This window comes from Monodelphis domestica, chromosome 4, assembly GCF_027887165.1.
Source record: "Monodelphis domestica isolate mMonDom1 chromosome 4, mMonDom1.pri, whole genome shotgun sequence".
In the NCBI taxonomy this organism is placed as follows: domain Eukaryota; kingdom Metazoa; phylum Chordata; class Mammalia; order Didelphimorphia; family Didelphidae; genus Monodelphis; species Monodelphis domestica.
This window is the reverse complement of record NC_077230.1, coordinates 368,684,313-368,745,260: the sequence shown is the minus strand read 5'-3', so window position 1 is coordinate 368,745,260 and position 60,948 is coordinate 368,684,313. Positions and strand designations below refer to the sequence as shown.

The 60,948-nt window shown below is 40.8% G+C and overlaps 1 protein-coding gene and 1 long non-coding RNA gene across 6 annotated transcripts; both read right to left on the bottom strand.

Moving 5' to 3' along the window:
* Positions 1-239: 239 nt before the first annotated feature.
* On the bottom strand, positions 240-33,839 carry KHDRBS1 (KH RNA binding domain containing, signal transduction associated 1). Of its 5 annotated transcripts, none has more exons than XM_056795270.1 (12): positions 33,278-33,811; positions 26,098-26,222; positions 25,071-25,187; positions 22,413-22,559; positions 20,526-20,659; positions 20,276-20,338; positions 19,161-19,362; positions 18,769-18,836; positions 18,353-18,411; positions 15,736-15,812; positions 12,531-12,595; positions 240-602 (listed from the first exon to the last, which is right to left on the bottom strand). In XM_056795270.1, the coding sequence occupies exons 1-12, from the start codon at positions 33,678-33,680 to the stop codon at positions 464-466; spliced, it is 1,599 nt and encodes a 532-aa protein (XP_056651248.1). In that variant the 5' UTR covers positions 33,681-33,811; the 3' UTR covers positions 240-463. The 5 variants fall into 5 exon arrangements, with proteins under 5 accessions (XP_056651248.1, XP_056651249.1, XP_056651250.1 ...); XM_056795272.1 differs by lacking the exon at positions 240-602 and adding an exon at positions 8,760-8,781 and having other exon boundaries at positions 33,278-33,810; XM_056795271.1 differs by lacking the exon at positions 20,276-20,338 and having other exon boundaries at positions 33,278-33,809.
* Positions 33,840-45,926: 12,087 nt separating this feature from the next.
* On the bottom strand, positions 45,927-48,630 carry LOC103098916 (uncharacterized). Its single transcript, XR_466800.2, has 3 exons — positions 48,138-48,630; positions 46,834-46,965; positions 45,927-46,020 (listed from the first exon to the last, which is right to left on the bottom strand). It is a non-coding gene; the product is annotated as an uncharacterized LOC103098916 (long non-coding RNA).
* Positions 48,631-60,948: the final 12,318 nt, after the last annotated feature.

The following is a 60,948-nucleotide window of genomic DNA, read 5'->3' as shown; positions in this document are numbered from 1 at the left end:
CAAGAGTCACCACCTGGTCTAAAACCTCATTTTACAGATTAGGAGACAGGCTCAAGGGAAGTGACTTGCCCATGGTCAAAAGGCTAGCAGTTTCTAAATCTCCCCTAACTCTGAATCCTATAATTTAAGCTAGGCAAAGTGGGATCCAAGTCCTTTCCTGAAGCCCAAAGGAAAGCTGGGAAGGAGGCAGGTCCCTCCTTGGCAATGGCTAGAGGCTGGATGAGCATGGAGAAGAGACGTGTGGCAGCACCAGCATGGTTTATTCAACATTCGGAAGCCTCAGAGGCAGTGCTGATTACACTGGGACCGCTCATTCTCTCCTCCTGGCAGCTTTCTGGGGAAAATGCTCCCATGCAACGGGTCCTCAACACTGATTCTGACCCAAGCCCTAACGCCTCCAGGGGTGATCTGACCGACGTCTAGAAGGGGATGCAAGCTGGGAGGGGTTCCACACTCAGGCATATCAGGTGCCACCGGCCAGAGGCGGCTGCCCTCTCAGTCGTCCGCGGCAGGGCCTGGCGGGTGGGAGGGCGGGCTGTTCTAGATCTGGCCGTGCAGCAGCACCTGGCGTTCTCCTACTCCCCAAGAAAGGACTCCGCTTCCTGCCAACACACAAGACAAGAAATTGGTGAAAACATCCGTTTCCCCCACTTTGGCTCAGCAGGAACCAAAAGTCACTCATTTCCCAGCCCAGAACAGGCCTTCACACACCCCAGGTGCCAGGTGAGTTTGCTATCATGCCAATAGCGGGTCTCACTGGCCTGGCACCTTTAGAAGCCCTCTGGAGCACAGGTATCGTCACCTCCCACTTACAGATGAGCTCGGTCAAAAGGACCTGATGCAGGTGCTGTCACACTGACCAGGCCTCCCAGCATTCTTTCCACTCCCTTCCCAGTCTTTCTTTTTTAAACTCTTAAGTTCTGTCTTAGAATAGATACCGAGTATCAGTTCCAAGTCAGAAGAGCGGTATGGGCTAGGCAATGGGGGCTGTGACTTAGAAGTGTCTGAGGCCAAATTTGAATCCTCTCAGCCTGGCTTTCAGTCCAAAGAGCTCCTACCATCCCAGACATCTCACACCTTAATCCTTTTTCCTTTGTCTCCAATCTGGTGACCTCGATGTCCTCGTTCCATGCACACAATACTCCCATCTCCCAGTGGGGCATTTCCCTGGCTCTCCCTCATGGCCTCCCTTGGGGGTTGGCCCTTCCCAGGCCTCCTTCACGATGAGGTCATCTCCGCCTGATGCTGCAGACATCTTGCTGGTACAAGGCCCAGGGAGCCCCTCTCCTGAGGCCCAGGGCCGTTTCTGCCTTTCTTTTGTAACTCCTGTGCTTTGTGTGGCAGAGCGGGCACACCTAAGTTTCTTTGGGCACCCCACGCTCCATGCTGACTACTGACTTGGTATCAGATGTGCCAATCTATCAGAAAAGGGTTCTTCCAACTTCACAGCCACCTTTTGGGGTTGGGTGGCAAAAGGAGGGTGCAAGGGTTTAAAAGGAGCCATTTCCTACTGGGCCTCCCAAATGTCCTATACCTTCTACAGAGAAGTAGCCTCAAGCTCAGGATACGGCAGTACTAGATTTGGCAATGTAAGAACTGGCCTTACTACTTTTTACTTGGGGCTTTAGGCATCCATTTTGCCATCTGTAAAATGCAGGACTAGTTGTCCTTTCAAGGAACCAAGGAAGAAATCCAGTCTGAGCCTGAGGAATACCAATTTGTCCCAAGTCACCTACGTGGCAAATGTTCCAGTTCAGATTCCAACCCAGGCTGTTTTTCCATCCCACTGTACTACTGCCTTATCGTACCAAAAAAAAAAAAAATCTTTATCTTGTGCCTCAGTTTTTGATTCTAACTCGGAAGAGTAGCAAGAGCTAGGCAATGGGGATTAAGTCCAGGAAGTATTTGAAGCCAGATCCTCTAGGCCTGGTGCTTGAGAGCTGCCCCTTGAAATTCAAGTCAACCTTTAAGCCCCAGTTTCACTGGAAGAGGAGATGGCTTAGGTCATACAGTGGATAGAGGCCTCAACCCAGGGTCAGGAGGACTTTATGACTTCAGAAAGTTACTAGCTGTGTCCCTGGCCAAGTCACTTTAAAATGGGGGATAATAAAAGCATCCTCCCAGGGTTGATGTGAGGATCAAATGAAATCCTATTTTAGCATGTTTAGCAACATGTCTGGCATATAGTAGAGGCCCTATATACTTACTCTCTTCCCTTAGAAATTTGATTCCCACACAATGCCCCCCATTCCCAGGCTAGGCTCAGACTTTTCAGGGCCTTCAGTTCTCATTTATTACCCTTTGGGAATGGTACAGCAAGCACAGACAAGAGCTGCCACAGATCTTACATGGAATATCTATTGTTCAGGAGAGACAAACCTTGCCAAAATCTGCCAGGGGAGGCTTTATCTTCTCTGTAGATCTGGGATGCTTTCTATGCACTGGTGACTTATCTCTACCTCCTCCAGGTTCAGATCAGGGAGCCCCCTCCACCAAGAAAAGCTGTGCCTGATCCACCCAGTTGTTAAAGAGTTGTCTTCCTCAATTATTCTTGCACTTATGGGTATATTTTTATTTCCCAGAGAATGAAAGTCCTGAAGGAAACTTTTTCATTTTGTCTTTGCATCCCAAATATACTGTACCTTATCTTGTGTTTAATAAATGTTTAGTGAATTGGATGCTTGTCCAATTCTGGACATATTTGAGTTAAGATGTTGACAAGCACTTGTGCACCTTGGAGAGTGGCAAAACCATTCCACACACAGATGGGTAGTAGGAACTGAAGGGGGTGCAGTCGAATGTGTATTTAGCTTGGAGAAGACATAGGTATAGTCATGATTGTCCTCGGTATCTGAAGGGCATTGCTACACAGAAGAAAGCTAGACCTGTTCTCTTTGAACCTCGTGTATAGAACTACCAGATAAGACAATTAGTGTTGCCCAACCAAGAAATAGATTACCCTGGGAAGTAGCAAGTGCCTTGTCATGGGACATGTTTGACGAGGGACCATCTGTTAAGAATAGAATGGGGAGGAGGGGGAGAGTAGCTGGGTAGCTCAGTGGATTGAGAGCCAGGCCTAGAGATAGAAGGTCCTGGGTTCAAAAGGAAGGTACAGGTTTAAAAAATAAAAAATAGATGGGATTGATTTTGGCCTAGAAAATGAGACAACTAGGCTATTTCAAAAAAGATCTCTAAAACACTTTCGATTTTTGACACTGCAGGGTTTCCTGGCCCAGTAGACTGAGCATGAGGCAGGGAGCTGGCCTGGTCAGTAACCATCACTATCCACCCCAGCCCCACCCCCCCAAAAAGTCTCTTAAAAATCAAAGGCCAGAAAAGTCTCCTTCTGCAAACAGAGGATGCAGGGTTACATGCTCTACTAGTATTGACCTTTCTGTTAATAGATCATCAGGGATTGCTTGAAATTCTGATTTACCATAAGCAAGTGAATCAGTCTGAGGAAATGCCTAGATATGGTGCAGAGCCACATGGACATTTTGATTAGCTATCAAGTCCTGAAAGGCAGCCCACTCAGCGGTAAGTTTAATAAGACCCAGTAGGGCTCAATTAACTTGCACTTTGCAGCTGATCCCTCCCCCTTTCCTATCTGCATGATGCCAACATGCTTGGAACAATGTGAGATGCTTCAAGCCCAGAGTCACTATTCCTGGAATTATCTTTTTCTCAGGCTCCAGCACACCAAAAGCCCACCCCCACCCCCAATTACACCCAAGGCTGAACACTCTCTTTCACAAGCAAGAGATTCCTGGTGTCCACAGAGCTATGATAGCCAGGGATGGACTGAGACAGTTGAAAGCCTACAGCTGCTCTCTAACAGAAACCAAACAGAGCTAACTTTTCTAAGAAAGAAAAAAACTCCCAAATGACAAGTTGGATACACCAGGGAAGAAAAGGGCAAAAATCTGTAACGTCCAGTTCAATTCAGCTTAGAATAGATTTTGTGAGGAAAAACCAGGCCCCCATAGAATGAAAACAATTTCATGGGGAGCCTTCCTCTTAGTAGAGGATCGAAGCTTCAGCCTTTGGTGTTCTAGACTAGCACACAGGCACACTAAATGGATGAAGCCTTTGCCTGCAGCTCCGAGCCTGGGAAGTTGTTGCCTAACAGAAGGCTATTTGGACTTGACATTCAAACCTAACTACTTGGGAGCAAAAAGGATTTGTTCCATTACACTGCCCCAACAAACACTGGCTATCAGCTGGGAGGGAAATGGCCTTTTCAGTGGAAGTAGGATCTGGCACAAGCAGATTTACTAGATTCCAGGTTCTTGTCTCCTGGGATGCCTGTGCTTTACTGAAGAAGCCATTGGGCTTAGAAAGCCCTGAACCCTTTCAGACTGGCTCCAGAAGAGCTAGCCTCCAGACAGGTAACCGACAGCACCAGGGAGCAGTAATAATGGCTCCAATCTGATCCACTTGTCAGCTGCTGAAGACAAGCTGCTTGGTATGATTGCAAGGCCTTTAAATATTCATTACCTTCCCCATAGCCTGACACATAGGCTGTTAATTTGTTGAGGGCTGGAGGGAGGTGAGGAGGAGGGGGGAGTGGCAACCCAGGCAGGAGAAAGGAGGGCTCAGAGTTTGTAGGCAGACATTTCCTTCTGAAGGAGATTGCCTTTGAAGAGAAGGCCAGGCCTGTTATCATTCCATAGAAAACAAGAGGCAAGGCCCTTTAATGGGGCAGGCCTGTATGTGGGCCACAGATGGGAATTTGTCTAAATCCCCAAGGAGATCTGAAGGAAACAGTATCTCTTGATAACAGTCCCCTCAGGAGCCTGGAGCAAAAGGCAGTCTTTTCCCTGGGAGAAGGAAGCAATGGGCAGGTCTAAAGGCTCTTACAAACAGAAGAAGAAATCTCCCAATATCTTCTAAATGCTAGAAATAAATATGAAATTTTGTCCTTGGGTAAAAAGGGATGGGGTGAGGGGAAGAAAATCCAAACTGTTTTGAGTACAGATAGGGGCAATGTGGGTAAATAACATTTCCGTGAGAGGGGGGAAAAAGTGATATTAGTGGATTATAAACTGAATCAATCAACAAGTATTTTTATTAAACACTTAATCTGTGCCAGGTAAGGTGGAGGTGGGATATAAATACCAAAAACAAAACAAACCCTCCTCACAAGAGTTTCCATTCTAATGAGGGAGTTATTTTCTGCAGAATAAAGTAGTTAAATAGTCATTTTTACAGGATAGGTTTTGGGTAAAAGATGAACTTTGAGTTGAATCTTGAGAGAGAAGAGATTGAAGTGAGGAAAGAGTGTCCAGATGGGAAGGAGTAACAGAGAGAAGACCATTTTAGAGAAGTACAATGAAGCTAGGGCCAGGACGAGCACAGCTTTAACAGCTAAACAGAGGTTTAGTTTATCTAAGGCAATGAGAGGCCACTGGAATAGCTCAAGTTCTCCAATCCTATGGTCAGATCTGCATTTAAAGAAAACTGATTTACATCTGTGTGTAAGACAGACTAGAGGGGGAGAGAGGCAGGGAAACCCCCTGGGAGGGGGCCACAATGGTCCAGTGGAGAGGTAAGGAGGGGCCTTGAGTGCAGAGAAGGGGCAGGGCTGAAGAGTCACTGCAGAAACCAGGAAGCTGGCTGGCTAGGTGAGGTGATGGAGACCAAGGAGCAAAGGACAATGCTAACATGACTTAACCAAAGCCACTGGAAGGAGAGATGTCTCTGATAGAAATAGGCAGGCAAGCAGGGGAGAGAGAGGGTTTAGGTACATGAGCCAGCAAAGGAGACTGAAGGAACAGCAGGCAAACCTAGAGACAGAGAGCAGGGGGGGGTGGGTAGGGCAGGGGACATGCAAAGAGATCAGCAGTGCCAAATGCAGTAGAAAGGTGAAAAGGATTAAGCCTGAGCAAAGATCCTTTGATTTGCCAACTGATAGTGTTGGTAAATTCTGGAAGAGGTTGCAGTGGGGCAGAAGGGTGGTTCAGTAGATTGTGAGCCAGGCCTAGAGACTGGAAAAGTCCTGGGTTCAATCTAGTCTCAGACAATTCCTAACAGTGTGATCCTGGGCAAGTCACTTAACCCCATTGCCTAACCCTTACTGTTATTGCTCTTCTGCCTTGGACCTACTTGTACAAAAAATTTATAGCTTCTCTTTTTGTGGTAGCAAAGAATTGGAAACTAAAGGAATGTCCCCTAGTTGGGGAATGGTTGAACAATTTGTAGTATATAATAGTGGTGGAATACTACTGTGCTAGAAGGAATGAAGAACAGGATGATATCAGAAGAGCTGGAAAGACCTACATAACTGACGCAGAGTGAAATAAGCAGAACCAGGAGAACAGTGTACACAGTAATATTGTGGGATGAATAACGGTAATAGACTTGGCTACTCTCAGAAATACAATGATCTGGGACAATTCTGAAGGACTTATGACAAAGAATGCTATCCACCTCCAAAGAAAGGACTCCAAAGAAAGAACTGGAGGGTTGGGTTTTTATAGGATTATTCACTTACAAAAAGGAACAATATGAAAATATATTTTGTAAGATAACACATATATAACCCAGACTGAATGGTTTGCCAGCTCTGGGAGGACAAAGGCAGACAATTTTGATCATATAATTCACAAAGATTTATGTAGAAATCTGTTATTACATGTAATTGGCAAAAATAAATAAATAAATAAAATGTTGGGGGGAAAATAGTAGTTGCAGCTATGTGATGAGGCAAATGAATTAAAAGGGAAAAAAAGAGTTATGACAAGATAGCTAAGGAAGCTAAGAGCTCTTCAGCTACATTAATGAGTCAATAGTCAACTGAAGTACCAAGTTCTGGACTTAACATTTTATGTAGGACAAACAAGCGGATGCATCAGGCCCTACACATGAGGAACCAGAAAAGATGCCAGAAAAGAACTGGCTGAAAGCACCTGGTGTTCAGCCTAGAGAAGAGAATGTTTGGGAAAAGAATATGGCATTATCTTCAAATGGCTTCAGAGCTATTACGCAGAAAAGGGATCTCTTCTATGGGATCTAAAAGAGAGGAAGGAGCAATGATTTTAAATTATAGGGAGGAACCCTTCACTGGGATATTAAGAAAAAGTTCCTAATAATCACAAGGATCCAAAGGCTGGGGTGGGCTACCTGAAAATGTAGCAAGGGCCTTATCTTCCAAAATAGATGAGATGACCAAATGTCAAGGCCATCATAAAAAGCTTCAGGAGGACAGACACATCAAGTTAGGGTAGAAGCCAAAGAATGCAATCTACTGCATTATGAACACAAATATTACCAATAGCCAATTGCAAGGATTCTCCTTAAGTCCTGGTTTAAATTATGGGTGATTTTGTAGCTAAATTTCATCTCTTTGATGCCTAGCCCAACACTCTGAACTCAGTTGGTTTGTGAATTTGTCATGAATGATGATAATTCAATCAACAAATCCTCTCATAATAAAGTCCCATGCTCTCTCTAGGTGAAGAAGGGCCTTTCACCCTACCACCCATCCTGCTATGCCTGCAGGAGAGCTTCATACCACCCCACAGTCAGGATTCTTTTGGACTGGGATTCTGACACCATTCCCTTTAGTTGAGTTTTAAAGACTCTAAACAGAACATTAAATATGCAAGAGAGATAGTGATCAATTGAGTCAAGGAAAAAATATTTATGAAGCTCAGGTCAGAGATTCCCAGTCCATTCCAATAGTAAACTCTAAGCTAGTATGGGGGTTACCAAGTTCTGACCAGGCTCCTGGTTATTTCCATGTTTTCTGCTAGGTACTTCAAGTGTAAGATGTTGAAGAAATTGATAGATGTGGGAAGTAACACGGAAGTGGGAGCCAAGAAGGAAGAACACATTCTAATTAGATGGTAGGCAGAGTTGCTTAAAGGAAGGATGATTCAATCTAGAATTAGAAGACTGTTTGAATCCTAGGCCCTAGTAGTTACTGGCTAAATCTGGGAAGTCTCTATTTCTGAGTCTCAGATCCTGAACAACAAAACAAGATGGTTAGTCTAGATTACTTCCAGATCTACTGACTGACTAACAAGAAGTACAGTGATTGACTCTGCTCCTCAAGATACTGGACTCAAAATGGAGAATTTGGACATGGTCAAAGTGGAAAGTGGTTTTGCTTGACAAGCATATTGTTACAAGGGTTTTTTCTTTTTCAAGGTGGGAAGAGAAAATAAATGAATGTGAATTAAAAACGAAACTAAAACAACCCGAGCAAAATATTTGCCTACATATATAGAAAATGAGATGTTTCCTGCCAGGATTTTGTATTTGGAGATGCCAGCTGACTTCTGAAATATAGAGTTCTAGAGTGGGCAGGGAGACACAATTCAACTTTGAGACAGTACAATTGTGAACTTTAACAATAACAGTAATAGCATGTATATAGCATTTCAAGATTTGTAAAGCACTTTACATGTTACCTTGTATTTGATCCTCACAAAACTCTGTGAGGGAAGTGCTTATCCACATTTTACAGATGAATAATGACAAAGAGGTTAGGCGACTTGCCCAGAGTCATAAGGCTAGTGTTAGAGGCCAGATTCAAATTCAGGTCTTCCTGACTCAAAAGTCTCACTCTGGATTAGCTTTGTATACTGAGCAGAACACTCATGATCATTCGCATGTGTGCACACACACAGACTCACATATACCTCTGTAATATTGGGGGAGAGCTGGATGTGATGAGCAAGGAAGTACTTGGAAGACTGACTTCAATGTGGACTACAGTTACAGTTGGAATGCTTGAGGACTGTACCAACGTACTCTGGCAATCAATGAAATTAGAACCTACGATGAGATCAGGCACAGCATCAGCACAATCTTTCTTATATGAGAAACTGTAGCTCCCCATAGAGCCCTGATCTTAGGGAAAAAACACTAGATTTTCAATTAAAACCTCAATTTTTGTTTCTGTAAAATCCTGACACCAGCAGGACCTCCCCTGCCTCCCGACTTTGAGGAGATGCACACTTTAGTTAAAGCAGCTGTCATCTAGCAGGGCTCAGTCGGGTTGTAGGCAGGAATATGTAGGATAGCACTCTTCCCTCACTCTTAGGAGACCTCAGTATCTCCACTGTGCTGCTAGAGAGGTGCAGTGCACCAGAGGATTCCTTCCAAAGTCACCCTGAAATCAGGGAAACCAAAAGGCCCGTCTAGGCTTTTTACAAACTCATCTCTAAGAGACCTTTCTGCTGCTTATAGGCCAACAGGCAGTCTTGCCAGCTCATGAGGCTTTCATCCCCCACATACCCCAGTTCCTGGTGACATCAAAGGAACCCAGCCAATCAGGAGCTCCCAGCTAATAGTTCTGTTTGGGTGTATCTGGGCTGGGATAGAAAGAGCAGGTATTCAGATTTCCTGAGTGACAGCTGGCTGACATCCAGCCAGAAAGAAGAGGTACAAGGTTATAAAGGACAGGCTTAAGCCGAGAGTATTTGAAGATGAAAGCCACTGTGTTGTGGTCGAATGAAGCACTGGGTTTGGAGGCAAAGCTTTAGAGTGGGAGACCCAGCTTAGTATGTTCTCAGGGCTAACAGTGGAGCCAAGTACCTGGGTATTTAATAAGCATCTCAAATATGTCCCAACTGGAATTGTCCTGAATTCCTGAAACCCTGGGAGCCTTCAGAACTCTCAGAGACAATTTTCCTCAGTCACTCAGGGTCAGAGCCTCCAAGTCATCCTGTCACTCATTGTCTCTCACTCCTCCCATCCAATCAAGTTGCCAAGTCATATCGTCTCCACCTCCATGATGACCCTCCCACTTCCTTTAAGCCCTGCCTCCCATCTTCCTACCATGCTGCAGCTGGTGCAAGGCCTGCCCCGTCTGGTCATGCTGTCCTAAGGTCAGACCAAGTTTCACCCCAGCCTTCCTCCCACCCTACTCCCTCCTCTTAACCCTACCCCCACTGGCCTGATCCCTGTTCTGAACTTGAGCTCATCCCCTGTGTCAAGAGTACAGCCCCCCTTCACCTCTGCCTCTCAGAGCCTGATGCTCCCCACGAAGATTGGGCTGGTTGTCCTCTTCTCTCTGTGGAGCTAGTCTGGTTTACCTTCTCAGATGATCTCCAGCTTCCTCATCTCTTTACACACTGTTACCCTGAGCAGGCTAAGTGGCTTGAGTGCAGGGACCGTTTCTTTGCATCCCTAGCAGTGCCTAGCAGCAATGGCTTAAGATCCTAACTAAATGTGTGGTAGTGGAGAGGTGGGCCAGCTACAGAATTACCTGGTCAAGGGGTGAATGATCTTTGTTATTAGGAGGGACCAGGGATCTGAGACCTTGAGAATCTGGGGATATACTTGGAGTTTCAGAACAAAGTCAGAGCCTGATTAGAGTAGGAAAAATTGCAGGATTTGGGGCCAAAGGATTTAGAGTTAAGACTGAGAGTGGTGCCATGCGCCATATGAATAACCTTCAAGGAGGCATCTCAGTTTCCTTATATATATGTAAAATAAACCTAGATAGCCTTAATCTTTGAAGTTCCCTTATGATTCTACGACTTCCTGAAAACAGAATGAGTAATTCATTTCCAGGCTGGGATTTTGCACCTAAAGGTTGATCTACAAAGACAGACTACAACTGAAATTCAGTCTTCCATTTAGGAGACTCCAAAACTGGGCTTTCCTAGAACTCCTGGGTCATTTGTGGGGTTTCCTGACTTTTTTTTATATTTTAACCTGTCTTAGAATCAGTTCCAAGTATTGGTTTCAAGGCAGAAGAGGGCCTAAGTGAGTTGCATAGGGTCACACAGCTATGAAGTATCTGGGGTCAGATTTGAACCTAGGACCTCCTGACTCCAGGCTTTGGTGTTCTATCTATTGCATCACCTAGCTGCCCCTAGGCCTTTTTTCAAAGAATTTCTGGGTCTTTGCAGAAAGTGGCACATCTTAGCTCATCCAACCCTGGTTCCAAGGCAAGCTTGCTAATCCCTTTGAGTAAAAGAAAGGGAACCAGAAATGCTTATTCAAATGCCACAGGCTACTTGGCAAAACTCAAGGAAGAACTCTGCTCTAACCTGCACCCCCCCCCACACCCTGAACTGAGCCCCTCCCTCACAGGCAAAGAGGAACCAGTCAGTTTCTTCCTTATGGCCTAAAGATATCAGCACAAGCGGCTGCTGGCAGTTCTGCACAGTGACTTGTGCCATTTGGCCTCCCTCCAGGTATCCCACAGCTCTTCTGGCTAACTCAGCTCCAAAGTGTTATACTGGATAGTAAGGGTAAGATGAGAGGCATAGCACCAAGTAAGTGCTCAACAATGCCTACTCACTGGTTGATTGCAGGTAAAATTTAGAGGCTTTTAGGTATCCAAGATACTTTTTGCACAAGTCTGGGAGGTAGATGCCTCTATTACTGCTTTGCACCCTAAGAGATGGGGAAATGAGGTAACTACCCCAAGTCACATGGCCCCTGCTTATGTCTGCCATCTCCATGAAACCAGAGCCAAGGGCTCTCAATACAACCCAACAAGTACTTCTGTGCCAAACATCAATTGTTCTTAGCACTAAAGATACAGAAAACCAAAGCAGTCCCTGACCCTTACATTCTGCTCAGGCGGGAGGAGATTCAATATCTAATATGCAAGCTGATAAAACACAATCTAACTTCAAACAGGAGAGGTTGTGTGGCTCAGTGGAAAGGGCGCCATGTTCTAGTCTCTGCTCACTACTTGTTAAGTCTGGACAAAAGGCCTCAGTTTTCCAGACCTAAAAGAGAAAGGAATGGCTCTGTGTCATTTTTCCAGATCTAAAGAAAGGGAAAGGCTCTCTGAGAGCCTTTACTAAACCGGATCTAGAAGGTAAGATCTTACCATCCTTCACAACTAGAAGGATCAGCAAATAATTCCAAAGTAAACCTTGAAAGAAGCAAGGGATTGAGTCCAAGGGGCAGTCCAGGCATGAAGTACAGTCACAAAAGCCAGAGAAGGAAGAGGAGACGTGCGAAATGTTTGGAAAAGAAAAAACTGGAGTCAGGCTCTAAAGGGTTTTAAGTATCAAGCTGAAAATGCTCTATCCAAGAAACAATAGTGAGCCATTGAAGATTCTTAGAGAGGGGAATGACACACTGTTACCTTGGCAGCTGTGTGGAGGCCACAGAAGAGATCTGTGGATCTTACACTCAAATTTCAACCACAGCACTCTACCAGAGGGGCATCTTAACCTATATGCAACCTTTCTTCCCTGAAACCCTGTCATTTAAGGGGCCATCCTAAAGAAGACTTTATTTCCAGATTCCTATTTTGTGCTTTTCCCATATTCTCCTTGATGAGACTAAAGTTTTTTCTTTTCAGCCTTCCAGATTAAGAAACTATCTCCTCATTCTAGTACTACTCTCCAAATATAGGTACATTTACCAAAATGAAAAAAAGAGGAAGAATGTATCTTGATGAATATAAGAGAGTGGAATTGAGGTCTGCTCTAATTATGCACCAAAAGTAAATTTAGGCAGAAGCTAAAATGCAGATACACACTTCCCATCTTCATTTTAATCTTTAGACACATGACCCCCCCTTTCCCCAAAAGAAATTTAAGTTGACCTACCACATTTGGGTATCCAACCGGCTAGTTATTCTACTTTGGGAAATTCCACAACAGTTTTTAAGTACCTGAAAATGGAGAAGTTAGAGATTAGTCTTTTTGACAGGGATCCTGAGAGATTAAAAAACAAGAGAGAGAGATCCTGCATGCAGTTTACACATTACAGGAGAGAAACATGCAATTTTAAGACTGAAGTTTAAATAACATTTCACTGTGAATATAAATATTGGGATCTATAGGGGAGATTGGGGGTGGGGTGGGGGTGTCATCCTTTTACATTTTAAAATAACTAAGCAGAAATCTTTGCTTTGGGGGCAGCAGCATAGTTGGTCTAGTCTATAATCATTATCATTTTTACACTGTGTCATTTAATATCTCAGACTCTGTGCCCAGATGATGTTACAGTTCATTTGCAATGGGCAGGATTATTAAGAGTTATGGCTAATTTATACGGCAGCATAGGGTCTTTTACAGCTACTTTTAAACAGGTTTTGCAAATTTTTTAACATTGAAATTAACAGCTAAAGAATTATTTATGCAAGTTGTTGTCACAGTTTATGTAAAAAGAGAAATATGTGCTATTAAAATCAGACATTTAGGTTACCTTTGGTTTTTTGCGATGCATGTTAGCTTTACACATCCTGATTCTCTTGCGATAATTTTCCTTTAAAAAGGGGGGTATAGAGTGATCTCTTTTCATCAAAACAAGACATAATGCCCTGAAAGCTGACTCCAAACCATGGTTGAAAATTCAGTTATTTACACTTTATCACAATCTATAAATACAAATTTTTTTTGTTGGTGTGTTTTTAAAAGAAAAAAAAATACCCCATCATGCACTGCTGCAAGCAGGTTGCCACTTAATACCAGAACGGGTTTTTCACCCCCGAGCAGTTTGGGTGGCTCCCCGGGGTGGTAAGAGAGGGGCACATGTTAAAAACCTTGAAGGTAGTGGGGAAAGAACACAACTGACCATCTGGGCATCAGGCAGTTGTAACAGGTAAAGTACTCTTTAGCAGGGCTTCAGAGATGGCTTGTAATGCCAGATCAAAGATAAAGATGTTTTATCTCAGTTCCCCAGGGGCATGGAAGGAAGCCCCTTAAGATGTCTTTTGCCTATACCAGGGCTCTCTACTAAGATCAAGGTAGCCTCAGGATACTTTCCAGTTTTTAATTATAGCCAAAAAGGAGTTTAGAGTTCATCTAGTCCACACCTTCAGGAAACTGAGGCCCCAAATGGGGAGTGACTTGCCCAAGGTCACACAGGTAGTGAGTGGTAGAGCTTTGACCCAAACCCAGGTCTTCTGCCTCCAAATGCAGTGTCTTCCACTATAACATACTGCCTCCTCAGTTCTTAGCTAAATTTTTGAAAGTTGCATTGAGAGCCCTCTGGGCTTCTACTGAAAACTAGCCTCATGATACCTGGTTTTAAGCCCTGAGACCTGTCCAGAGAAACCACTCCAAGTTTCCTTCATATTTGGCTTTTCCTCCCCAAAAATCAGTTCTCTCTAGTAAGGCTGAATCAAACTGCTGTAGGTAACTTCTAGGGGGTGAAAAAGCTTTGGTTATCTTTTAAACTAAAACTTAACATCTTGAGATAAACTTTTTTTGGTAAAAAAAAAAAAAAACAAAACCCAAAAAACAAAACCCAAAAAACAAAACCAAAAACAGCCCACCCCATCATTTTAAAGAATGCCTTCAAATTTTAACAAGACCATTAACTTTAGAGTTAATTTAAGTTTATTTGAGAGAGAAAACTATTTTATTGTCCACCAAAAAATGACAATTCATCACATTTACTTTGATTAAAAAAGGACTAAACTTTATTGACAAACTGCTTGTAGACATTCTGACATAAGTCTTAGCTACCTATTTAGGCAGACTTACACATGTAGCATTTAATCTTCAAGAACAGAATGGGAGGACAGCACAAATCCAGTTAGGACTTTAGTCTATGTACAGAGTGGATTTTTTTTTCCTTTTGTTTTTTTCAGCTGCAGTGTCCTAAGTGTTGAGACATACTTGAATGAATGCATCATTTGGGTTGGCTCAGTGTTGTCAGATTGTTTAAAACTGTACTTTTCAGCCCCCAGCATCCCAAGGAGTATTCAGTGGTTTTGCAGAAAGCAAACCTCAACCATATGCAATTTTTTGCTTTCTGATTTCAAACACTGGATTTATTAGATGCAGTTATTTAAAATTTGTTCTTTAAGCTAAAAAAAGCTTTGCATCAAATGAAATTCAGTTTGTCGGCCTCCCTCTCTCACCCACCCCATTTCAAAACCTACTCCCTAAGTATCTCTCAACACTGTATGTTTGGGGCTAGATTTCAAAACCCACATAAGAAAAAGTCAATTTTATAAACCTAATTTTTTTGTTGGTTTTTTTAAATCAATTAACTTTAAAAAAAAATACACCGACTATTTAATTCATGAGGATCTTTCATATTAAAAATTTAAACTTAAGATTCAATCGCCATATACTTTTAAGGAAACGTATTTGACATCTGAGCTTACTTTTAAACGGTGGCACCTACTACCGTTAATATTATGATTTTAAGTCTTAAAAACAGCCCTGAATTTTGAAATGTAGCCTAGTTTGGGAATCTGCAACTACAACTTTACGGGTTGCCTCAGACCAAACCTAAGAGAACATTAACAAAGCTTAACTTCAGAACCCTTAAGCAAGCAATGTCACTTTGGAAACTAACAGTTTTTTTTTTAACTCAACTTCGGTTTTTATTATAAAAGGTACAGTTGTGTTTATATTTAAACAACAAAGAAAGAAAAAGCATCTACACACTTTAAAAAAATTAATTCGATATTCCTAAGTCTATTTTAACTAATTTTAAAATACTACATACAGAAGCCAGAATGCAGGGTGAGGATGGAGGAAGGAGGGGAGAAGGGAATCACGAAGAAAAACATTTAGACAATTACTTGTCTGTTGTGGGTAAAGCAACAGGAATCCTGGGAGATACAAGAAATCAGTAACAACTTTGCTCATAACTGATAATTTTCCCTCATGTTTGTTTTAATAACGTCCATATGGGTGCTCTCTGTATGACCCCTTCACTGGCCTAGCTGGAGGGGCCTTCAGGGAGGGCCTTGTCCCATTCCAGTCGTCTTGACCTGTGGGGAAGGAAAGCAAGAACAGCCTGTAAGCTACCTGGAGGTCAACCTGCCAGGGTTGGGTGGGAGAAGCTCACCTCATCCTGGAAACTCTGCCCTGCTGCCAATATTTTAGCCTCCCCGGATCTTTTCCCAATGCCTCCAAAACGCTTCCCTAAAGAATCAAGGCAAATTCTCATGTTGGGACAATTTCCAGGGAGTGTATGTGCCAAGGTCTCATTCTTTATTCTCCTGGCTAAAAAAGCTCAGGATGTGTACAGGCCACCACATAATGTGTACAGGCCACCACATAAGCATCTACCTGTCCCGGGCACAATCCTCTATCTTATCAACTGGTACCTTATCAACTGGTACAGATATAAACAAAGGAATCAATAAATTCCAACAGTTTTTTTGGCTCTTTCTGAACTGGGCATGTTGAGGGGGTGTGTGTGTGAGGAATGGGCATGGAGAAGGAGTAGCAGAGCGCTTAGAGAGCTGGGAGCATGTCGTAAAAGGGGACCACTAATTTGGGCAGGAGTGCTTTCCGTGAGTCTTTGCAGGCAGCCTCACAAAGCTGACTGGTCCTGTCTTTAAAGGTTGAAAAGTGGTAGTCTCTCCTTCCCATAAGCCAAGATGGGAACAGGAATCCACTTGCCCTCATTTCTACCCTCAGACTACAGGCACTGACTGCTGGATTGGAGCAGAGTGGCTTATTAGGTTGACACTGACAATGTGTCTGAACTCAATGTTCTGGTTGGTCATCACCTTCCCTTTAGCCAGGAGCCAAGAAATGTTATTGCACCAGAAATGAAAGTCAAATTGTTTTCATTCATGACAAGGGAACTCTAAGATAAGCAAACCCAGGCACCTAAAATGATTACTATGTAAAGTTTAAACCCCTTCTCACATTCAGATCCCTCAGCTAGCCAGGGCTCATTTTCATTCACTTTCTTTCTCAAGCACATTTTCTCCACCTCAGGTCATAAGCCAGAGAGGGAGAGAGCTCTATAGGTCCCTTCAAGATAGAAGCTACCACCACCAGCACAACACTTACACCGACCTCTTTGGATGTGTCCTCTGGGGGCTACAGCAAGACAATTTCTATTTCTAATTGTTTTTGTGAAAGCAGAGACCAGAGGAAAGACAATGGATAAACAGATTAGCTGTGGCAGTATCACATAGGGAACACAATGGACCTGCTTGGCCTTCCCCAGTCTGGTATAACTCTTGTTATTCTCCCATCCAGGAGAAAAATACAAATTTGACTAAATAGAAATCCCTCTTTCTGCCATTTCACCAATCTCCTAACCATTGGGCCATCTCAGACATCCAACATTGCTGACAGCAGCTATCCAGTTTCATTTTAGTTTAAACTGGTAAATGTGGCAGCTTCCTCCGAACAGGTGCATGTTTAACTTTGCTCACCATATCATGTTGTCAGTCAAAGCTCAGCTTTGAGGTCTGACCCAGGAGTTAGGAAAGGAAGAAAATGCTGTTAACCTTCTTTCAAATTTTAGGAATTGGAGTGCCTGATCTTAAGCTCCATGAGGACTCCCTGAGATTACTTCAGCTGATCAAAAATACTTTCTTCTGTCAACCCCAAGATGTCCCTTTGTCCATACTTTCACAATGAAAGTTGCCACACAGCACTCCCTCTAAAATTAATTCTGAAACTTAATTGGGTAGTAAAGCCAATATGGAAAAATGCCCATTCAGCTAAGGCGGCGGGGGCGCCATGGGTTTTTTTTTTTGCTGGCTCAGAGATAAAAAAAGGAAACTATTTTCCAGAAGGCTAGCAGCTTGCTACTATTACAGTGGAAAGAATGGTCCCTAGGACCTCTGGTAGCCTCCAAATACCACAGCCTTCCAGGATGTTAGCTAGGAGGGACTGCAAACTACACTAGTCTAATATCCCTCAATTACTGGGATCTCAAGGTAGGAAGCAATTTGGTTCAATCATGCACTTACTAAAAGAATTAGGACTAGGCTCCTGGGCTAGATTTCCAACCAAGTAGTTTTTCTACCTTTTAAAAAAAATATATAAAAAGTAGATACTTTCTCCTTCCACAGTACTAAGCTGTATTCTTCTGGTCCAAAATTCTATAACATACATACCCATTCATTTAGTAGGCTGCCTCTTGGCAGGCTTTCCCCATTACAGCTGGGCTCCCTGAATTAGTATCCTGTTTTTTCTTGACTATCCATTAAGAAGTAAAACAGATAAAAGGTCTTGCTGCTTGAAGCGATGATATCCATCTAGCTAGCTAGTACAACAAGGTTTTGGAAACCTTATCCATTCTGAACCCTGAAGTCTGCTATCCTAGCAGCTTATATAGTTGAGAGTCTAAAAGGAAGTCAGTAGACTAGCTAAGGAGTCTTTTGGTTTATTTATCACAAATGGTCTAGATGAGCCAGGTCAAAAGGAAGAGACTTCTGAAAAAGTTATCAGGTGCACTTGCCAAATCATTCTAAAACTTTTCTCTCTTTTCCTTCCCATTTCCTTCAAATCCCAATAGTCAAGACTCTTAACCAGTGATCTCTACTATGATCTTCATGGATAACCTAGTGATCCTGCTCTATCTGGCTTCCAAGTTAAGTCCTCAGGACCATCCTCATAGAGGGTTAACCACATGGCCTTAAGTCCCCACAGCCCAGGCAACAAGAATCAAAGCAAAGCAGACCCCACTCAACCCCAACTATATCAGGACATACCATAAGCTTCATAAGAATCTTGTGCCTCTCCATGTCCATAGTCATAATACTCCGAGTCCCTGTAATATTAAGCCAAGCAATTAATAAGGCAGCAGGGGAACAATGGTACCTCAGATCCATTTCCCATGGATAAATACTCAAATCCTAGGCAGAAACAATTCTGAAGTTCTACTGAAATAACTAGTTTGCAACCATAAAAAAAATAAAATAAAACCTTCTGGTCACTAAAAGACCATGACTCCCATCACGTGCTACTAAAGATAAGAAATGTAGGCAACAATTGGAAGATACCACATGCACCTTGAAGTAAGAGGAAGTCGTGTTTCCTTTTAGCGTCAGCACTCAAAAGGTGTTCAGTGGTACAATTTCCTTTTACTCTAAAAGCTTGAGAAGCATTTGGAGAATTAGTGACTTACCCTTGGCCCTGGCTATAATAGCCTTCATATCCTTCATAACTCTGCTCAGCATAGGTATCATCATATCCCTACAAGAGACACAAAAATCTCAACTCAAACTGGAGTCAGCAAGAAATGTGTTTATCCTATGGGGAAGGACAAACATCATTCTACCCAGAATGGGAAAAAGCTCAAGTAAGATAAATATTAAGAATAAAGATAAATTACAGACACCTGCTACTAGAACTGGGCCAACTGTCAGCATCCCAAGGCTAAGTGTCACTGAATAATTTGAAGGTCTGCCTGCATGATTCTTGCTCCCCTCAAGAGCTTATCTACCACACAAGCCTCTATACCAACACGTAACTGGCCCTCCATTTATCTGGGAGGGACACATTGTTCAAGTTTCTTACATATTCTTCGTAAGTCTCTGGTGCTGGGGGTGGAGGAAGAGGTATTCTCTGGATGCCTGTGGCTCGGGCTCTTGGAGCAGAGGCTCCCCTTACTGCTGGAGGGGGAGGCACCCCACGGGCCACACTGGCACCTCTAGTGATGGCCCCTCTCACTGGAGCACCACGGACCAGGGCTCCCCGGGGAGGCCCAACACCACGGCCCCTGCAGAGAAGAAAGAATCGTCAGTATCCCTGGGTGAAAGTTATACACAAGCATCCAAAATACATTACTTGGCTAGACGATGGCCCAGTTAGAACAGGCTCCATTTCATAGAGTGTGACTTTTAATGGGGCCTTTTAAAAAAGAGGCCACCCTAGTGCTCAAACTTGTGTTTGCCAGTCCCATATTTGGACTTCTGCCATTGCCCTGAAATCTGACAACTTCATTGGACTGAAAGCCCATCATGATGAATGGCTTTTTTATTGGAAGGAACACAGTGTAGACGTTTGCGCTCTAGGAAGGACCTGCATCAAAAGACCCCACCGATTGTTAAGCAAGTGTCCTAACCTGAGCACATCTGGACCAAGACTAAGGACAGACGAAAAGGCCTGCCACAAAGGCTGGGGCCAGTCAGAATTGCAGGGACAACAGAGAACCTTAGATTCTTCCCACAAAGGTTCCTGCAGGATCCTAATGCCCGACCACCAAAATTCACCCAAACTACCAGGTCCCCAACACCACTTTACAAAAACAGAACCTCAGCATGGGAAGGATCTTAGAGATTGCCTTGACTCATCTCCCACCCAGGACAGGAATCCCTTCTACAGCATCCCTGACAAGTGATTAACTTGCCTCAACTTGAACACTTCCAATGACAGGAAACTCATTTCCTACTGAGGCAGTCCATTTCATGATTGAAGAATTCTACTAAAAAGTTCTTCCTCACAATGAACTAAAGTCTGCCTCCCTGTAACATTCACACGTTGGCCCTACTTCTGCCCTCTGGAGCCACAAATAATGAGTCTGCTCCCTCTGACAATGATCATGTCCCCTTCTAAAGCTTCGCTGTGCCTGATTAAACATCCCCAGTTCCTCCAACCATTCCTCATATGACAATGGTTTCGAGTCCCCTCACCATCCTGGTCGCCCTCCTCTGGACACACTCCAGCTTTTCAATGTCCCTCTTAAAATGTGGCACCTAGAACCGGACACAATACTCCAGATGTGAACACAATACTCCAGATGCCCCAGACACCCAAAGGGCAGCCTGAGGAGTGCCACAAAAAGACAAGTTTGGTGCTGGCAGGACACCCCTAGTTAGCAGCAGCAGAGCTCACCTCCCACTTAAGGCTTTTCTCCCTAGTATTTACCTTCTTAAAAATTACCTGGGAACAGGTGGAGGTGGAGGAGCTGCTCCCCTTCCTCTTACTGGTACCCCACGCCCACGATTAGGCTCAGGTACGCCATTCAGATAAGATAATTCGAGAAACTGTTCCTGGCAGATATCATCCATCATATCCTAAAAAGAAGAAAAGGAAGCATATAATATTTCTAACTTCTGCTGGGAGATGTCAGAGGTCATAAGAGTCTCAGGAACTGATCTCTAAAATCACACCTCAAACCATGACATCTGTCAGTGACACCAATTTCCTACAAAGTGAAAATGAATGCAGGCTCTTTCCCCAGAAGGTACAACAAACCCTAACAAAGATGATATGGTACTAAACTTCAAATTTACACCTCCAACATAGATATAGCTGGAGCTACACAGCCCGGACTAGCCTAGAACTTAGAACTACTTATTCCCAGACACAGTTAAATGTTTCCAGAGGTAAAGTAGGACTCTGTTCAAAGATGCCCAAATGACTCACTCTTCTCCACAAGAGAGAACTGGCCCTGAGCCAGAAAAGCATCAAATGCTATTTGCAAATCCAAACTTCAAGCTGTCTTTTCACACATTTCTCCTGAACAGAACCATTCATTCTCAGTGCTTCATGCATTTTTATACCTCCCAAGTGGACACTTTTAGGAGTAAGAGAATATTTTAGTAAATGGAAAAAAAAATGGCATTTTTTGGAAGGGTAGGGGGATTATCCCCACTCTTTGTCCACCACACACAGGATAACTAAGTCACCAGTGCCAGTCTAGGTGTTGGGAGTCCTTTAGGGTGCCACTGCAACAATGAGGAAGTAAGATTCCTCTGCCAGCTAGGACATTCCAAAGCCCAATTACATGGTAGGTTCTTAATTTACCTCTGCCAAGAAAGGGGCTGGAGAGAACATCAAGACATGTATCTATGGTCTACAGTTCTATCCAGAGACTGCAGCTAGATATAGGGTGACCCCCAAATACCTTTAACAGATGTCATGCAACAGAGAAAAGTCTTGGGCAAAATACCAGCTCACATTTTCTGTTTTAAGCTGAACATTTCATATTAAAATTACTAAGGAAGACTCACTCTATCTATGGAGTAGACTGGCCACACTAGATTTAGTATACTGGACTGTCTGAGAATCCCAAAGTACCTTGAATTATGGCTACTAATGGATTATAATAGGATGTTCTACCATACTAATAATATCTTCCAGTTCTCCCCCCTCTCCTCTTCACCTTTCCTAAGTTTAATATTTGTAGCTAAAAAGGATGACAAATTTCCCAATCCTTTATTATACCTATCCAGAACTAAAAATGTCCTCAAGAGGTCATTTAATCCAAACTTCTGTCTCCAGGCAGGAAAGGTGCCATTACCCCTATTTTATAGGTGAGGTAACTGGAGAAATTAAGTGATTTGTCCAAGACCATGCAGATTGTTAGTGGCAAAATTTTTTTCTAGCAACATTAGTAGTACTATAAACAGAGTCCAGATCAGCAATATTTTTTACTTACTCCTTGAATGGATCTATCCACATGAACTAGGCAGATTTTACTGGACCTATTATACTTTTCAAAGGATTATCAAAGGGCTACAATGACAGAGACTTACAGTGTGATAAGTTTAGTTGAAATATGAGCCCCTCTTTTCCATTACATTAGAGTGAAAGAGAAGGATTTGAATTTTATGGTAAAACCTGTCCTGGTGTTCGAAGAGTCTCCTCTCAAAAAAGAGTGGTACCTAAAGCCCCATCTCCTTGAGCAGGGCTCTGGACACTCCTTTAGCATTGTGGTAGGCACCACAACAGACTGTGGTCCAAGGCCTTGTGACTCCCAAGAATGAATCAAGAAAAATATTTTAAAAAATAAATTTAAAACCAAGAGTGGGTGAGGGGACTTACCGGCACAAGGAACTTCTTAACCTCTTCCATAGCATGAGCCATGAGGGCATAAGCCTCACAAGGGGGCCCAAAAACTTCAATGAACACATGCAGGTCCATGTTTAAATGGGCATACTTAGGGTCTCCTCCTTTGCGAAGTTCTTCCTCCTGAGAAGACAGAAAAAGGGGTACATATGTATATACACAGAATTCTGGAACCTAAAAGCCAGTTGTGCTAAGAAAAACTAAAGGTTGATGTTTCAAGGATCTGTGATTTCCATTATTCCGTACAGCAGGGCAGAACATAACACTTTGTTTATTTAAACGCCCTCACGAATTACTTCAGCTAAAAACATGTTAGCCAAGCACCCAAACCCACGGTGACAAGATGAGTCTCTCCTTGAAAGTAATCAGACTATTTCTAAGTACACAAAACCAGGATCATACATGGAGCCTGTCTAGCCTAGCAGGACCTCTAAGAGCACGAGTTCTGCTAGCACAGCTTTAAGGAACCTAGTGGCCACCTCCCTGCCATGAGACCAGATCACCTGGTGTAATGCCCCTATTGTGTGAAGGGGGAAAAGAAGCTAGGAAAATAAAATCAAAAGGAAGGAAATATTTCCCCTGAAGGGGAAATGAAAATCAGCTCTCATGAATAATTTCATGTTTTACCCTCCAAAATAGAGAAATTAGAGACTCTGGATTTTTAGCTGGTAGAGTATTTTTAGAGGTTTTCCAGGCAGCATAAAGCCTGATGGGGCAAAGGGGACAATTTTGCTCACTATTTCATAGGTAACTCAGTATTGGATCCCAGATCTCCTACTCCAAATCCAGTGTTCATTGTACTATGACCACATCTGTGTCTAATAGCAATCCAAGGCATTATCATATACATTGTCACCAGTTTATGGCTATTTAGGGCCAGAAAGAAAAATATAAGTTACAGTCTTTGCAAGGAAAAAGAGCATCTGTTTTAATTCTAGCTGAGAATGAAATTACTCCTAGTCCTGTCCCTGAAGGTTTGTGGGTTTGGGCTATTTTTTATTTTTTGAAGGAGTTGAAGTGTTGATAGTATTCTGAAATGGAAGGATTTTAAGAGATCACCTGGTGCAATGCCTCCATTGTGAGGAGGAAGAAGTGAGGTCCACCAAGAAGAGTCTTGCCCAAGATCACAGGAATAAGTAAAAGAACTGTGATTGCAACACAAGTGTGATGGCTCCAGATCTAACCTTTTTTCTATATCACTGTGTCTTCTCCAGAATTAAGTACTGGCATTTGGAAGAGATTCAAAGAAACCAGGGAAGGTTTCTCTCAAGCAATATAGAGTTGAGTAAGCAGAACCAGAAGAACAATTTATACAATTACTATATCACTATAAAGAAAAACAACTTTGAATGAATTAAAAACTCAGATAAATGCAATGACATGACCAATTACAATTCCAGAGGACTAAGGACACAAAATATACTTCCCATCCTCTTGAAGAGGCACAAATTGCCATGCCCAGTATGTAGATATATTTTGAAGGCATATGAAAACTTGCTATGGAATTCCCGTGTGTGTGTGTGTGTGTGTGTGTGTGTGTGTGTGTGTGTGTGTGTGTGTGTGTGTGTTGATTGAGAGGGAAAGGGAGAAAGGATAGTTAGTGATAGGGATAAATACGGAAATCCAAGACAGCTTTTGGAACTAACAGAAATGAATTTAATATACATTTTAACTTCCTCATCTCCTTCCTGATCTTACACACAATCATCTTGTTCTGTTCTCTGTAAATGCAAATGTCCAAATCTATTGTTAATCAAGTTCAAAATATCAAAAACAAAATTAAAAACAATACTTGCATTAATACAGGAAAGAAGCAAGTCCATAAAAAGTTCCTTATGTAGCTAGAGAGCCACACTTAGGACCTAAATAGATTATTCCAGCAAATCGACTAAAAAGGTAAAAAGACTAAATGGATCAAACAGAGAAAGGGACACTGGCAATATAATCACAAAAGCTATCAAGAGTAAAAAGGGATTTTTAGGCCATGCAGCTCCTGAAGAATATGATTAAATGACTAAAGATATCAAGAAAAAAACGATGTCAAAAAAGTACGATTTTAAGTGATTGGGATGTTTTGCTACCATTATGTCAAAAATGTTTCTCAGGCATTTTAATAGAAGAGGTTCACTTCTTTTAAACACTTATCACATAAAGTATGTTATCACAGCTAGCCACCATTACCATATTTTCAATGATTTTTAATACCAATTATCCTTAAGCACACATGAGGAAAAAAAATCAAAGCACTGACTAGTCTGTTGTCAGTGCCTACATTTTTATTTTCAAGAAGGGAGACATTTCTCCTATTTCACAGTTTCCCTTGTGTTTTAACCTAAGCAAATTTTGGCACTTCTGAGCTGTTGCTGAGAAACTCTCTATGATGTCCAAGTCCTATTTAGTAATGGAAAGAAGCAAAGTTTAAAAAAAAAAAAGGAACAGTTCAAATGTCCCTGTGGTTTTCTAGAGCTGCCAATAAATGTGTATGCTTAGTCAACAAGAGTTCACCCCCAACTCTTGAAGGCATCACACATTGTGTAGGAAAAGCTCACAATATTTATTCCCAAAGACACACAAATTTCCAAGCTGTCCAAATAATCCTACAACCTTTTTTTCCAGCCTGCTGCCCTTATTTACCTTCGCTTTGTCTCTCATGGAACCTTTTCCCAATACTGATATTTTGGCCCCAGTTTCCTCTTGCAGTCTTTTGATTGTGTTCCCTTGAGGTCCTAGGATCTTCCCCACAAAATTAAACTGACAGGGAATAAAAGAACAACAATTAGATGCAATTGGTTACTGTCTGAATTCAATTTTTTTACACATTCTCAGAACAAGATAGACGGGGACCAGGCTAGGTAGTATAATCCTGTCTTATTTCAATATTTCAAGGATCCTTGTTTTATTACAGTATGGTTACCTTTCCCACATTTCCTACAGACTATCTAAAGTCAGTAAGCCTTGTCCCATGGCACATTCATCACTGGACCCATGCACATGGCTTTCCCAGTTTAACAGAACATTCCCAGAGCTTGTATTCCCCTAGCATAGTTTCTGAGTATCAAAGATTACATCCATGTCACAGCAAGGCACCAGATTAGGATTTTTGTAGAGATATTCTATGTAAGTATATATCTGATGGACTTAGTATCTAAAATGAATTATACACAGAATGTATTCTGGATAAATATGCTGTGGGCAGAAAATAAACTAAAGCATTTTAAAACGCCCATTTTAGGAAAATAACAAGTTTGCCATGGATTCAGGCTAAATTAATATTCAGCTTATTTAACCTTAATAACTAATTTAGTCTTAACATAGACTAGTATTTTGATGGTGCCTCATTCTAATTCTTCAGTGTCAATAACTTTTATTTTATTTTTACAGTTAGAACTCAAAGAAAGAAGAAAAAGAAACAATTCTTTGACAAAAATATGACACCCCCTCCCCTGAATAGTTATTCTGTTAGCTACATTCTTCAATGTCTTAGAAAAGACAAGAAATGAAGTACTAAATATTTTAAGTTTTATTAAAACTACCCTTAGGATTGATACAAGCTTCTAGATGAAAATGAAACAATTCCAGAAAATTAACTACTCATTTAGTGATTTGTGGGGCATCTACTAAAAAGGATGCAAGGATCTTTCAGGTGTACCTTCTGCCTTACCTTGGGATACTGTTTTACTGGTATAAGGACTCTTTCCTTCAATTTCATGTTCCTGTGAGAAAATAAATCCAGGTAGTTCTCCTCATCATCTTTCTTTGATTCACCCTTCTGAATCTTCTCGATTTCTAAATAGAATAAAGAGTCATTTTATTTTTGAAAGGAAAATTCTTTTAGTCTCTTTAGAGCTATGACCTTGGATACTGAATAAAGAGAATCAAGGAGCTAGAAGCAACGTGCTCTAACAGCAACAGTTCAATCAGAAGTAGAGAGAGTCCTGCTCTGTATCCTCCCTAACAGATAAAGTTCTCTAGAGATTTCCTGAGACACTGATCCTCCAAAGGAGGAGAGAAGTCTATATTTGGTGCCAGTGTCAGAATTCACATGTAGATGATATGACTAGAGAAACAAATCAATTCTCTAAATACAAACTTTCTGCTTCCCAATGACTCACCCCTTTAACCATCCAGGGAAGTTAATTAAGCTTATAATTTCCAATGAGTCTAACTAAACAGACTGAAATCTGCTCTTCATAAGACTGTTTATTTAGTCCATCATCTCTTCCCTCCCAAGGCAACCTTGCTGTTACCATCTAACCTAAACTAAATGCCCAAAGAGAGAAAAAGTTTTTTAACATATTATAGTCACGTTGCTTAAGATAGTTATTTTAGACCTCACCAGAAAGGGTCTTTGTACCAAGCTGATAGTCATTACTTAAGAGTAGTATCTTAAAACAGCAAAATGGTTAAGGACAGACCAAGAGGCCCTCTTAATCCCTTCCGTTGCTCACTCAGGGGGTCCAGCAGCTACCCCTGTTAGCACAGGGCCTCCCATAGAGGGAATACTCACTGCTTTACTCAATTTCCTTATGTTACTAATAGCAGACAGGGTTTGAATTCCGTATCTTATATATACTAGCATGATGTGATCAAAAGTTGCAGATGCCAATTTGGATTAATGAAAAGAATCTCCACACCAGGAGCTCCAGGCACCCATGAAAACCACAGGCCTGAATCCAACCCGTAATTCTTATTAGGTTTGTTTCTGTACTAAGTGCCAAGTTTCCCATCACTATTTATAAATCTCTGTACTTGGCAGTTTTATAACCACTATTTAGACAAATCAAATCCAACTGTGATCAGAAGTACAATTCTGTTCAGTGACCAAGGAGAGCAAGCTAATTCTGCTCCCACGTTCTTTCTTCAAGAACATACCTTTAAAACATCAGTACTTGACCTCAAGGCTCCTATTTATACCAAAGCAGCACCTGAAAAGACTTTATAGTGAGTCAAATGTATTTAGCTTTTTTTCTGGATTCATATATCCTGCACTGGTAACCACACTGAACTCTTACTTCTATTAACACAGGCTAGGATATATAGAGGCTGTTCAAACTCAGATAGTTTAAATTGAGTATATCTACCCAAAACTGTTCCTTCACTTTTCAAATGAAACTAGTCTAGATTCAACTTACATTGTAATTCTTAGATGCTCACAGGCCTCTCTTCTCTCCTTAACTACCACTAAAAAAAGCTTGTTCCCATGTCTCATCCCATCCCACCCCATCCTCCACTCTCATCACAATACTGTACACACCTCCCGTTTAGGAATCCCTGATAAAAAGCTGATATCCCAAGCTTCAATAATTATAGGGGAAACTTCCCCAGATACCAAGAAGTCTTTGCCTTGATTGAGATTCTAGTCTTAAATATGTAAAATGTGTAAGCTTGTAGGAATGCAGAACATCTTTCATTACTTATATTATTTCTTTTAATTTCTATTTCTTTTGTCCTTTCACGGCTCATCAGAATACCTCCCAAAAGTCTCATTGAAGTAAATGGGAAGAATGGACAAATACAAATTAAGGAGGCAAAACTCCTGACTACTTAATCTGAGTTTTTAAATTGGTTGTTTGGGACCACAGAGTGGAAATTAGGAGGGTTATGGGTTATAAGCAGTTTCATTTACCCTTCTAATTCATCCCATTACCAGAAAAAAGGCTACTATATTCTGTACTGGCATATTTTAGTGTATGTACAGTTTTGGTTACTAATTTTTAGAAAGGTTGTGGAGAAATTGGAGAAGCTTCAGAAAACTGAAACAAAGATGACTAAAAGGCCAGAAAATAGATCTCAAAGGACAGCTAGCTTAACCAACTGGAGCTATTTAACTTATAGAATAAATTATCTATCTTAATATGTCTTTTATCTATCTTAATATGGGCTTTTAATGAAAAGGATATTCATCTATTGTTCTCTAGATGTGGAAGAGCAAATGATAAATGCTCAAATTTAAAAGAAAAATGGGAATCTGACTCAAAGAACAGATTGATGGCATTGTCAATCCATGGGATTTTCAGGAAAAGAAGAGATAGTCTGTGATTGGATAGCTTAAACTTTCCTGGTGATTTCTTCAGCTGAATTTAGGATTCTCTTCTTGACACAGCTTTCCTTCAAGAAAGACTGAGAATAGGTTATAATGGTGTGGTATACCCAAGGAAAGGATTAGCCAGCTGCATATAGGAAGGAATGAGTTTTCCCCTAGGCAAATGTGCTTTATATATAGCCTCTTGAAGCAAACTCTAACTGACTTTGCATGCTCTCATGGACCAAAGGAACTTCAGTGAATGTATAAACAGAGGCAACTTATCATTTCCTAGAATAAATAGTATATATGGAGAAATCTATTTGCTACCACAAGAAACTTAAGAATGCATTAGTGAGAAAATGTCTCACTGCACTCTGGAAAGGTAGGAAAAGTTGTATATATTGTCAGAGTTGATTTGCTGACTAGTTTTGCTTTTCTACCCCCCCCCCCTTTTCTGTTACAAGGAATGGGGATTATTCAATGGCAAAGGTGATATAAAAACAAGTTATCAATAAAAGAAAAAACACATTACTTCACTGAGACTGTACCTTGTGACCATAGAATCAGACACAGCTTTTGTATCAAGCTGCTAGTCATTATTTAAGAGAACATAGCTTGGAACATAGCTTTTTCTTACATCTATCACCTTAGACTATATAGGATTGCCTTCTCCTCCACCTATCAGGCTCAAGCCCTAATTCTACTTAACTTTTCCTAATTACCCCTTACCTAAAGTAAAGGGTTCCCTCCCTCTTTAGAATGCCTACTACACAATTAAATTCATGGAAAATTCCATAAATGTTCAGATCACTACTCTGTCCAACACAATATTTTCTAAGAATGTCTTTGCCAATAAGAGTTGGCCTGGCAAAGGGTCTTTTAGAGTGTCACTAAAAGTCATGAAACCCTTGGGTTCTTTTCTGCTTGACACACAACCCTCCCAAGCAACTAAGACTATATATAATTTGCAGAAGCAGTTTCTGGCCTGGATTGGTAAAGGGAGTTCTCTACTCATGAAATCACAGGTCTCCTAAAAACAAGCCAAAATTTCTTCTATTGTTATCTTGAATTGTTGTTTACAACTTATGCTGCTTAACTTTCTGTATCTGGCATGTCTCTTTTCCTCTACTTGATAAGCTTACAGAAACCATATAGTAGCTTATACTCCCTCATAGCTCCTAGTCAGTAGCCATATATATACAGTTGACACTTAGTCGTTATTGGTTTGAGTTTCTTGATCAGCTTTCTCATTAGCTTAGCAGTAAAGTCAGAAAGTTAGCACTTTCAAGTCAAGATAAACCAGAATATGAAAAAGTGTCTTGCTTATACTGGAATGTAAATGCCAAAATAGCAGCTTGAGAGTCATAGGCACTCATGCAAAGTAACAAGCCCAGAATTCCAAAGTAGGCTGCAAGCCAATTAAGACTTTTAAATGAAAATTTAAACATATACCCAGCTCTGCCTCCCACCCTATTAACATCCTACTTCAGTCTGCTGAGGCTTGTCATAGTTGTTAATACATAGGCAAAGAATAAAAAACAATGCTTCAAACTAGGAGATTAAAAAATATATTCAAAGGCCCACACACATCTAAAAAGCTGGCTTAAGTCAGACATAATCAATTGTATTTCTTTAATCTAAAATTGTATGATAATTGTCATAAAGGACCAGGCCAATAATAGATCCATCATGTTATTCAAAAGGTTCAGAATATGAAAAAGCTTATGGTGGACTATAAAAATTCCTCAATTCCCTTATAACCCATTTTGAATCCATCTCAGGAATTTATCTAATCCTTTGGGCAAGTTCTGTTATACAAAAGCAATACCTACCTTATTTTACTGACTCTAAAAGGGGCCCTTTTTCAATCTTCAATGGATTCTCTCATTTTTTCTATTCTGTGATTTGGTCAACAAGTTTGTTTACCTTTGCCATAGCCTTCACTATACAATCTGTTCCCATAATCCTCTCAACCTCTCTGACTTTTCACATTAGAGTCTGAATCTTATCTATAATGCTCTTTTAATCAATTTTCATTGTCCTTCTCTAGACATTTTCCTAGCCATTATGTCTTATTTGAAGTTCAGTGACTAGAACTGCACACATTTCAAGTGTCCAAGTGTGGACATACAAACCTTTTATTTTCTTAAAAGGTTAGGAAAACATCTTTGCTCTTTTCATTTTTATTTCTAGTAATTTCCTGATGATGCCCAGTATTTTATAGGTCTTTTCACTAGGTTCTTTTCCTAAATCAGAGTTAAGAGCTTACAACTCATCTTGTAAATAGAATAAGAATTAATTTTTTCCTTAATGTATTTTTATACAAGTATATTTATGCAGACACACATATGAGTTTTTGCCACTATACTACCCACTCACACAGCCTGGGGTTTACTTAATATTTGAAGTTGAGAATGAATCCTTACAACTCATTCATAAATATCTTAACAAAACGTATACCAACTCAGAAATGTCCCATTTATCCTTGCCATTTAGCTTCCCATTTTTAATTCAGTGACAATATATTTCTTTAATCTGATCTCTCCACCATGGGTGTTCTTAAGGAGGGGAGTATGCATTTGTTTCCTCATATTTTGAGAGGAAACTAGATGGCATAGTAGACAAGAATGCCAAGCCTGGAATCTGGGGGGCCTGAGTTCAAATTCAACCTCAGGACACTTCCTAGTTGTGTGACCTTGAGTAAGTCATTTCACCCCCAAAATCTCTAGTTCTTGTCCTTCCATCTTAGCTGTTACTAAGACAGAATGTGAGTGTATATGTGTGTAGAGAAATGTATTTCAATGAAATTGGCTTCTTTTGTATTCTATTTTATGTACTTAGAAGCTTTTTTAAGAGGCATAAAAGGGGTAGAAAGATCTGTCAACCTTGTGGTTTCTTTTATTAAAGATTTCTGTGTGTGGTTATAGTTCTAAACATAGTCATACTATGAATGCTCTAAAGCCTAAAAAATACAACATATGCCTCTTTTTATTCATTTCATCTAAATCTGTTCTTAGATTCTTTTGGAAATATAAGTTCCCAGGATATTTAACAGCTAATGAGAGGTGCTAGCAGAAATTACCAGATAGTTAAAATGCAAATGGGGAGTTACTCAATGAAAATATGGAGTTAGACCCATCTTTCAAAAAATCAGTGTTTTTAAAAATTGGGTCAGTAATTTGCAAAGAAATATTTACATATACATATCAAAAGAGAAGGTGCTTAATGAAAAGTAATGTATGTCACTTTGAAGCCACTACACTAAGCCAATCTTAAGTATCACTTTACATAGTCTAAAAAGTGAACCACTCTCTCTCAAGCAGGTTTCCAAAAGAATCTAATAACTATCACACATCCCAGAATTAGCACTAACACAATGTTGGATCCAAAAATGTTTTTTTCTTATATCAAGTAAGATATAAAACTTCAATTATTTGGATTTTGACAACCACAGGTTTTGGTTTTAAAGTCAGAATCTCTTTCAAGATAGAGAACAAAGAAAGACAAATCTCTTCCAAGTCTCCTTGGGATCCTTACGATTGCCAAATAAATCAATGTTTCAATTCTGAAAGTTCAAGATTTTAATGTACTCAATAATTATATTTATCTTAAGAAACACTTAGGAAAAGATCACCACAACTAGAAGCTAATACCAAGCAGATGGGCTGTGGCGATATGGAGAAATCAGAGCTACCAGATGATTGGATGGTGCTGATCTGGGAAAGGAGAGTATTTAGGATACACAGAACAAAGACTGGCATTTCCATTCTCTAGTCAGCTCTCCAACCAAGAAAACACACACCGCGACAACATAATCGTTCAGTGAGAAGCTGGTAAGCAACTTCTCTCCATCCTGGTTCCTCTTGGAAAAAGGAATAAAGAACGCCCAGCACCCCCTCCCCCGCCCTTTCAATCCCCCCGGGGCTGTCGCCGTTCACTGATTCTCGAGTGGAGAACAAGAAGATCCCATGCCGTTAAACAACCGAGGAGTGCAGCGGAACCGAGAGAAAGCCCAGGCTCCTTAGCCCCTCGGCATTAATCAACCGTTCTACCGGCGTAGGAAACCCGACCCCCGAGCCTCCGACTCCCAATCCTACTTCAGCAATTTATCCGAAGTGGTCCAAATCGGCACCCGCCTCCCCCCCCATCCGGGTGCAGGCGCCCCTAGACCGCCCCCACCCCGCCCCCTGCCCCTCCCACCTTCAGACAGCCTTGTTCCCTCCCGGGGATGAAAGTGCGCTTGGATCGGCCCCCTGCCCTGGAACGCTTGAAGGCCCGTTCACCCACCGCGGCGGGCCAGCGACAGGGGCCAGACGGCCCTAGTCCGGGCTCCTGAGCTGTCTCCAGCCGCCAGGCAGTGCGTCAACGAGCGTTTAGGTAGCGCTTTCGAGGCGCCTGGCACCAGCCAACAGCGGGGATCTTCTCTGAGACCTTCACCCCTCCCACTTTGCCGAGGGGGAAACTGAGGTCCTAGGGCCATCTAGCTCACTACAACCCCACCCCCAGCTTAACGGACGAGGAAACTGAGGCTCGGAAGAGAGACCTAGGGCATCTCGTTCACTGAGACCTCGGTTTCCCTTTTACGCCTCAGGGCCTAATACCGACATTTCCCCGAGGCCACTTCTCCGGGGGGGGGGGGGGGGGAGGGGAGATTCTTAGACTGAGGAGCGATTCAGCAAGGAAGCCGCAGGCCTCCCCGCGGCAGCCACCCAGGACCCCTTCCGTTAGAGCCGCGGGAAGGCCGGGATCCCAAACCTCCCGCCCCCGCCTGGGCCCCGACTCCCTCCGAGCTCGCCGCCGCTGGGGGCCGACTCACCTGCGGCCAGCAGCTGCATGGCGTGGGTGAAGGACGGGTCGAGCGAATCCTTCTCCGCCATGAGCTCGGGCAGGTACTTGTTCTCAGGCTCCATTTTGGCGGCGGCCGTGGCGGAGGGCGGCAGCAGAGGGGTCGGGGCCGGCGCCGGGCCACCCCCGCCCACCTCGGGGCCCCCGCCAGTGGCCGAGGGTGGCAGCAACGGCGGCGGCTGTGTGGCCGGCGCGGCCCGAGAGCCTCCGCCACCTCCGCGAGGGCCTCCGCCGCCGCCCCGGGGCCGGTGAGAGGGCAGCGGCTGCCGGGACGGCGCCTGGCGCGGCGGCGGGTGGGCGCCTGAGGGATCCACGGCGCCGCCGCGGCCCAGGGGCCGGCACAGCCGCGCGACGGGGTCGTCCCGGCGCTGCATGAGTGCGGAGCGGGCGGGAGGGCGGCTGAGGGACGGAGCGCGGCGGCGGCGGAGGCCCGCGCAGAGGCGGCGGTTGACGGAGGCGGGAGAGCGGGCGCGGAGGCGACCGGAGCGGACCAGAGCGACCCAGCGAGAGAGCGACTCAGCGAGAGAGCGAAAGAGATCACCGGAAGTGAGCAGCTGCGCACGCGCGGCCCGCCACCGGCGCCGCCCTGCTCCCGGCGCCGAGAACAAAGTCCCCGACTCTGCCACGGCGCCTGCGCACCGCCGCAGGCGCGCACCTAGTTAAGTCCCCGCCCCTCACGCCGACGGTCTCCACAGACTAGCCCGCCGAGGAGCGCCAGTCGAGCCCGCCTCGGGCCAATACGCACGCGCTAGCTCTCCCTAATGCCCTCTACCATGTGACCAGGTTGTAGCGGGGACACGTGTCTCCACCCCCTGCGGGCGGGCAGAGGGCCGGGGCGGGGGCTGTGGAATGTCTTTGTCTGAACGCTGCCCCGCGGGCTCTGGGAGAGCTCCATTAACCACAGCTCCGAGCCCCGCCCCTTCTAACTGTCCCAGGGGGAAGGGAAATAGGGGAGGGACGGGGGGGAAAGTGAGAGGTTCCTAAAGAGGAGGGGGATTAAGGCCCTGCGGGGAGGGGGAGGGGAAGAGATTCGGAGAGAAGGAGGAGATTGAAAAGGACCTTGGAGGGAAAGTAGGGACCGAGTAAGAAATGAGGCTTTAGGAAAAGGTGAGGGAGATATAACTGACTCCCCACAGGCTCCATTCTAATATGCACTAGCTGGCTGGAGACCTAGTCGGCTGCTTCTTGCTCAAGCTCAGCAAGGCAAATTAAACATCTATTAAAAGCCTGCCTTGTGCTAGGTACCTCTGGGGGAATACAAAGACTGCCCAAACCCTAAAAGAATAAAGATAAAAACCAAGAATACAGTTGCTGCCCTCAAGGAGTTCACAGTCTTAATGAGGGAGAACGCTTGCGAACAACTCGGAACAAATGAGATATTTATAGGACAAATAGGAAATAACAAGAAGGAAGGCACTCGGGTTAAAGAGAACTGGGAAAGGCTTCTTATAGAAGGTGAGATTTTAGTTGTGACATGAAGCCAAGAGATGGAAGAGAGCAGGAACAAACTCTTTGCCCTAGTTTCTGCACGAGCCCTGAGAAAGGGGCTTTCCCAGAGGTGATGGTGGAGCTTGGGGGGGGGGGGCACTGAAACTTTTTTCCCCTACTATATCAACATAGAATTACAGATAGCCCTAAAACCCATCACACTAGTTAACCCAACCCATTGAAAGATGAGAGCTTCCTAAAAGCTAATGGGCAGTATTAGAAAGTATTTTTAATTACTAATGAGGAAACAAGGGACTTGGGGAAGGAAAGCTGTGGTCATCCTCTTGAGGGATCTCATCTACTTTTCAGATTTGGGGGAGTGGCAACATGGAAGAGGCAAATATCATTAAAAGCATATTTAATATCGTGTTTACATTCAGTTACACAAATATTAAGAGGGTTGAATTTGAAATCAGTGGGTCTAGTTTTAAATCCTGGCTTTGAACTCCTTAGATAAATCACATCTTAAGTCCTCAATATCCTCATTTACAAAATAAAAGGGTTGGACTAATTTATGTTTAAAGTGATTTCCAATTGGATCACTAATGCGTTGTTGGTGGAGTTGTGGACTGAGCCAACCATTCTGAAGGGCAATTTGGAACTATGCCCAAAAGGCTATTGATCCTATTATACCACTTCTAGGTCTATATACCAAAAAGATCATTTTTAAAAAGGGAAAGCACCTACTTATAAAAATATATTTATAGCTGCTTTTTGTGGTGGCTAAAAATTAGAAATTGATGGAATGTCCATCAATTGAAGAAGGGTTGAACAAATTGTGGTATATATTGGTGATGGAATACTATTGTGCTATAAGAAATGATAAGCAGGATGATTTCAGAAAGAGCTGGGAAGAGCTACATGAATAGATGCAGAGTGAAATAAGCAGAACATGGACAACATTGTACACAGTTACAGTAATATTGTGGAATGACCAACTGTGAAAAACTTAGCTAAACTCAGCAAGAGAATGATCTGGGACAGTTTTGAAGGACTTATGATAAAAAATGCTATCCACCTTCAGAGAAAGGACTGTTGGAATCAGACACAGATCAAAACATACTCTTTCACATTAATTTATTTACAGTTTTGTTTGGGAGGTTTTAGTTTTATGTAAGTATTCTCTTACAGCAATGTCTCATGTGGAAGTATGTTTTGCATGATAATACAAATGCAATCTAAATCAAATTGCTTACCATCTCCAGGAGGGGGAAGGGAAGGGAAGGAGAGAGATAATTAGGATCTTTTAATATCAAAAAGTGTGTGTTGAAAATTGTTATTACAAGTAATTGGGGAAATGCAATATCTTTGACGGAAAAAAATTATTTCCAACTGTAAAACTATGATCCAGTAAAGCCTTCAAATGTTGCAAAATAGCTGTTATAGCTATCTTAGAACTTCTCTTTCTTAGGCTAACAAATCCCTATTTCTTAAAACTGACCCTCATGAAATGGCCCTTTGCTATCCTGATGGCCATCCTCAGGATGTGTCCAACTTATCACCTAAAATGGGGTATCTAGAACTGAAGTATTCTAGATGTGATTTATCAAGATCAATTACAGAAGTGCTATTGCCTTCCTAGTTCTGGGCATTACCCTTCTCTAAATGGAGCCCAAGATTACATAGTGTTCTTGGATGCAATATCATCGTTTTATTAACTTGTATTGAACTTTCAGTTCAATGAAACTCCCATACTTTTTTCAAATAGAGTGTCCAACCATGTCTTCTCCCATGCTGTATTTGTGAAGTTGATTTTTTTTAACCCAAACATATGACTTTATCCCTATTTCATTTTATGAGATGAGGCTGGTTCTAGCCTGGCAAGATCTTTTTTAATCTTACCATTGAGTGTCTTAATTATCCCTCCCAGCTTTTTGCTATCTGCAATTTTGATAAGTATACCAGCTCTGTATTTATCTTGAATGGAAATGTTAAAACAGCAGAGGGTTAAGCACAGAATTCTGCAAAACACCACTGCAGACCTTTTATATAAATTGAAATTGACCCATTAATGGATGCTCTTTAGGTCTAGCCAACAGGTATTGGTCTATAAAATTGTACTGTCATCTAGCCAATATTATTCAATTTTGACCATCAGAATACCACGAAACATACGACATTCTGCTAAAATCTAAGTATTTTTTGTCTACAGCTCTCCTGATTTACCTGTCTAGTAACTCTGTCAAGGGTGGTGGTGGTGGTGGTGGTGGTGGTGGTGGTAAAAAAGTAAAGTTAGACTGGCTTGACCTGTTCTTGATAAAGCCATTCTGACTTTATGATCATTACTTCCTTTTTCTAGATGTTCACAAACCATCCTTTTAATATGTTCTGGAATTTAGCCAGGAATTGAAATTAAGGGCACTGACCCATAGTTTCCAAACTGGACATTCTCTTCCCTTTTTGAAAATCAAGGAGTTATTCACAAATCTCCAGGCCTCTAGCATGTTTCCCATTCTTCATAATCTTTCAAAGATCACAGAATGGCTAAACAATCACAACTGCCAGTTTTTTGAGAAGCCTGGGATACATTCAGTTTTAGTAGATTTAAGCAGATAGGTACTTTCTTACAGTCTATTTACTCATCTTAGGTATCAACTCATTATTACCCCCCCCCTAAAAATCATTATTATCCAAAGACAGGATCATATCCTTGCTTGGAGGAGTGGATAGGATGATGTTGACAACAGAGAGCAGGCAGAACTACTCAATTCAGATTTTGCTCCTTTTCTTCTCTGACAGAAAGATCTATGGAGAGGAAAAGTCAAAATAAAAATAACAGGACTCATGTTACTAGGCCCATGTTTTTAGGCCTACCAGTTTTTAGTCAAACTAAAAAATGTAATAGATATGACTGATGATCTTTAAAAGTCTCAGAAGCTATATTAGAACTGATATAATAATTAGGACAAAAGGGATTTATGGTCCCATAGTACTCTAACCTGATCATCTCCCATCCAAAGTGTTATATTCAATTTTACAAAGGACATTAATAAATTGGAGAGACTCCAGAGAAAGACAATAAGGATAGTAAAGATTATGGGGATACATGATCCCTATCTTTCAATATTTTAAGGACTGTCCTATGAAATTAGACTTTTTTTTCTGCTTGTCCCCAGAACTAATAATAATAATAATAGCTGGCATTTATATAGGGCTTTAATGTTTGTAAAGTATTTTACAAATATTTCATTTTATCTTTACGATAACCTTGGGAGATAGGCACTATCATTCTCATTTTTTTTAAACTCTTACATTCGGTCTTGGAGTCAATATGTATATTGGCTCCAAGTCAGAAGAGTGGTAAGGGCTAAGCAATGAGGGTTAAGTGACTTGCCCAGGGTCATACTGCTTGGAAGTGTCTGAGGTCAGATTTGAACCCAGGACCTCCCGTCTCTAGGCCCGACTCTCAATCCACTGAGCCACCCAGCTGCCCCCCATTCTCATTTTTATAGATGAGAAAATTGAGGCAGGCAGTGGATCAAAGATTTGTTCAGGGTCATATGGGAATATAAGTGTCTGAAGCCAGAATCTGGTCTTCCTGACTCCAAGTTTAACACTCTCACTATTAACACACTAGCCACTGAGCCCACCTCTAAGAGCAATTGATTGAAATTGCAAAAAACAAATCCAGTACAAAGGAAAAACTTCCTGACAATTAAAATTATCCAAAAGTAGAATGGGTTTCCTTGAGAGAAAATGGGCTCCTCACTAGAGGTCTTCAAGTAAAGGCTGGATGATCCCATTGGTGGGTTTATACCCCAAAGAGATAATAAGGGGAAAGACTTATGAAAAAATATTCATAGCTGTGCTCTTTGTGGTAGCAAAAAATTGGAAAATTAGGGGATGTCCTTCAGTTGAGGAATGGCTGAACAAATTGTGGTATATGTTGATGATGGAATACTATTGTGCTCAAAGGAATAATGAAATGGAGGGATTCCATGTGAACTGGAATGACCTCCAGGAATTGATGCAGAGTGAAAGGAGCAGAACCAGGAGAACATTGTACACAGAGACTGATACACTGTGGCACAATCGAACATAATGGACTTCTCTAGTAGTAACAATGCAATGATCCAGGATAATTCTGAGGAACTTTTGAGAAATAACAATATCCATATCCAGAGACAAAAATATGGGAATAAAAACACAAGAAAAACAACTGCTTGATCACATGGGTTGATGGGGATATGATTGGGGATATAGACTCTAAGTGATCACCCTAGTGCAAATAATAATAATATGGAAATAGGTCTTGATCAATGACACATGTAAAACCCAGGGGAATTGATCGTTGGCTATGGGAGGGTTAGGGTTAGGGAGGAGAGGGGAAAGAACATGAATCATGCAACCATGGAAAAATATTCTAAATTAATTAAATAAACAAACAACAACAACAAAAGTAAAGGCTGGATGGTCTCTTATTGGGTATGTTGTAAAAAAAGATTTTTGTCTAGTGTCTGTTAGACCTCATGATTTATATAGCTCCTTCCAATTCTATAATTTCATGATTCTACCTGACTTCCCCTATGCCACTTGCACTAGCTATTTCCTCAAATTGTTTATATATATATATATATATATATATATATATATATATGTATATATGTATATATGTACACATATATAAACACACACAGATATATATATCCTAGTTCACTATGAATCAGTTCATACAAGTCTTTCTAGATTCTTCTTAAATCATTCCATTCCTTATTGCTTATAGCACAATAATATTCTATCACATCTATATACCCTAACTTGTTCAACCATTCCCCTCATGCAGGGGTCCCCAAACTACAGCCCTCAGGCTACATGTGGCCCCCTGAGATCATTTATCCGGCCCCTACCACACTTTCGGAAGGGGCACCTCTTTCATTGGTGGTCATTGAGAGGAGCACTGTATGTGGTGGTTCTGCAAAGCGCAACATTGCTCACGTACAGTGCTACTTCCGGTGACATAATACTTTGCCTGGCGCCTTGTTCTGAGAGTAACTGAAGGAGAACGAGGCGCCACACAAAGGATTATGTGGCTGCACAATGGAAGATCTCAGCATGGTGAGCTACAATCTGGGGGAGGGGATTCCGCACTGTGTATACTGCTGCCCGGTATAGTGGTGGCAGTGATGGGCCTGTGCAAGGTGTGATAGGCCCATCACAGCCAGCACTGCAGCCTCTGCTATCCCAGACAGCGGTATACAGATTTGTTCATAGTTTCTTTTATAGTCCGGCCCTCCAACAGTTTGAGGGAAAGTGAACTGGCCCTCTGTGTAAAAAGTTTGGGGACCCCTGCCCTAATGGATAGACATCTAATATCTTATTATCACAAAAAGGGCCAGAATTATTTTTGTACATATGGGCTGTTTTCTTCTTTGTATGATCTCTTTGTGGTATAGTAGTGGTATCACTGTGATAAAGGGATTGCACGTTGTAATAGTTTTTTGAGTAGAGTTCCAAATTGCTTTCCAGAATAGGTAGACCAATTTACAGCTCCACCAACAGTGTTTTATTATTTTATTATTTATTATACCTATTTTCCCACAGCTTCTCCAGCATTTCTTATTTTTTCTCCCCCTGACCCTAACCTTGGCAATCTGAGGTGTTTGAGGTAGAATCTCAGGTTTGTTTTAATGTGCATTTCTCTAATTATTAGTAATTTAGAACATTTTTTTATTTGGCTATTGGTTGCTTGGATTTCTTCCTCTGAAAACTGCCTTTTTATATTCTTTTTAGTTTCTATATTTTGAAAGCTTTGCATTTTACCTCGTATGAATGAATGAATGAATGAATGAATGAATGAAAAAAGAATTTTATTAAGTACTTACAATGCACTCCAGAATCTGGAGATTATAAATATTTGGCATGATGAAGTCTCCTAAAAATGTTGCTCTTGAATTTTTATGAGTCCATTGTAAATGTTATATCCAAGTTATTGTGGGCAACAGTTTCATCTATGACAATTATTATAGATGAATCAGTTATATATAGGATGTGGGTCAGACTGTATTTGACTTTTTTCTTCATCAGAAATTCCAAGATGGGGTGGTTCTCCCTCTGACAAATGTCCACACTAACAACAAAAGATTACTTGTTGAATGTTAACAGAAAGAACAGCTAGCAGTAGGACTTGGATAGAAGAGAGAAACCGGAAATATATCTGTCTTAGCATCTGATTTATGCTGCTGCCCTTGGAAAAGCTTGCCTTTGCTGGTGTCACATAGGACTGAAGTGTCCTTGCTATGTAATGAGATGCCTGGATGTGGGTCCTTGGAGCTTTACCTGAGGCTAATAAAACTTTAATAGAAGAGTGGATCAGGAGTGTGTGTGTGTGTGTGTGTGTGTGTGTGTGTGTGTGTGTGTGTGTGTGTGATATTTCTGGTTTGTGTGGACCCAGGATTATTATCCTTTTGGAGGTTGGCTATCAAATTCAAGCTTTCATTGAGCAAATTTCTTTAAGCTATTACTAGGTGCAAAACATTCTGTTAGGCAATGGGGATTGAAACATAAACATGAAATAATTCCTGTACTCTACAAGAAGAGAATAAATATACAGATAATTATAACACAAGATAGGGAATTCAAGCTTGACCAAGGGGGAAAATCAGACACTATACATTTTCTTTAAAAAAATATTTTATTTTTTCCCAATTATATGTGAAAACAATTTTTAACATTCTTTTTTTTTCTTGAGTTCCAAATTCTTTCCCTCCCTCCCTCTTCCTCTTCCCTGTGCAATCATATAAAATATTTTTACATATTAGGCAATTTGTGAAAGAGACTTGACCAAAAAAAAAAATGAAGTGAAATATATGTTTGGGTCTGGATTCAGACTCTTTTAGTTCTTTCTCTGGAGGCAGATAGCATTTTTTTTTATCATAAATCCTTTGTGTTTATCTTAGATCACTGATTTGCTGAGAATAGTTTTCATTCATAGATATTCATCATGCAATATTGCTGTTACTGTGTATAATGTCCTCCTGGTTCTGCTCACTTCACTTTGCATCAGTTCATGTAAATCTTTCCAGGTTTTTTTGAAATCATCTTGTTTGTTATTTCTTAAACCACAAGAGTATTCCATTACAATCATATACCACAATTTATTCAGCCATTCCCCAATTGATGGACATCCCCCCATTTCCAAATCTTTGCTACCACAAAAAGAGCTCAGGCAACATGTTCTAAGAAAATATGAAGTCAAGAGGCAGAGATGGAGATGGAGGAAGAGGTTGGAGAATAGGGAAGACGTCATACAGGAAGTAACATCTGAGCTAAGTCTTGAAGAAGAGAAGGTTCCTAAAAGGTACAGATAGTAAGAGTTCATTCCAGGGGATGAGGGACAGCTCATATGAATGCAAGCAAGAAATGTAATATTTGGGTTGGTGAAAACAAGTAGTAGCCCAGATTGACTGGTCCAGAGAATGAAAGGGAGTAATGTGAAATATTAGCTGGGATGTGGTGAGGAAGATTAATTTAAAGCATAAGTGTCATAAGACCTGGCCCACAGAACTCCCAAGTGCAGCCTGAACTTGCTTAGAGTTTGATTCAGATCAATTTAACAGTTAGGTGCCACAGTGAATAGAGTCCTGGGTCTGGAATCAGGAAGACTCACTTCTTGCGTTCAAGCCTAGCCCTAGACACTTACTAGCTGTGAGATCCTGGGCAACTCACTTGATCTTGTTGGCCTCAATTTCCTCACCTGTCATAAGCCAGAGAAGGAAACGGCAAAGCACTCCAATTGCCAAGAAAACCCCAAATAGGGTCATGAAGAGTCAGACACGACTGAACAACACAATATGAACTAAAGCTAGCATGGTAGGTTGGCCTAAGGAGTCTGTATTTGTCCTAGAGAGAATAAAGACCACGGAAGATCTGTGAGAAGGCAAGTGATGTGGTCAGATGTCTTGGGAAGATCATTTAGGCAGCTGTGTAAAGGATGGATTGAAAGAGGAGAGTGGAGACAGGGAGATCATTCAAGAAGATATTTCAGTAAGTCCAGAGAAGAGGTTATGAAGAACTGAAGGAAGGAAGAAATGGCTCTGGGGGTGGAGAGAAGGGGATGAATGCAAATAGTGTTGCAGAAGTAGAATCAATAAGAGTTGACCATAGATTGGATGGAGTGGGGTGTTGGTAAGGAGAGAGAAAAATCAGAAGAATAGGGAGTTGTAAATCTGGGAACTGCCATCTAAATGACCCTCTCCCTGTAGTGTCTTCCTCCCAGTAGTGCTCTCAAGATAAATATGAACATTTGTTGGAGCAACTAGATGGCTCAATGAATAGAGAACAGATCTGGAGATGGAATTGTTATTGACTTAAAAAAAACCCACCTTACCTTCTGTCTTAGAATCAATAATGCATATTATGTCTAAGCTAGGATGTGTCTAAGATCAAATTTGAACCCAGGACCTTGCGTCTCTAGGCTTGGGTCTCAATACACTGTATTGATACTAAGAAAGAAGATAAGGATTTTGAGAGATAGACAGTCAGAGACAGATAGAGAGAAATGTCTGGAAGAAGAAAGGATGAATGATGTAGGAGACAAAGTGGTAAGTTCAGCTTTAGTCATGTTGGGTTGGTGGTGCCACCAGGAAGGACACTCAGGTGGAGAGGTCCAGCAGGCATTTGGAGATGTGGGTCTCAAGGATGGAAGAGATTAGTGTTGAAGAGCATCCCAGCATATTGGATAGAGCATTGGATTTAGAACCAGGCAAATTTGAGTCCTGGCTTAGGCACTTATTAATCACATCAACCTGGGCAAATCAAATCACTGACCCTTTGTCTGCCTCAGTTTCCTCATTTATAAAATCAGAATAATAATAGCACCTATTTCACAGTATTGCTGTGAAGATCAAATGGCATATTTGTAGCATTTTGCAAACTTTAAAGCACTATATAAATGCTACCTTGTGAATCTTGAAATTTCTCAGACTTGTGAATGTTAAAAATTTCCACATTGGGGAATTCTTCATTGGAACAATTCCCTACTGGGAACATTCCCCATTTTGACAGTGAGAACTCTACTTGGATCAGAAATGGGAGGACCTCTCCTCCACCCATACTTAAGACTGCTTTAGGGGGAAAAACTCCTTGCTAAACAATGAGGGTACTTGGGCCCATACTTATAGTGAGACAAAAAGTTCTTTAAGCCATGCCTATTTTTAGAAGTAATACAATGGGGTGCTAAGTACCTATTAAAGGTTAGGCAACTTGTGAACTTGCCAGGAGCAAAGAGGTGAAAACTTATTCAGAAGTTTTTTCTGATTCAAACTTACTAAAGGGATTAGTCCACCCAGCTGTGAATTCAGAATGGGCTGTCCTTTGGAAAATGTCTACTGTGATTGGTAGATGGAAGAACTTAAGGGAGGTGACATAGGAGAAAACCCCCTATATAAGAAAAAGCAGAATCCTTTTGGAGAATCTCTTGAGAGAGACTCTGGAGAAGGGAAGCTCTTGGAGGACAATCTCTAAGGAGGTCTCACTGGAGCTCCTCTGAGGGGATTCTGTCCCTCTGGAGGCTCTTGAGAGAGGCCCTTTGAAACAGTCTCTGGCTGGAACTCTCTCTGAGGAGACTCTGTCACTAGAATCCTTGCTTAGACAGAACTTGTGGTGAGTGATAAAAGACTTACTGACTGATCTCTCTCTCTTAAGACTCAGGTCTAGGCCATGTTGGCTTAAGGCCCTTCATACTTATTTCCTTTTTCTCTCTTTCTCTCTTTTCTTGAATTCCTCATTGTATTATTAATTAAGTTCTCTATAAAACCAAGTTGACTTGGGTATTTGAATAATTGGGAATATTTCCCTGGTGACCACCTTATATTTTGATTTAAAACAAGACACTGTAGTGAAAACATATTTTCTGTGGTCACAAATTTACTCACCCACTCTTATATCTACAATAATTTATATCTTCCACTATTTTACTCACTACAGTTTACAACCTCAACCATTTTAACTCTTACAGTTTATGGCATCTACTCTTTTAATCACCACAGCTTACAGACCTCAACTCTTTTAAATGCCACAACCTATTGCTATAGCTTCAGTTTCTTCATATATAAAATTGGGATAATGCTCTTCACACCCTCCTGCCTTTCAGAGAAACTCAGAAGCACCACTGTGTTATTATTATTGTATAGATTTGGTAATAGCCTGCATAGAGAAAATAATTGGATCTGTAGGGAGCACATGAGATCCTCAAGGCTGAGATTAGTTAGAAGAGAACACATTGTAGAGCCTTGGAGGACATCCAGGAAAGAGATGAATGGAATGTTCAGACAGGTAGGAAGAAAATCAAGGTGAGCAGGGTCACAATTATGAATGATGGGGAGAGACTGTTTCAATGAAGACATAGATGGTTAACTTTACAGTACTGAAGAAAGGTCACAAGGCAGGTTTAGCAATTAATAGATCATTTGGTAACCTTTGAGAGAGCAGATTCAATAGAGTTGAGAGGCTAGAAACCAGATTTCAAGAGATAGAGATAGGAGTCTATGAAGTACAGGCAGGCTGCAGAGATGACTCATTCTAGGAGCTTATTGGTGAAAGGAAGGAAAGCTAGAGAATAATAGTTTGAGGGGATGGCAATCACCCATCTATATAAATCATTTTACAAGTTATAATACCTCCCAGGGTTGTGAAGATCAAAAGAGATTATATTTGTGATCCTTGGCTAGTCATCAAATCGCTGACTGCCTCAGTTTCTTTATCTGTAAAATGGTAATAATAAATCTCTCAAGTGATAATAATACCTCTCAAGACTGTGAAGATTAAATGAGATGCTTCAAAGGGAAATCAGGGCAGGAAGTCCAGAATTTCTCTTATGGCTATCTGGTCTATGTTTTCCCTTCAGATGCCTTGTGAACATTACAAAATGCTGTTGTGCATGTTTGTATAAAAATATGTGTATATATATGATGAACTTATATTTGTATAAGCTGTATAGAGAAACTATGTGCATATATTAAGAGGTAATTTTGAAATTTAAAAAATCAGATGAGGGATTTGTAAAGTGCTTTGCAAATCTTAAAGTGCTATATAAATGCTGACTTAGGTAAGCTTATCTGTAGGCTCATTGAAAGCACCTTTGGGACAACTCTAGAAGCAAACAGGACAGTGGTGAGTGATGTGTTTTTCATGTGTTTTATTTTTTCCATTAGCTCTATATTTTCCTTCTTTTCTCCTTAAAACATTTTTTTTATTCAACACACTTTCTCTCCATCTCTCTTCTTCCCTCTATATATTGAGAAAGCAAGAAAAACAAAACTCTGATTAGAAACCTATATAACCAAGCAAAACAAATCCTCCTGTTCCTTCCTCTCTAAACCAGGTCCAAAAATAATGTCTCAGTCTACAGTTTTGAATCTGTCACTACTCTATCTAGAGATGAGAGGCATGTTTCATTATGAATCCTCTCGAATCAAGGCTGGTCATTGCATTGATCAGATTTCCTAATTTTCCAAAGTTGTTTGTTATTAAACTTAGTTCTACTCACTTTATTCTGAATCAGTTCATACAAATCTTCCTAGGTTTCTCTTAAATCAGCCCCTTTCTTTCTTTTTTTTTTTTAACCCTTACCTTCCATCTTGGAGTCAATACTGTGTACTGGCTCCAAGGCAGAAGAATGGTAAGGGCTAGGCAATGGGGGTCAAGTGACTTGCCCAGGGTCACAAAGCTTGGACCCAGGACCTCCCATCTCTAGGCCTGGCTCTCAATCCACTGAGCTACCCAGCTGCTCCCCCCTTTATTTCTTATAGCACAATAATATTCCATTATATCCATACACTGTAACTTGTTCAGCCATTCCCCTAATGGATAGACATCCAATTTATTACCATCACACTAAAAGTATTTTTGTACATATGAGTCCTTTCCTTTTTTCCATGATCTCTTTGTGGTATAGTAGTGGCATCACGGGGATATAGGGCATACATATTGTTAATAGGTTTTTGAACATAGTTCCAAATTGCTTTCCAGAATAGGTAGACCAGTTTACATGTCCAACAACAGTGTTTTATTATTATTATATTATTATGCCTATTTTCTCACCTCTTCAGCATTTCTCATTTTCCTTTTCCACTCCCCAACTTTGCCATTCTGAAGGGTTTCTAAGGGATGCTAACCATCAGTGTGATATGGAGGAATCTTTTCAAATGTTCTTCTCTCAAGGATCTCCTCTATCTAAGAAGGTCAAGAAAAGGAAATAGATCAAATAATGTCAGAGTTGCTTCTTGCTCTAAAAAGTTACAAGTATTAAATAATTATTACAATTTGTGTTTTGTGAAACTGACATCCAAAGAAACTAATTTTTCTAAAGCTTTAAAGTAGAACAGGAGGTTGGGCAAAGACCAGAACTTATATTCACAAATGCCTAGCATGTGGCCAGGCACACTCCTATATAGAGGCTAAATAATAATGCTGAAAATCTTTATTTTTATTTTTTAAAAATTATATTGGGGGGGAGGGAAGGCAGCTGGATGGCTCAGTGAATTGAGAGTCAGGCCCAGAGATGGGAGGTCCTGGGTTCAAATATGGCCTCAGACACTTCCTGCTGTGTGACCCTGGGCAAGTCACTTAACCCCCATTGCCTACCCTTACTGCTTCTCTGTCTTAGAACCAATATTCAATATTGATTCTAAGACAGAAGGTAAGGGTTAAAAAAATTCTATTCCTCTGGGAGAACACTATATACAATAATAGCAATATTGGATGATGATTATCTGTGAAAATGTGACCACTCTCAGCAATTCATTGATCTGGGACAATCCTAAAAGACTTATGACAGGGAAAGCTATCCACCTCCAGAGAAAGAACTATTGGAGTTGTCTTTCACATCAGTATATTTTTAGTTTTATTTGGGGGTTTTGGTTACATTTGAGTTTCTCTTACAACAATGACCAATATATAAGTGTGTTTTTCATGACAATAAAAAGGAAAAAAATAATACAAATAAAAATAATGTTTTTTCCATGCACTAATCCTAAAGGTTTACAATTCTGTTTTCCCTGATACTGGTTAATAAAAAGCATCAGTTCCCTGTAGCCTTTCCAAAAATGTGTGGTTGTATGTTTAGTTTGGGTTTGGAGATTTTTTATTTTTTGAGATCTGCTTGTTTACATTTGCTAGCACACTCCTGGCACAGTTCCAGCAGTTCAGGAATAGAAGCAAATAGTGGGTGTGACCCGGGGTAGAGGACTGGCATGGTGTGTGGCATCGGCAAAGAACCAGAGAAATGAGGCATTCAGCAATGGAAGACAGCAGTAATTCACACTTAAACCGGTTAGCTGTAGGGTCAAGACTGAAGTGAGGCCAGAGATGGGGAGAGGAGAACAGAAACTAACCCAGTCCATTACCTTCCTTTCCAGAAATGAACACAATTCATCAGGCGTCCTCTGGAATGATGTCTGGTCATTGGGGTAATTAATCAGTTCCCAAGTCTTTAAAGGTTGTTTGTCCTTACGATTGCTGTTACTGCTTAAATCCTCCTCCTGGCTTTGCTTACTCCATTTTGTCTTCCCAGGTTCCTTGGAAACCATCTCCTTCATCATTTTTTACAACACAATAGTATTCAGCCACATTCACATACCACAACTTGTTTAGTCATCCCCCAGTTGTTGGGCACTCCCTTAGGTGCTGAAAACAATCTTAAACACAGCCCGTTATGGGTGTTAAGCTTCTTATATCCTGATACTTTGCTGACCAGTCTGTATTTCATTTTGGCTGATACTTCCTTCACTGAGCTGAACCTTTTCTATGGGATTTTTCCACCTCTGTCTTTCCAAAGGCACTCTTTAGAGATCACTACAGGCCTTCTGTTTGTTTGCTTGTTTGTTTGGTTTTTTAATGTTTCACAGATACCAGTTCAAAACTTGACCAATGCACCTATTGTCCCTCATTCTTGCTACATGGAAAGGCCTCTTGTTTTTCCTGGTCGTATCAAATCTCCATGATCTTTTTTTTTTATTTTCCATGGTTACACGATTCTTGTCTCCCTCCCCCTCTCCCTCTCCCCTTCCAGAGCTGACAAGCAATTTCACTGGGTTATTTATTATATTTTTAATCCATATTAAATTATTACAATAATGTATTATCTATTGTAAATAGATAATATATTTATTATATTCACTGGGTTATATTACATGATCTTTTTTAAACTAACATTTCTCCATTGGAAGTCATCAGTGGATAGAGTGCCAGGCCTGGAGACAGGAGGTCTTTGGTTCAAATCTGGCCTCAGATACCCTAGGCAATTCACTCAACTCCAATTAACTAGCCCTGACTGCTCTTCTGCCATGGAACTAAGACCTAGTGTTGATGCTACGATGGAAGGTAAGCGTTTAAAAAAAAAAAGTGATAATATGATAATATGCTGCAATCTACTTACATTCATCGTCCTTGCCATTTCGGTTCTTATGAGAGTGTGGTTTCCATAATTGCAGTCACATTGCTCCACCAAAAATATATGGCCACTAAAAATAGACATTTTTGTAGTAGCAAGCAGCTTGAGACCATTAAAAGTATTGTATAACTTTAGAAAATGCAACCCAGTCTGTTTCTCCCACCAAGTTAATTACAACAGTTCATTGTCCCTATGAATCTCTTGTACAAAATACCTACAGCCCTATTCAATGGGCTAGCTGACCAACTACGAGTCATTATCTAGGTGATAAATGATTCTCATATACTCTATTTTTACAGGGTATGTGGCTAGACTGATCTCTTTTATTTTATTTTTTAAATCCTTACCTTAAGGGCTAGGCAACTGGGATTAAGTGACTTACCCAGGGTCCCATAGCTAGGAAGAGTCCAAGATCAGATATGAACCAAGAACCTCCTGTCTCCAGGCCTGGCTCTCTATCTACTGAGCCACCCAGGCTAATCTCTTTTAAGAGTTCCCAATGAGAAGACTCAGGAGCATTCTAGGCCTCAGTGGATCATGTTGTAATTCAATAAATGACATCTAAAGAAACAACATTGGAACAACTTTACTATGGAGAAGCAGATGCTATTAGGAACATATATTTAGAGCTAGAAGGATCCTTGAAGTCATTTAGTCTACCTTCTCAAGTTACAAATAAGGCAAATGAGGTTCATAATTATAGGGAGTATAAAAGAGGTCACATGTTTTGGAGCTAGATTTGAACTCAGATCTTCCAACTCCAAGTCCAGCATGCTTTCCCCTATCCTATGTTCCCAGCCTCTCTCTTTGGACAACATTGGTGATTCTGGCAAATTCTTTAGGGAGCACTGGATTCCAGGGTTCTAGAAAAAAATTAAGGAAGAGAGAGAGAGAGAAAGAAAAAAAACAACAACAAGAAGTGATTATTGTAAAGAGTTTTAGTGAAGCCCTACCCTAAAAATCGTGCCAAGGAATGCATACATACTCATGGAGTCTTGCTGCCTTCTTAATATGTGCCTGGAGAGATAGACCAGCTAATTCTTTTGTGTGTGTATGTGTGTGTGTATGTGTGGTTTATGACAGCCACTTTCTTCCATGATAGCTGCTCTTTAAATATTTTGATTTTTTTAAAAACTATTCTGTTCCAGAAAGGTAAAGAATTTGCCATTTGGCATGTGCTGGCCCATTAGGTTGGGCTCTTAAATAATTCAGAAGTTGGGCCCAAGATATAATTTTTTAGTTTCTGAAAAATTTAAAACCATAACTAGTAAGCATAAATAAAAATATATATGAAAATAAACAGTTTAAAAATAGAATCATACACCAAAGTAGGAAAGTCACATTTAATTTTTTATAATTCATTAAATGTTTTTAAGCAAACCTTAATAATAAAAAAACATTCTATTTGTTTTCATATCCCCTTTCTAGTTTTCTCTAGTGTAGCTGTCAGTAGGATGAAGAATATTATTGTTTTTATTTTACATAGTCAACATATAAGTTTTCTCTATGCTGCTGTTTTCTTCTTGCATCACTTCATGCAAATCTTTATTTCCTTGAGTTTTTCACACTTTCTGTGTCTTAGAATGTTATTTTTAAATGGACAATTTTCTTTTGTTTTTCTTTAAAAAAATTCACCTTTCTCCATCTCCACACCATAGAAGGCATCATCTAGCAAAATAGATTATATTTTTCTCATTTCCACTTCTCAGTTCATTTTCTAGAGGCGAACATTCACAAGTTATTCTTCAAATATTAAATCTGTAGTCGTATATAATATTCTCTTAGTTCTACTCATTTCACGTTGTTCTTTCTATGTTTTCAAAAAATTAATTTGCTCATTGTTTTTTACAGTGCGGTAGTATTTATCACAATCATATACCACAATTGGAATGGTTATTCCCCAGTTGATGGACATCCCCTCAATTTCCAGTTATTTAGCACCACAAAGAGAGCTGCTGTAAATATTTTAGAACACATGGGTTCTTTTCTTTTCCCCCTGATCTCCTTGGGAAACAGATCCAGCAATGGGAGTGCTGAATCTAAGGATATGCACAGTTTTATAGCTCTCTGGACCTAATGGTTAGATCAATTCACAGTTCCACCGACAGTGTATTCGCGTCCCCACTTTTCTGTATCCCCTCCAACATTTGTCATTTTGCCCTTTTCTCAAGGACAAGCAGTTTTCGAACCACTGTAAATGTCAGTTCCTTCAACCAGGTATCCTCTATGACATAGTCCACGTGACTCCTCTGGGAATTGACAAGTATCTAAGTTACAGGTGCAAACACTGCCTTTGAGAAACCTCCCTTGATGGAGTCACCATTTAAACTTGGTAAAGATTGTGCGGGAAGAGGGTAAATAGAATGCTGGCTCGCTGTGGGCGGGGTCTATGGGCTTAGCAAACCTATTCAACCAGCTCAGGCTCTGGGTGACTTCCTCGTGCTAATGAGAGACAAGCAATTGTCTAATAAATCAAATGTCCAGCATTTCATTTGTCCTGGGAAATCTAACTGTCCAAAGGGCCAAAATGCCTGGGAATACTGATGACGACGTTCTTTTCCAAGTAGAAAAGTGTGCTTGGGGAACCAAATTAAGATGAAAAGGTAGCTTAGAAAGTAGAGTCAAAATAAAGGGAATTGGAACATCTTAAGAGATATTTTCATAAAGGGATGATGATAGCCTAGTATCTAGCATTCTCTTCCTAAGGGACACATACCTGCCAACCAGACAGAAATCCTCATCGCTGTTCTCTCTTCTCTAGGCAGTACTAGACTCCACACAGACCCTTTTAAGCAGCACAGAAGTAATTAAATCATAACTTCTCTGATATTTTAATCTCCACGATATAATTGAAGAAGTACCATAATCTAGAACAGAACACTGGGACTGCCATTTAACCTCTGTTTGCCTGTTTCCTTATCAGTAAAAATGGGGATAATAATAGCACTTACCTGCCAGGATTGTTGTGTGTGGGGGATTAAATGAGATAAGATTAGTAAAGTGCTTTGTAAAACTTGGAATTTTATATAAATGCTAATTATTAAGTGGTCGTTAGGTGCTAAAGTGGATTGAGTGCTAGGTCTGGAATCCAGGAAGACCTGAGTTTGAATCCAACCTCAGCACTTACTATCTGTGTGACCCTGGGCAAGTCACTTAACTTTTGTCTGTCTTAGTTATCTGATCTGTAATATAGAGATAATAACAATACCTACCTCAAAGTGTTATTGTGAGGATAAAATGAGATATTCTGAAAACTTCAAAGTGCTATAGAAATCTTAAATATTGTTATTATTTCTCTTGTACTCTTATCTCCTCACCTGTAAAACCAGGAGGTTGAACTCAATAACCTCTGTGATCTTTTCTAGCTCTAAAACCTATGAGCTACAATTTAGGAATATCAGTTGCAGAGAGTAATAATCAATAAGCATTTATTTTGGCTTAGTGGATAGAGAGCCAGGCTTGTGTTCAAAGGAGTGGGGAGAGACGTACTAGGGGAAGCTTGGGCAATGTTTAAAAAAAAAAAAAATATATATATATATATATATAGTTATTTTCCTTAAAGTTTAAAAAAAAGACATGCTCAAGGATGTATTCATTATGATCAATAAAGGAATCGTGTCCAAGGAGAGATTAATAGATCAGTATCCTGATTTCAAAACTGGCGTAATACATGAATTTAAAAAAACTTTTTAAAAACCTAAGGAAGCCTTTCATTATGTTGAATTCTTTAAGGAAGATTTATGGACTGACAAGATTAGGAATCTTGAACAAGAAGAAGGTATTAATGAGTGATGAAGGGCTGCACTGTTAGAGGGGGCATTTTTGCTGGTTAGGTAACACCTTTATTGAAATATTTTCCCCTATGACAATTAATGGGGCAGCTAGATGGCACAGAATGTCCACCTGGGGTCTGGAAGACTCATCTTCCAGAGTTCGAATCTGACCATAGACATTAACTAGTTTGACTTGCTCTGATTTGCTGACAGTCCTAGGGCTCCTTGCAGACCCTGACTTGTCTCTCAATAGAAAAGGGAAGTGGTCCTGGGTTCATCTCCCCAAAAGAACAAGCATTCTCTGCAGTGTAGTATTATGCCTAGAGAGAGACTGTGTGTATTGGACAGGAGTAGAGAGATAGAGGAAGACACTGTAGTGTAAAGAAAAACTCAAAAGCATTTGAAGTTAGAGGATCTGGATTCATATCCTAACTTACTAGTTGGGCAAGTCACTTCACCCTGTTGGCCTCAGTTTCCTCTCCTGTAAAATGAGGTAGAGAAGGAAATGGCAAACCATTCCAAGATCTCTGCCAAGAAAACCCCAAATGGGGTCATAAAAGTCAGACATGACTAGACAACCACAGAGACAATTAATGGAGCTGAACTTAAGTTCTGGTCTGACCAGAGTCTTTGTATTAAATAAGTCACCCTAATGATTGATATGTAGCTATATGCTCATATGTATAATAAAAGAAGGAATAACTATAAACTTTTGTAATCATGCAAAATAGTAAAATTATGCACTACATCTGATAAATTGGGCATAAATGCATACAGTTTCTTAAAGGGACTCTAATGTACTATAAAGTATACAAATAGGACAGAAAAAATACAACTCTCTGATATCATAAATTTGACTGAAATCTAAACCAGAATCCCAGCTATAATAAACAATTGAACATTTAATTAACAATGACTTTGCTTGCCTTTTTAGAACTTATAATAGTCTTGGGAGGAGATAATTTGGTTGGCCCAAAGCTCTTAAGGCTGTCCAAGGAAATTTGAATTAAAGTCTTTTTTGTTTTCTCTCTTGGTTGACTGTCCTTGTAATTGGATGTTTTCAGAATCATCTCATTCATTTTAGAGCTCCATTCAATATATTTTTGTTCAACTGAATTGTTTTTCCCATGCAAATCTTTTTTAAAAGTAAGGGTTAAACCATCAATGAACTCCTTAAGAAAAAATCTCCAAGGCCAGAGGGATTCACAAGTGAATGCTATCAAACATTTAGAGAACAATTAAAAGTAAGGGTTGATTCAAATGTAGTGTGATCCAGTTTCAATCTTGAAGATTTTTCAGTAATTATATTCTCTCTGATTTACACCCCTAAGTAGGGTTTCCTCTAAGAACATCCAAATAGAGTTCACATCGAGGTTTCTACAGAAAAGACAAAAGGGCCCTCCTTTCCCAGGCAAGGTCTCTGGCTAACAATACATTAATAATAGGGCAGGCTATATTGTTACCTAATGAAAAATCCACAACAAAGAGTGGGGTCCTCGCCCATAAATTGCCAGTTGTTCTCTTTGCTATTATTCCTCTAAACCCATAGCCCTGCCCCAACGATTGGCATTTTCTCAGGAAGGTGAAAGCTCTTGGGTCTCTTGAATTGACCTCTCTCCCTGCTATAAGCCCCATCTTCTTGGGAATCTTAACAGTCACTTTAGACTTGTAGTACTACTTTGATTGAAGCTACCTGCTCCTCCCCAAAGGGAAAAGAACTCAGTGCTTAGAGAGCCAAACAATCTTTCCTTCCTGGGGCTCACGTGGACTTCTATACTTATAATACCAGTTGGGGTCCCCCCACAAAAGGGAAAGAATGCTAGGTTAATGGTCAATATCTTTTTTCTTGGATCTGCTGAATCCACATGAGCGAAGGGAAAGATCAGGCTTGTCTTGCATACTGAGGTCCTGTCCAATCTGGCTGAGATGCTACATTTAGACAGAGAACCTGGTGGGACCCATGCATTGCTGTGGTTGTTGTTTAGCTATTTCAGTGTCTGACTCTTCGTGACCCCATTTGGAGTTTTCTTGGCAAAGGTACTGGAGTGGTTCGCCATTACCTTCTCCAGCTCATTTTATAGATGAGGAAACTGAGGCAAACAGGATTAAATGACTTGCTCAGGGTCACAGAGCTGGACCGTGTCTGAGGTCAAATTGTAACTCACATCTTCTTGACTCCAGGTCCCTTACTCTATCCAAAGTACCAACGACCTGTTCAGTGCTATGTAGAAAATAGATTAAGTCTGAGCCTGCTGTCCCCAGAGACTGAGGGAGAGGGAACTGCCAAGGTGTTGGGAAAGACCATGTTTATACTTCTGTTTTTGCTCTATCTGTTAAGCATAAGTTAAGTGAATTGGTAGTAATTGGTTAAATGGAGTACTAGTCCCTGGTGGGATGTGTGTGTGGGGAATAATATGCCCCAAATGGGGCTTGAGCCAATGGCATTAGAGAAAAACACTAACCCCTCACAGGTACCTGTAGAACCCTAAGGGGGTAGATATAGTTGGCTATGCTTTAGGAGACTGAAAAGAGAGCATACTCTTTTTTTTTTAACCCTTACCTTCTGTCTTAGAATCTACAAAATCTTGGCCCCCAGGCAGAAGAGCAGTAAGGGCTAAGCAATTACAGTTGTGCCTGTACTGCTGGAAAGTGTCTGAGGACAGATTTGAACCCAGGACCTCCCTTCTCCAGGCCTGGCTCCTTATCCACAGAGTCACCTAGTAAGCATAGAGAGCAAACTCTTTCCCCAAGTCCTTTCTCTTCTTTCAATTGATGAAGGAATGAAAAAGCATTTACTAAGTGCTAATTATAAAAACAAAATAGACTCACATTTAAATAGGGGAAGACACATATAAAGGAAATTGGTGGCCAGTGGGATGAGTGTGTAGAGGAAGGTTATTGGGATTAGAAAGTTTATAGGAATGGGAGCAGCTGGGTGGCTCAGTGGATAGAGTGCCAGGCCTGGAGATGGAAAGGTCCGAAGATTAAACCTGGCCTCCAACTCTTCCTAACTGTGGTAAATCTTTGGAATCAATATTTAATAATGATTCTAAGAAGGAAGGTAAGTGTTTAAAAAAAGTTAAAGAGATGGTGAGTGGAACCCAAAGTGAGTAAATTGCTACAACCTTCCCTTTAAAAAATGTACTAGGGGCAGCTGAGTGGCTCAGTGGATTGAGAGCCAGGCCTAGAGATGGGAGGTCCTGGGTTCAAATATGGCCTCAGACACTTCCCAGCTGTGTGATCCTGGGCAAGTCACTTGACCCCCATTGCCTAGCCCTTATCACTCTTCTGCCTTGGAACCAATACACAATATTGACTCCAAGATGTAAGGTAAGATTTTTTTTTAATTAAAAAAAGTACCTATTTTTAAAGAAATTATTTATTTGTTAATTTCTTTCCCACTATCTCCTTCCCACATTGAGCAAGTTTTAAAAAAATAAATCCCTCAATACATAGCTGTATAATCCAGAAAAACAAATCCCGAATTGACCATATCAAAAAATACATGTCTCAGGACCAGAGACAGGAGGTCCTAGGTTCAAATATGGCCTCAGACACTTCCTATTTGGGCAAATTACTTAATCCCAATTGTCTAGTCCTTACTGCTCTTCTACCTTTGAACCAATACTTAGTGTTAGTTTTAAGACAGAAGGTCAGGATTTTTTAAAAATACATGTCTCTTTTTTGTACTTATATCTATCAGCTCTGTCAGGAGCTGAGAGCAGTTTTTTGGTCTTTATTCTTTTAGTCTCATGGTTTATCATTTCATTGAGTGAAGTCCTAAAGTCATTCCAAGTTGGTTTTCTCTATAATGTTCTCACTATATAAATTCTTTTGGTTCTTCTTATTTTGCTCTGTACCATTTCATAAAGTTCTTCCCATTTTCTTATGAAATTGTTCATTTAATCATTTCTTATGATACAATATTCCATTACATTCCTATAACTCAACTGGTTTAGTCATCCCCCAATAAGGAGATACTCCTGTAGCTTTCCATTTTGGACTCCAAGGTGTGAATTTTAAATCTCTATCTTGCTTGGTCTAGCACCCAAAATTGTGCACACCCATACTACACGGGTATGTGCTAGTCAATGACAAATCAGAAATAACTAACTGCCCACCTGGGCTGTCCTAAGCCAAGCTTGAGCCACCATTGGCACTTGTGAGGCACAGGAAGTGAGGTAGGGAACAGCCTCTGGAATTCGCTCACTTCCTGTGGATAGGGCTAGGCGCCAGTTCTTGCTAGGAGCTTGAGCAGGGAGGAGCCCTGCAGACAGCTCTCCTTCAGATCAGTCAAGTGAGTCAAGGATTGATTGTCTTCTCTTCCTTGGCCTTCGGGCCTAAACTCCCTCTGGCTCTGCCAGAAGGTTGAGTTAACCTTTTTCCCTTTCCCTCCTCTCTCCTTCTCTCCCTTTCCCTTTCCTACTCCCATTGTGATTAAACCACCATAAACTCCATTCTGACTTGAGTGTTTCATTTTAGGAATTTCATAGGTAAATTCCTTGGCGACCATAATTTAATATTATAACAGTCTTCAAGGTGATTTTCACTATAACACAGGGAAAGAGTCAGTATCAATAGATTTGCACATATAGGCCCTCTTCTTCTTTCTTCTATTGCTTTTCAGATTTAGGCTGAGTGGGGGGAAAGGTTGGGTCAAAGGGCTTGATAACTATTTAGTAACTTTGTGGGCATAGTTCCAAATCCTTTTTCAGAATGGTTGGGCCAATTCGTAGCTCCACCAGCCTGGCTTGAAAAGTGGGCTACTCTAAGATACTCAGGGAAGAGGAAGGGGAACAGGATGGGAATTCCAGAGATGAAAGATTTAAGTCCCTATTAAGACACTTAATTGGAAAGCCATAAAAACAATGGTCATTAGTGGACGAGTCCTGTGCAGGGTTTCCAAGGCATTATCATCACCATACTTTCACACATGCTTGGGAGAAAACTGCAAAGAAAAGGTAATAACAACAGGGAATTGTGGTATTGCTCTTAATTAGGAAGCAACTAATGAGTAGAATGGAAAAAGATAAATATCTTTTAGATGTATGTTTATAGGACTCAACTCCATGGGAAGATCTTCCTTTCCAATGAATGACATCAATCACTAGATGTTCATTTCATTAAATGACTCCTACATTTTGACAGAGGGGGTAAAAAACACCAGCAGAACTACTCTCTTGTTCCAACTGTCACCGCTTAAAATAAATACCAAATGATATGGGAATAGCTTCTTCAATCACATTAGCCCCAAAATGCTATTTCAGTCAGAGGGGGATATCTCAGGAGTTCAATTCCCACAGAGCAGGGATCCTTAAGTTTTGTGGGTTAATGTTTAAAGGGTTAAAGTAAAATGTTAGTACATCTTCCCTCTTGTATATCATAGACCTCACATTTACCAGCAGAGATAGGGATCTTGGCCAGGTCACTGAGACCCTAGAGGCAGTGATGCAAACTATAGTTGGCAAAAAGCCGTCTTTGTTTTGAGGTCAATAAAAACCTCCTTCTGGAAAGTGGACCTTGAAGTCTCACTCATGGAAAGGAACCCTGAAATGCTGAACAAAGGGACTTTCCAGCTAAAAATATTCAGGTGTTGGAGTATCTCCCATATGGTGTTGTATCTTTCTTTTCTGTCTCTCTCTTATTATTGCTGGTGGTGTTCTTAACTAGATATATTCATTTGGGTTTTCTGTTGCAAACTAAATTGCTGGATCTTTGCATAATAATAATAAAAACCCTATTTCTTTTTGTCCTTTTACTTAACAATAATGTGGAGAAATGTGTCTTATTGTAGGAGCAAATCTCAAACCATAAATAGTTAAGTTAAGCAGCTGCATATGTAACTTAATGTTACAGGGACCAGGAACTTACTTTGAAAAATGAACAACCAGTTCTTTTTTCTTTCTTTCCTTCTTTCTTCCTTTCTCTCTTTCTTTTTCCTTCCTTTCTCCCTTTCTTTTTCTTTCCTTCCTTCTTTTCTTTCTTCCATTGTCTCTTTCTTAAAAACCTTTATCTTCCATCTTGGAATCAATATTGTATATTGGTTCCAAAGCAGAAGAACAGTAAGGGCTAGACAATGGGGGTTAAGTGACTTCCCCAGGATCACATAACAAGCAAGTGTTTGAGGTCATATTTTAACCTAGGACCTCCTAGTCCCTAGACCTGGCTCTCAATCCATTGAGTCATCTAGTTGCCCCCATAACTCTATTTTAATACAATTTGTTTCCTTTGTAATTCTCTGTATTTTATTTTATTCACTTAAAAACATTATTCTGATAATGGGTCCATAGGCTTTACCAGACTGCACAAGGGTTCTAGTACTAAAATAAAGGTTAATAACTCTTGCTTTGAAGTTTCCAAGATAACCACAAGGGAATCATGATGAAAATACTATCCACAATCAGAGAAGGAATTTCTGGGGTCTGATTACAGACCAAAGCATGCCATCTTCCACTTTATTTCCTTCATGAGATTTTTATTGTGTGTGTGATATGTGTCTTCTACCATGATGGAAGCAATATGGGAATTTGTACTACATGAAAGTACTGGTATAACCTATGCCATATTATTTACCACCTTGTGGTGGGGGAGAATATCTGATTGCTAAAATATTAGAAGACACTTGTCAAAAATTGCTTCTACATGGAGAGAGAGAGAGACAGAGAGAGAGAAAGGAGGGAGGGAAGGGAAGGGAAAGGAGGGGGAGGAAAGAAGGGAGGAAGGAAGAATGGAAGGAAGGGAGGAAGGAAAGAAAGAAAGAAGAAAAGAAGAAAAGAGAAAAAAGAAAAGAAAATGAAGGGAAGGAAGACAATTCCTACCTTACAGGGTGGGTAAGACTGATTTCAGAAGCTCAGGACCAGTTAGTGCAAGTTCTGTGACATCTCAGCTCATCTTTAGCTATTTCTGGAGGCACTGGAAAATTCTCAGGCATATCTCAAAAGAAGATAAATTTGAGTTTATGGTCATTGAAAAATCAATGCATTGTAAAAGCCATAAACTTTAAGAAGAAGGTGGGGATGGGAGTGTTGTATTCAGTTCTGGGATCCACAATTCATAAAGGACATTGACAGGTTGGGACACATTAGGAGTAGGACCACCAGAGTAGTAAGCAGAGTTGGGACAAAACCTAGTGAAAAACAATTAAACAAATTGCTATTTAGCTCAGAGTTAAGATCTTGGGGACACATGATTGTTGTCTTAAAATATTTGAAAATTGTCGAGTGGAAGTGGGATTAGGATTATTCTGGCTGTAGGAGGAACAATGGTGAAGTTGGAAAGAGAAGCAGATTTGGGTTTAATATAAGGAAATATTTCCCAATACAGTAATTGGAACTACCCAGAAATGGAATGAGATGCCTCTGAAGTCAGTGAAGTCTTCAAGAGATGCATGGACCAGCATTAGTATATTATGGAAGCAGGGGAAGGGAAAAGTTGTAGAGAGGGTTCCAGTTTGAGAAGGGGTTGGAAGAGATGACCATTAAGACCCCTTCCAGCTCTAGAATTCTTTGGTTCTATGGATGAGTTGAGGTTTTGAGCCTGGGTAACTGGGAAAATGATAGTGGGACTGAGGTTAGAAAAAAGGGGATGAGAGATTAATCATAATAATAAAGTGCTTTAAAATTTACAAGGAGCAACTACATGGCACAGTGGACCAGACCTTGAGTCAGGAAGACTCGTCTTCCTGAGTTCAGGTCTGCCATCAGACACTTAGTAGCTGTATTGTTGTTGTTGGGTTTTTTTTTTGGTACCTTTACTTTCTGTTTTAGTAATAACTCTAAGACAGAAAGAGCAAGGGCTAGCAAACAGGTTTAAGTGACTTGCCCAGGGTCACACAGCTATCTGAGATCAGATTTGAACCTTGGTCTTCCTAACTCCAGGCTGGGACTTTATCTACTGTATCTTCTAGCTGTTCCTCTTTTTTTTTTTTTTTAAGGTTAAGGACTTTAAGAAAATTAATATATTTTAAAATTACTAGAAACAAAGCCAAATTTA

What these genes read in the sequence shown, in the direction of transcription:
- KHDRBS1 (XM_056795270.1), bottom strand. Translation starts at nt 33,680, where the DNA reads ATGCAGCGCCGGGACGACCCCGTCGCGCGGCTGTGCCGGCCCCTGGGC. An exon ending in CCACCTCCACCTGTTCCCAG is followed by an intron (nt 20,339 to 20,525) that starts GTAATTTTTAAG and finishes GTCCGGTTCTAG; the next exon opens with GTGCCACATTTTAAGAGGGA. An exon ending in CGGTTGGATACCCAAATGTG is followed by an intron (nt 603 to 12,530) that starts GTAGGTCAACTT and finishes GTGTGTTGGCAG; the next exon opens with GAAGCGGAGTCCTTTCTTGG.